Here is a 71,152-nt window from a genome sequence, read left to right on the forward strand (position 1 = left end):
ATCATTTATTTCCTTTGTGATAAGAACATCACATTTTTACACCTCATGTATAAATGATGCCATCACCCATGTACTTTTTATTGCTATGGCCTGAATGTTTATGTCCCCTTTCAAATTCCTATGTGGATAATTTTAGGCGTGTGGCCTTTGGGAAAGTGGTGAAGCCAAGAGTTCTTCATCTTCATGAATGGAATCAGTGCTCTTTCAAAGGAAGTTAAAGGGAATGCCCTTGTCCCGTGTGCGAGATGGTACCATCTATGGGGAATAGGGCTCTCACCATATACTAAATTTGCTGCTGCCTTGATCTTGCACTTTCCAGACTCCATAACTGTGAAAAATACATTTCTCTTATTTATCCTTTACCCAGTCTAAGGTATTTTGTTATAACAGCCAAGATGCACTATGACACTTTCTTAGGCACTTTGGTTTATTTCTGAATTTTTAGTTTCAGTGATCCATGAGTTTTTTAATCAATCAAGATTTTACACAGGGCTTGCCAGTGTTTTTTTTTTTTTTTTTTTTTTTTTTCAGAGTTTTCTTGTCTATTCTTGTTTGCGTTTTCATCTATATAATATTTTATAGTAACGTGTACTTGCAATATTTAATGTTACCTGTATAGGAACAAAATTGAATTTATAAATAACTTTAAGGACAATTGATGTTGATAATATTGAGTTTTTCTGCCTAAGAATATGATACAAATTGTCTATTTGCTTATGTCTACATTCATATATTTCATAAACTTTCTATGTTTTTTCCATATTCCGTAGACATTTTTGTAATATTTATTCCTAGTTTATTCTGCTAAAAAGTAATTTGAGACACAATGAAATTGCAAAGTGTTTATTTGAGTAAGAGCAATTGATAAATTATAAAATATCAGATGGAAAGATATTGAGTGCTTCATTGACAGTGTGAGAAGCAAGTATTTATTTGAAAAATGTAGAAACAAAGAAATCATTTGATTGGTGGTAGCACAACTTTTTTTATTGTTTTGTGTTTGTCTGTTTACCTTGTTGGACAGTTTCTATTTATATAAGGTTGTTGGCTACTTCTGATTGGTTGAGCTTCATTTCTCTTTTTTAAATATGCAGCTACAAGAAATAATTTAAGTTTTGTTTGTATTTGCAAATCAAGCAAGGTTGAGATCACTTATGAGACCTAACTAATTTTGTCTGCTCTGAGATTATTGAGACATGATTTCCATTTTAATTTCCTTTAACAAATTTTCTGTACTTTTACTTTCCATCCAAACTGTAACTTATAAATTATTATTGTTATACATATGTTGGCCCATGTTGTGTATGCTTTGAAGACATGTCGTGCATTCAAACTCATCTGTATTATGTTATTATTGAATTTGCCCCATTTATCGGAATTATAAACTGCAATCCCCCAACTACAAGAGGTATGAGCTCTGATGAGATAAGAGTAAAGATGAATCAGAAGTGAAAACAGTCCTCCAACCCACACATGCAGTAAAAACAAATTTCACATGAATACAATGAGTAATTATCTAAAATTTAAAGTACCCTGAAAACATTAATGTTTATCTCATTATTATGTAATATGGAAATTACAAGACAAAAAAATCCAAAGACTTACTGTTTAAATATAATTGAAGCTTTTTATATGATGAAGTGGTCCATAATTTAAATGTAAAAAGCCAATAGGAAATATATGAAATAAAATAAAATTATATGTAAAAGTGACAATGCCTGTATTAGATTTAACAATATCTTACAATAAAATAAGTTGAAACCTACAAAATGGAAGAAAGTTTAAAATTAGGCAGATATTATCAGCCCAGTGAAGAATAAATACATATGTCAATAAGCATTTAATGTATTTTGTCTTAGATTTTATATGAAATAATAAAAAGTAAGCAAACCAATAGCATGGTAGTTTCACCCTGATTGATTCAAACAGAAAAAATATTAACATTTCTCCATTAGAAGTTGGATTCATGGATTGGACTCATGCTGCATTCAAGGCACTTTAGCCAGGACCCAACACTCATTGCCAAGAGTCAGCAGGCTAGAAGTTTGCTTTTAAGATGTTCCCCGGCCTGTGACCAATACACTTTTTCCTGACTACTTCTTCAACTCTGACATAGGTTTTGCTGATATAAATGCAAACCCGGCTCTATACCTACCAAGTATCTACTTGGCTAGAGCTGCAAATGGAGCATTTAGGCACTAGGCAAGAGCTCTTCCCACGTTTCCAAGCAGACTTTCTAGAATTTCCCAAAAATACTGACATTGTCTTTCAGACCACATCTCCCAAAGAGAATCAGAGAGGCAGTCTGGAAGCCATTTAGAATCTCCAGCCTCCAACCTAGTAACAACGGACTTGGATAAAAAGATGCAACCTACTGACCTCAAAGACACCAGCCCAGATTCTGGGCATTGAATTCCTGCCTCCCCATGAAAGATCTCATCTGAGTCACATCAAAGCCCACACTCTTCTTCAACGTTCACCTTCCAGACACGCTCCAAAACAGCCCCTCAGAATTGTCTTGAGATGAAACAAAAGGTAATGAAGGTACCGGTTTGGAATGCCTGCCTCATTCCTCACTCCTGAAAAGTCTACACCTGCTGGTTAGAACTCTCATACCTTAGGGAGCCCGGGCTCTCAGAGTGCATCCTCTAAAAGGACCTCCTGGCCTTTCCCTCCTTGGAGGAGAGTGCCCAAGAATAATAGGGAATACAAGGCCTCCACTCTCACATGACTTGATTGACTGATGAACTGATGTCGGAGGAGGAAACATATGTAGGGAACAGCCTGGGTCTTGTGAATCCCTGTTTCCCCAAGTATGATGCCTGTGCAAATGGAGGGAGAATCCTCAAGTATTATTGGGTGGTAGACAGACACTGCCTAATAAAATTAAGTAAATGTAAGGTGACTTGAAGGGGAATTTATCATATGTCATATACAAAATTTTAGTTGGTCAACTTTATTTAAAAACAGTCACAATTTGTAAGGGCATTCAAATATAATTTTAATAGGGAGCTATGAAAATTATCTGCACTTGCTATGTAAATGATTGAGTTAGGGGTAACTATCTGAAGTTCATGAGCTTGATATCTGCTACTTAATTTCATAAGACATTTACTTGCAAATGGTTGCCATTTTTGCTCTCACTATATGAAAATTTTTTCTTGCAAAGAGCATTCCTATGAAAGAAAAACTAAAAATTTTGCCAATTTCGGCTATTAAAACGATAAAACTGGTTTGTTTGTTATTCTTAACCAAATGCTCTTACAGATGACACATAGTACCCATGCTTTGATTGTTTTTTGTTTTTTTTTTCACCTTAGGTCAATTGCCTTTCATTTTATTCATCAAACTGTATTTACTGTAGATGGACATTGCAGTTGTCATGTGCCCTATGGATTTGTACTTTGTTAGAAATATGAATTCTCAGGCCGAGTATATTGGCTTACGCCTGTAATCCCAGCAATTTGGGTAGCCGAAGCAGGTGGATCACCTGAGGACAGGAGTTCAAGACTAGCCTGGTCAACATGGTGAAACCCCATCTCTCTACTATTTACAGTTCACATTGTACCTTGCAATGAATATACATTTTATCCAAAAAGCCTAAAAAATAATGAAATTGGGGTGGGAATGGCTGGAAGTATAGGTGAAACAAAAATGACACATGACTAGTAGCTGTTAAAGCTGGGTGACTGGTCTGTTATCCTTTTTTTTGTATTGTGTATACATTTTTAATGTTCTGTAATAAAACACTTGTAGAAAATGACAAAGTTTATCTACACTTAGCTCTTAAGGTCTTGGTTACCTTTGGGAAGGAGAAAGTGTCAAGGGCATGAGCAAATCTGATTCTTACATACACAAGTGTATTTATTTAGTAATAATTCATCAAGCATTCCATAAATATTTTGTTCCTATATTGCTGTATGCATGTTATTCATCAATAAATATTTAAATAGTACATATTTGCATAACAATCCTAAATTAATATTTTAGAATAATAGTAATGTTTTGTTTTGTTTTAAAGTGGGGCGTGTTCACTCAGGACATCATCAGGTGTATATTAATGTTCCAAGATATTTATTTACATTTTAACTTTTGGAAGAGTCCCCTAGGTCTTTTAATTTTTACCTCAGTACAGTAAGTAGCATGGTTTTAACTTTTTGGAATGCAGCTTTGTTTTCGGAAAGGTTCTCCCCGAAGAATGATGCTCACCCAGGCCAGCGCACACAGCACAGTGACCCGTGCACAGGATGCACTGAGCACACACGGCACTGGGTGAACCAGGAACAGAAGGAGAAGCCAGCCTGGGTCTGCAAAATATACTTTGCAGGAAAAGCAGGTAAAATTGAAAGGTCACAATTCAGCAGCATATGTTTTTACATTCATTTGAGAAATCATTTCTAACAAAAGCTGCTCATTAAAGCCATGGTTTTCTGGCTTGCCTACACATTGTAATCACCTGCACAACTTTCAACCGTATTTTTTTCAGATCCAGCTCCAAGGATTCTGATTGAGTTGTGCGGTTACAACTTGGGTTTAAGGGATTTTGAAAGTTTTCCTCCCCGCAGGTGATTCTCTTGTGCCAGGGGTAAGAAGCGCTGGATAGGGGTGAGGGATGCTTTAGCTGTGAGAGATAGCCATGTACACTTCAGGATTTGCCCCATCACATATCTGGAGTTCGGGGTCTTAGAAAATATTCTTGCCCTGTTAAAAATTAAAGGATGGCTTCAATACATACTTAGCTAGTTGGCTACGTTGCAGAAAAAGAAAATGCCTTTCCAGAGATCAGTTTTTTGAGTCAGAGTTTTGTTCTGTCAGTGAGGCTGGAGTGCAGTGGTGTGATCATGGCTCACTGCAGCCTTGACCTCCCAGGCTCAGGTGATCCTCCAGCTCCAGCCTTCTGAGTAGCTGGACTGAAGGCATACACCAGGCATGGCTAATTTTTCAATTTTTTTTTTTTTTTTTTTGTGGAGATGGCTTTCTCTATGCTGCCTGGGCTAGTCTCAAACTCCTGGCCTCAAATGATCCTCCTACATCAGTCTCCCAAAGAGTTCAACCTACAGGCACAGGCAAGCATGCCTGGTGTATTTATTAAAATGTAGCTACTAGAATATTTAAAATTCACATGTGCCTCACATATTATTTCTTAGAGAATTGCCTCATTTTTGAAATTTCAGGCTGCCTGCTCTAAAACCTGGGTGTGCCAGGAAAGTAAAAAATCTGAAATTTTAAAATAATTGTCATTATATTGCTTCCATGTATGAATAACACATATATATTTTTCATAAATACAAATAATCTTACACACAAATGAAAATGCAAGTATTTTACATGCAGGGCCAGTGTCCAGTGCATGAAGGAAGCCCTGCCAGAAAAGGATCCAGGAAAAACCTATAATTCTTGCTTTATTCAATCCAGTGTCAAATCACATATGTCACTGAGGGGGCGTGGTGGGGAATTGAACTATATCCAATCATGGGTTCTGGAGTGCAAATTATCTAATCAGGTGCAAAGCTGGAGAAGAATGGGCAGCTTTTTGGATCTAGGGATGCCTTTGCCTGTCTCTCCACTCAGAGCTCAGGACACTAGAGCCACCTCAATGCAATCGCCTGTTTTTTAGTTGTTTTAACACTCCAAAAGAGAATTAGTTTTCTCATGCATTTTCCAAATGTGTGGCAAGAAGAGCCTCAAATCTACCACCCTGTTACCCCAGCCTAACTCTGGCTTGCAGTCAGAGTTTAAATTTCCAGTTCTTTCCTGACACTTACCAGCACTAACTAACCTTGTGTAACTCACAACATTATCAACTGTTCTTTATTGTACATTTTAGACACAGTATTTTAATTCTGCATTTTTTCAAAAAGCAGTGGATGACACTTAAAAAAATATTTTTCATTTGTAAACATTTTACAGGACATGAAAGCAGATAATAATCCCCTGACAATCCACAGTAAAAAAAAAGAAAAGAAAAGAAAAGAAAATATTTGTGCCCCTTTCTTTAATCTTCCCTTGGCACAGACACCTCATCAGAATGTCTTTGGGTTGAGGTTTCATTTCGGAAACCTCACAGGGCAATACATCCTCAGCCATCCTGTGTTATTTTCTTGGTTTTGGGTTTCAAAACTGCTTGAGAATCCCCAAGATACCAACACTGGCCATGACTCTTGAAGTGTCTAGTAAATAGCATCCCTTGTGTCATCTCCTCTCAGGGAACAGCCCAAAGTATGGGAATGCAGCCTCTTTTTGGAGTGGTTGGATGCACTATACCTGGAAAGAATCTCCAGGTATACCTTTGCATTAAAAGCAAACCCCTTAGGACATTAAGAATTTCTTACCCCAATGCTTAGTTTCCATTCCTTAGAGACACACTGCAGGCCAGGCAACTGGATGCTGATATTGAGGAAAAAATGTCCTCAGATTGGTGAAGGGAGAGAAAATATTTCAAAGGACAAAGAAATCCAACCTAGTGAGGCAGTGCAAAAACCTGCAAAGTAAAATGCACCTCAGAGACACAGTGGAGCAGGGTGTAGCAGCTCCTGGGAGGACGCTCATGACCCACTTCACTGAACCAGATGGGAGCAGGGAAAATATCCCAAGTAATAGAATGGCTTGACTTGACCCTTGGGTCAGATATGTCTGTGTTTCAATCAGCATTGTCACCTTCTAATTTTGTCACCTTGAAAATATGATTGTATTTATTTTAACTTCACTTTTTCATTAACTGTAAATTATGTTTTATCAGTAGAGCTTCAAAGGTATGAGAATATTTATAAAGCACATTAAGTTGGTGAATTTTGAATAAAATTAAGTAGTAATATATTTCATTTGTTAAAAATTGTTACTTACCTATTTCTTCAGCAGAATGAGTGTAGCGTGTCTCCCAGGTCTGTTTTTTATTTGTTTGAGAGGTGATTTCAAGCAGAATCTCACAGCTTACTGTTGGAAATGCTATCAGTTGTAAAGATAGGGATAGCCTCTCTTCCACTACGGTGGTAGGAATTGAATACATATCTGCAAGCACATGAGGTAGATTAATTGTCAAATTACATAAATTTATCACATAAGTTATTCTTTTTTTCAAAACAGAGAACTTGTGAAAGTGAATAACTCTATTCCGTATGCTGGCATCTGGGTGTTTGAGGGTAATGTTAAGTTTTAGGAGCTGGGACTTTGCACCTCCTGAAGTGTTCACATATGATTAATTGTTTACTAAATGATTTGTTATGAACATAATTAAATTACATGTTTATTTTCTGAAAGGGATAGATACTTTGGCTTTTCTTGATGAATTATAAGATATAAGCCCCTTAAAATGTTTTTATTTTATTTTATTCTGTTATTTTTTAGATGTAGTTTCACTCTTGTTGCCCAGGCTGGCGTGCAATGGCAAGACATCTGCTCACTGTAAACTCCACCTCCTGGGTTCAAGCGATTCTCCTGCCTCGGCCTCCCGAGTAGCTGGGATTACAGGCATACAACACCACACCTGGCTAATTTTGTATTTTTAGTAGAGACGGGGTTTCTTCATGTTGGTCAGGCTGGTCTCAAACTCCTGATCTCAGGTCATCTGCCCGCCTAGGCCTCCCAAAATGCAGGGATTACAGGCATGAGTCACCATGCCTGGCTGTAATTTCCTCTCTTTTATACCTTAGATTTGAATAATTTTTGCTGGATTCTTCAAACATGAAGTATTTTTTGAATTGAAAACTAACTGAATGACTAACTGGTAAGTGGAAAGAGCCTTTGTCACTGCCAGAAGATATAGAGCCTTGGTAAGCTGGAAGTTCACAGGCAGATGCAGTTGAGGTTGAGATAGAAGAAATGTTGGGAGATTCTTCTTAGAATGGAATTGTTATTGTCCTCAAACTGTTTCTAGACTTGGTCTAAGAAGTTACCTAAGAAGTATTGGAACAAAGAAAAAGTACAAATGATTAGATCTTTGAGGATCTCAAAAGTTAGGTGGAAAAGGGCCTTATTTCATAGGGAGGAGAAAACAAGTTTACAAAGAAGGTTGGAAAGGAAGCACAGGATGGAGGGTAGCAAAATCAGATCCCAGATAAGAATGTTTCACCTTGAAGTCAGCCTGTTCTTAGGAGGGGTATGTATAAATAAGGGTTGTAGGTTTGCTGAAGCTGTGGGTGAGTCAAAGTTCAGGGGCTGGTTGGAAGAAGAGAAACAAGCAAAGTTTCTGTAAAGAGTATGTTATTTTGACCACTGAAGACTAAATTACTGAATGGTTGTTCATTTTTAAAAATGGGAATTTGCAATTTGTGTCCATTTTTGTGATAGGTTAAAAAAACAGCGGGGAGCATCCTCAAAGTCATCAGGGGAAGCACGTTTCTCTTCACTAAGCTGTTCTTTGAGAATGCAAAGAATGGGGGAATTTCTTTAAATATAGCTATTTCCAGGATTACCTTCACCTACAACTGTTCCTTGCCCTAGACATCTCTTCCATTTGGCTGTTTCTGAGTTACATTTTTATAATAAAGTAGTGAATATAATTACAGTTATTTGTTGAGGTTTTCTTTTTAGTAATTCTATCAAATTATTTAACTTGAAAAGGGGTTTATGCTAGTCTTAGATTTATAGGAGGTAGCTCAGAAGTGTAGATGGGCTGCAGGGATGTGTAACTCTCCTCTACAGTGAGACAGGTGATGTGGGACTGAGCCCTGAATTTCTGGGGTCTATGCGAACTCTAAGTTGTGTCAGAATTAAATTTTGGGGCAACAAATGGGTGTTGGAGAATCAGTGGGTTTTCAGGGAACTTTCTACATTTAGGATCAAAAGCATTGTAAAAAGAAAGACAATGTGGGGGCCTCTGCTGGAGAGAGACTCCAGGTGTCTCGGGGAAGGTAGGCTCTGCTCTGCACACAGGCTGCTACATCATGCACTGCCCTGTGGTTCCACGCATCCTCCCATGGTAAAAAGGACCGATGACTCTGAGGGAAGAAGTTCTGAGAACAGATGCCTTCCACCCTCCTGCCAACCTGAGGCCACCACATGTTTTTCACCCACTGAACATATGCACCACATGTTGATGTGGTCAAGCCCCTCCCAGCACAGGGCTTCAGCATCAAGATTATTGCCCATGCTACCTATCCTCATAGACTTTCCCACCAAAAACCCACACATGTGCCTAAAAGACCCCTGGCATATGCTGTACCTCAGACACGGAATCTGCAGGGGCAACCTGGTTTTTTCACCATCCCAGATTTCTGTGCCACCTGATCATAATCTCGTCTTCCTGCATGGACATAAAAATAAGTCAGAGCAAAGTTTCACCTGGGTCAGTATCTGTAGCATGAACCAGTCCTTCCACCAACCCTGTACTGTCTCCCAATTGTGGGTTCTTAATAACACCTTCCCCTCTTTTACCTTTTAGTTCACCTCAAACCTTTTTTTTACGTGCACTCAGTGTGTCCAAGCCACCCCTTAGTTGCCTGAATCCAGCACCTACTAAAATCCAGATGTCCAGTAGTTCAAGACCATGGGTCTAGACCATGTTTTTACAGAAGGAAATACAAATTAGAAATGAGAGGCTCTATTCTCCCATTTGAAAATTTAAAAAGATATTTTTTCTTTTCCCTTTTCTTAAACAATGTAATTTAGAAAACTTTTTTTATTAATTTTTTGAGATGGAATCTTACTCTTTTGCTTAGTCTGAAGTGAAATGGCATAATCATAGCTCACTATAACCTTAACTTCTTGGGTTTGAGCAGTCCTCCTGCGTCAACCTCTTAATTACTTAGGACTATAGGCATGCACCTCCAGGCCTGGCTAACTTTATTTATTTATTTATTTTTTCAAGACAGTGTCTTGCTCTGTGGGCCAGGCTAGAGTGTAGTGGCATGATCTTAGCTCAATGCAACCTCCGCCTCCCAGGTTCAAGCAATTCTCTTGCTTCAACCTTTTGAGTAGCTGGCATTACAGGCGCACAGCACTATGCCTGGCTAATTTTTTATTGTTATTATTTTTAGGAGAGAAAGGGTTTCACCATTTTGGCCAGGCTGGTCTCGAACCCCTGACCTCATTATCCACCTGCCTCCGACTCCCAAAGTGCTGGTATTACAAGCGTGAACCACCATGCCCAGCCATATTTATTTTATTTATTTTTTTATGGTGACAGAATTTCACCATGTTGCGTGTACTGGACTCAAACATTTGGCTTCAAGAGATCCTCCTGCCTTGGCCTCCCCAAATGTTGGGATTACAGGCATGAACCACCGTGCCTGGCCTGGAAAACTTTTATATGTATCTTTTTTTCTCTGCTTCTTTGAAATATAAGCAAATCATTTTAACAGCTAAATAAGCCTTTTGCCACTCTTCATGATACAGAATTGTCTTTGTCTAAGACCTGGAAACTATTGTTTTGTTTTTTAATTTGGCAAAGATTTATTGATTTTTTATTTTCAGTCTTTTGAAGTAGGCACAGCTCAGTACAGTGGCTCATGTTTTTAATCCCAGTGCTTTGGGAGGCTGAGATGAGAGAATTGCTTGGGCCCAGGAGTTTGAGACCAGCCTGGGCAGCATAATGAGTCTCCTTCTTTATAAAAAATTAAAATCAACTAGCAGGGCATGGTGGCACAGGAGGCTGAGGTGAGAGAATCATTTGAGCCCAAGAGTTTGAAGCTGCAATGAGCCATGATCACAGCACTCTACCACTGTACTCCAGCTTGGGTAACAGACGGAGACCCTGTCTCTAAATAAATAAGTAAATAAAGAAAAGTGTTTTTCCATACATAAAAATAAGTAAATAAACAGATAAATAAAATAGACATGGATTTGCTGAGAATAAAGCTAATTACAAGATAACAGAAAAGTGAGCACCAAAGATGGGGTTCACCCTAGCAAATGATTCCAGCCTATTAGGACACTCACAGAATTTTCCCTGCAGCATGACCGACTTGAAAGTAGAATGTCATCATGTCAGGCTGTACCAGCGTTGGAAGACTAAACACTGTGGGGAAGAACCTCCCTTATGGAATATTATCAACAGGTGAGAGCCCAGCTCCTGCCCTGATGGGCTACAGAAATGAGTTCCTGAGATAACACATTGCAGAAACATGCATAGAGTAGTTTAACCTTTTTGGTGTGTAACCCTTTCACCATTTTCCTGCGAAATCCTCCCTAGTAATAGTGTTAGCTTTTAAGTTTTGAGGGTCCGATAGGACTGAAGCTGCATGCTGCAGGAGATACCTGGGGCAGGAAACTAACACAAACTGCAGCCACAGGCATAAATACTCATGGTCTAATGTAGAGTGAAAACAATACAAAAGTCTTTACTGTTATTCGCACAAGTGTGTAAAGAGAGACTTTCCACATAACCAACTTGCCACTGAGACTAATGAAGGCCAGATTCCACTGCAACAAGACTATGAGTTACTAATGGGAAGGCCTTAGGACAAAGCCCAGAGATTTTTCATATTTGAGTCTGGGTCCTGGGTCTGTCCCGGTCTTCTCGGCTTTCTGTCTGTAGAGACCCCTATGTGGCTGCTCTCAGCACAGCCCAGGGCTGGCTGTGTTTGCTGGTTTAGTGCACCTGCTTTTTTTCCAAAAAGAGGGAGGAGTTGGCCACATCAAACTGAATGATGAAGCTCCTCATCAATCTGAATGCAGCTTTGTAAATGTGCCTAGAAACCACACAAAGAAAAGTCTGTGATCTGCCTTGCTTTGACCGTATGTGACACCTCCATTAGAAATTCTGCTTTTCTCTGCACTCCAGCCTGGGTAACAGAGTGAGACTTCATGATAAATAAAAAAGAAAGAGAGAGAGAAGGAAAGAAAGAAAGAGAGAGATGGAAAGAAAGAAAGAGAAAGAAAAAGAAAGAAAGAAGAAAGAAAGAAAGAAAGAAAAGAAAAGAGAAGAAAGGAAAAAAGAAAAGAAGAAAGGAAAAAAGAAAAGAAAAGAAAAGAAATTCTGCTCTTCACATTAGGTACATAAGGAGAATCTGTATAAATCTCCATGAAGGAAGGAAACCAGAGGAGAAGTTAAAGTCTTGGAATTCACATCTGAGTACACAGATTCGTTCTCCAACCCTCTTCTTTTTATTCTGCCAGCTATGGCCTAGGTATGAACATGACAGGTACACAAGAGTTCCAACACCCGACAATCTACTTCAGTCCAAGAAGAGTGCCCTCCCTCTTGCTCCCCATCCAACTCATGGTACTAAGAAGTGGTGTGGGACTGCCCAGATGAGTTGACAAGAGAGGCTGGCGTGGAGGGGCCTGTCCTGGGATGCCCTGTGTTATTTGTAGGTGCACCCGGCCAATAGCCAGGGACATCAGTGATCAGGGCTCAGTTGACATCTGTGTTATCAGATAAGACTTTTACCTTGAGCCTTTGTAAGGCTGAAACTCAGAAATTTCAGGGCACAATGAAAGAGCATCTCACTCTCTTGAGCAACCCTCACCAACAGAGGTGGATACAGAGCTGTCTCAAGAATGTGGATTCCTGGTTTCTTAACTGCTGTTGGGTTCTGACACCAAGAAAGTGTGTTAAACTCTTCAAGGTTCCATCTACTGGGCCCCATGTTTCTGTAAGACATACTGAAAGGCCCCACTATGCTACTGATTGCTCAGTCTCCTCTTCCATGTCAACTCTTTATTTGTACACAATTATGCAAACACAACTTCCCCTTAATTGCCTGGAAAGACCTAAATGCAACCTGGGTAACCCAGTAAAAGTCACTGTATTCAAGGCTTCCCCAGCCTCCTAACATGCACAGTGGTGATGATGCTAACATCTACTTCCTAGGGAATGTATTAGGTGTATATAAGATAAGACATAAAAATAATGATGTAGTGTCACCTGTAGATAATGCACACACTTAGAGATGGAAGCATTAGGAGAATAGGTGGGAGGTAGCATGGGCCACAACTCAAACAGTCCTGGTGTCTGGCAGGGTGATCTTGGGAATATCACTTCTCCACTGGGCCCCATTTTCATTCTGCTCCAGTATGAAGTTGAAATTAAATGTAGATACTGTCCTCTGGCATTCATATATTTTAGCTGTGCGTCCCCACCCAAAACTCATTGTGTATTATAACCCCTAGGTGTTAAGGGAAAACCTGAGGGGAGATGATTGGATTATGGGGACGGGTTCTCCTCATACTGTTCTTGTGATAGTGAGTTCTCACGAGATCTGATAGTTTCATAAGCATCTGGTACATCCCCTGCTCTCACTCACTTCACTTGTCAGCCACTGTAATTGGAAGGTTTCTGAGGTGCCCCCCAATTATGTGGAACTGTGAGTCAATTAAACTTCTTTTCTTTATAAGTTACCCAGTCTCAGGTACTCCATCATTGCAGTATGAGAATGATCTAATACAGGAATTCAACTTTCTAGTGCTTTCTCTTTATATTTAGAATCATATCCATGTGCCTTATCACGTCTATGACAGAGGAAGTCTTCACAAAGTCTCCCAGTACTAGGTATTGAGTGACTCAGTTTTTTATTGAATAAAATGGAATATTTCCTGATGCCAGTACTATGGCCCTTCGGTTTTGAGGAAAATATCAACTTGTAGGTTGGCTAACAAGGAGAGAGGAGTTCAAATCAAATTTGTTTTGTCATACTGGCTTTAAGGCACTGATTAGAAAAGGCCTAATAGGTGGGTTCTGTAGGGGATTGCTGGAAGGAAAGTAGGAATATGGTAAGTCATGAGACATACACAGTCATCTCTTCTTGTTTCCTCACAGGTCACATACAAATTCAGGGAGAGTTAGTATGAAGCACACAATGGAAATTTGGGCTCCAACATCTGCAAACTGATGCTTTATGGACTTCAGTTGGCCATATTGGTTCCAACAATTTCAGCCAATGTTTAAAAAACTTACAGCAGTTAAAATTTTAGTGTTTCAACAAGCCATTTCCTATCTTTCATTCTGAAGATCGATTTTTTAAGTCTTTTTTTTTTTAACAGTATAGGGGGTACAAATTCAGCTTCTGTCCAATGAAATACAGAAAAGGATATCACTTTTGTATTAGTTCAGGCTGCTATACCAAAGAACCATAGATAGGCAGCATATAGACAACAGGACTTAATTTCTCATACCTCCAGAGGTTCAAATTTGAGATCAGGGTGTCAGCATGGTTGAGATCTGGTGATGACTCGCTTCTGAATTTCAGCCTGCACACTTCAGGTTTCACCCTCATTTTGCAGGAGGATGAGAGCCCTCTGCGGTTTCTTGTATAAAGCCAGTAATCTCTATTATGAGGGTCCCACCCTAAGGGGTTAATTACATTCTACCTCCTTATAGCCGGGGGTTACAATTTTAACACAAATATAGAAGAAAAATTATAGTAACTTTCAAGTTTTTTTTCTTTCTTTCTTTCTTTCTTTCTTTCTTTCTTTCTTTCTTTCTTTCTTTTTTTTAGACACAGTTTCACTCTTGTATCCCAGGCTGGAGTGCAGTGGTGTGATCTCGGCTTATTGGAACCTTCGCCTCCCAGGTTCAATTGATTCTCCTGCCTCAGTCTCCCAAGTAGCTGGGATTACAGGCATACGCCACCACATCTGGCTCATTTTGTATTTTTAGAAGAGACGGTGGTTTCACCATGTTGTCCAGGTTGGTTTCAAACCCTTGACCTTAGGCGATCCACATGTCTCAGCATCCCAAAGTGCTGGGATTACAGGTGTGAGCCACCGCACCCTGTCAAGATTTTTTTAAAGCTCTAATTTTTCTCCTACTTGGTTTTTCTCGTTTGCGCCCTCGATCTTTCTCTCTGTCTCTTTTTGTGTAAACCTTTTTGTGTAATTCTGTCTATTGTATTCCTCAAACACAGGACGCAAGCTCCAATGCTATGAGATGCTCCATGTAGACACCCACATAACAAAGGGTGAGGGGGCGCTCAGACGAGTAGAGAGAAAGAAAGTCAGGCTCTCTGTCCACACTAAACCCTGTCAATTTTCACATGAGTCAGCTTAAAGGCTCATGCTTTTCCAGTCCAGCTTCAGTTAAGACCACAGCCCCCAGTCTCATAAAAGACCTGAAGGCAGAGGTAGCCAGCTGAACTGTGTCCAGATTCTGGTCCACACAAATTATGAGATATTATATGTTGTTGAAAAGTGCTGAGTTTTAGGGCAATATTGTTCAGAAAGGAGCAGATATCTAACCTCATCTCCCAGGCCCTAGGATTCTCCACCCCTCTGCTTATCTCTTCCTCAGGCTGTCTGCAGCCAAACTAGTCCCTTTTTACCTCTGCCAAACTCACACCTATGAGTCTTTTCACTAAGGGTGGCTTCTCCCTGACACATGCTTGTGCAGATGCCTCCCTGCTGTCATCCTCATCATGGATTAAAAGTCACCTCAGTGAGGCCTGAGGTCCTCCCATGCAATAATTTTCCAGGTTTTCTTCTCAATAATCTACTTTATATTATAGTCCTTGCTCTTTTCTTTCACATATACTTGCTTTAGTGCTTTTGTCCAACGGTCCTCAGACTGTTTGGTCCTGGGTTGGGGGGTGCAGGCATGATGTAATAATTTTCTGTACCACATGTTGGACCCACCAGGGTAGCTGGCAAATGGTGAGTGCAAGGGAAAAAAGACTGGCTAAGTGATTATATGGGGGATCTCTAATATCCCTTCCTCTTTTGACCACATGATAATGTGGAGATCACTGATAACAACATGAGGTGTGTGACTCTTACTTGTTCCAGCTGCTCCAGCAAAGCTCAGTGGGCAGCAGAAACACAGCAGGCTGTAACCACCTCCTGGCCATCACTAACCCTACAGCCCCAAGCAGGAGCACTATGGAACAAATCTGATACCTTGATTTTTCTGTCCTCAAGGCACTGGTTCTTCAAGGTCCTAGGGGATAAAGTAGCAGGATCTGAAGGCCCCAAGTATAATGAGTGACCTAGGAATCCCGTTTTGCCCTCTCTTTGCCTCCAACTTTTGGGTTGTGCTATTTATCCATGAGATATCCTCCCCTTATCCAGTGAAATTATTTTCTACCACTTTCAAATGAGGACCTTAAGAACCCAACAGTAGCTGAGATTTTCCGTGGACGTCAGCCTCAGAGTCAAATGCTCTGGCACATTTAACTCTGTCTCATCTTCATCTACCCAAGATGCCTCTCAAGTGGCCATGCCTCCCTCTGATTTGAAAGATCTGCAGAGAGTGGGTGCATTTTTGCAGTCTCAGAGCAAGAATCCAGGCTGGCAGACACTTATGAGTATGTGAAATCATCAACGTCACCCACTTCAGGCACCCTTATTTATGAGGAAGGAAACAGGCTTTCCTGTAGGGATTGTCTACATTACGCTGAGGTGGAGCATAGCTCATTTTACTTCCAGGTGCCCTCAGAGCTGGATGCAGAACCCCAGTCCTGTTATCTTGAAACTGACATGGAGAGGTTCCCATGTGAACAGAACCCTGAATCTGCTCATTTTCTGTGCTCCTGAATGTATAGCTACAGACTCTAATTTCGAAAACAAACCTGATAGGTGGGACGGAGCCAAGGCCTAGGAAGCTGGAGCCCTCTCTAATGCTCTGGAGCCTGCCCACCTCCTGAGATCTGGACCAGTCTCTGCCTCTTCTGGGGCCTCAGTTTCCCAATTGTAATGTAATGAGAAATTAAATGTAAAACTGCATAAACATATGCTCTGTGAGAATTTGGTGTCAGAGTTCTCAATACTGGATGATATTTTGGAGTGGGGTGGGTTTGGGAACCATGGTTTCTCAGGCCTCCTGTCATACCCAGTGCAGTAGGTGTAGAGCTCTGGACAGCCAGGTGTTCTTTCCTGAGCCAGCTGATTACAACACAATGGACCAAGGGCTCTGATCTTAAATATGGTTTCACAGGATACCCCACCTTCAGCCAGCACCTGCTCTGTGCTTCCCATATTTTGGGGAGCTGATGACAAACCCCATTATAGTGAGGAAGACCAAGAAACTAGACTTGTAGGCCTGGGGAAAAGAAAAAACACTTCTATTTCTCCCAAACTGTAGAATCTCTTGTCAAATATTTAATTTTGATTATATCTGAGCTTGATAATACATTCATGTGTTAACAGCTGCTTAAATTTATTTTTTCTGTGAAGTGTGGGATAATGTCTTTGCCATATTTTAAATCAAATTCTAAAAGCTCTCTTTAGAGTGGATAAGTGAGCATCTTTGTAATATGAACTTCACATATTTGTTGCCAGTTTGTTCTTTATGTTTTTGTTAAAATGTTTTGTTTTATTCTGATTTGGATGTCTTTTGCTGTTTTGCTTTGTGACTATTTATTACTACAGTGTAACTTCTCCTCTAATTGACTGACAGGTTTGTACATTCTCAATAAAATATTTTCATAAAATCTTTGTAAAAATTGTGTAGTCAATTTTACATTACATAAACATAAAACAGTCAAGACTATCATGATGAAAAAGAAAGATTGAGGGCTTAAAAAGTAAAATACAACACAGCTAAAGTAGTCTGTAAAGGGAAATTTACAGCACTAAATCCCCACAAGAGAAAGCAGAAAAATGTCTAAAATTGACACCGTAACATCACAATTAAAAAAACTAGGGAAGCAAGAGCAAACAAATTCAAAAACTAGCAGAAGACAAGATTTAAGATCATAGCAGAACTGAAGGAGATAGAGACACAAAAAGCCCATCCAAAAAATCAATGAATCCAGGAGCTGGTTTTTTGAAAAGATCAAGAAAATAAATAAACTTCTAGCCAGACAAATAAGGAAGAAGAGAAGAATCAAATACATGCAATAGGAAATGATAAAGGGGATATAACCATTGATCCCACAGAAATAAAAAGTATCATTAGAGAATATTATAAATACCTCTTTGCAAATTAACTAGAAAATCTAGACGAAATGGATAAATTCCTGGTCACATATACTCTCCCAAGTGCAAACCAGTAAGAAGTCGAATCCCTGAATAGGCCAATAACAAGTTCTAAAATTGAGGCAGTAATTAGTAGCCTACCAACAAAAAGAAGTCCAGGACCAGACGGATTCACAGCCGAATTCTACCAAAGGTACAAAGAGGAGCTGGTACCATTCCTTCTGAAACTATTTCAAACAATAGAAAAAGAGGTACTCCTCCCTAATTCATTTTATGTGGCCAGCATCATCCTGAAACTAAAACCTGGCAAAGGCACAACAAAAAAAGAAAATTTCAGGCCCGTATCCCTGATGAACATCGATGTGAAAATCCTCAATAAAATACTGGCAAACTGAATCCAGCAGCACATCAAAGAGCTTATCCACCATGATCTAGTCAGCTTAATCCCTGGGATACAAAGCTGGTTCAACATATGCAAATCAATAAATAAAATCCATCACATAAACAGAACTAATGACAAAAACCACATGATTATCTCAATAGATGCAAAAAAGGCCTTCAATAAAATTCCACACCTCTTCATGGTAAAAACTCTCCATGAATTATGTATTGATGGAACCTATCTCAACATAATAAGAGTTATTTACGACAAATGCACAGATAATATCATACTGAATGGGCAAAAACTGGAAGCATTCCCTTTGAAAACCTGCACAAGACAAGAACACCCTTTCTCCCCACTCCTATTCATTATAGTATTGGAAGTTCTGGCAATCAGCCAAAGAAAGAAAGAAATAAAGCATATTCAGATAGGAAGAGAGGAAGTCAAATTGTCTCTGTTTGCAGATGACATGATTGTATATCTAGAAAACCCTACCATCTCAGCCCAAAATTTCCTTAAATTGATAAGAAACTTCAGCAAAGTCTCAGGATACAAAATCAATGTTCAAAAATCACAAGCATTCCTATACGCAATAATAGGCAAACAGAGAGCCAAATCATGTGTTAACTCTCATTCACAATTACTACAAAGGGAATAAAATACCTAGGAATCCAACTTAAAAATGATGTAAAGGACCTCTTCAAGGAGAACTACAAACCACTGCTCAAGGAAATGAAAGAGGACACAAACAAACGGAAAACAATCCATGCTCATGGATAGGAAGAATCAATATTGTGAAAATGGCCATACTGCCCAAAGTAATTTATAAATTCATTGCTATCCCCATCAAGCTCCCGTTGACTTTCTTCACAGAATTAGAAAAAAAACTACTTCAAATTTCATATGGAATCAAAAAAGATCTTGCATAGACAAGACAATACTATGCAAAAAGAACAAAGGTGGAGGCATCATGCTAGCTGTCTTCAAACTATACAAAAAGGCCACAGTAACCAAGACAGGATGGTACTCGTACCAAAACAGATATATTGACAAATGGAACAGAACAGAGGCCTCAGAAATAACACTCAATATCTAGAATCATCTGATATTTGATGAACCTGACAAAAACAAGTAATGGGGAAAGGATTCCCTATTTAATAAATGGTGTTGGAAAACTAGCTAGCCATATGCAAAAAACTGAAACTGGACTTCTTCCTTACTCGTTACACAAAACATAACTGAAGATGGATTAAAGACTTAAACATAAGACTTAAAACCATAAAAACCCCAGAAGAAAACCAAGGCAGTACCATTCAGGACATAGGCATGGGCAAAGACTTCATGACAAAAACACCAAAAACAATGGCAACAAAAGCCAAAACTGACAAACGAGATATAATTAAACTAAAGAGCTTCTGCACAACAAAAGAAACTATATCAGAGTGAACAGGCAACCTAAAGAATGGGAGAAAATTTCTGCAATCTATCCATCTGACAATGGGCTGATATGTAGAATCTACAAAGAACTTAAACAAATTTACAAGAAAAAAAGAAACAACAACATCGAAAATGGGCAAAGGATTTGAACAAACACTTCTCAAAAGGAGACATTTATGCAGCCAATAAACATATGAAAAAAAGGACATCATCACTGGTTATTAGACACATGCAAATCAAAAACACAATGAGAAACCATCCCACACCAGTTAGAATGGTGATCATTAAAAAAATCAGGAAACAACAAAGGATGTGGAAAAATAGGAAGACTTATACACTGTTGGTGAGAGTGTAAATTAGTTCAACCAGTGTGGAAGATAGTGTGGTGATTCCTCAAGGATCCACAATGAGAAATACCATTTGACCCAGCAATCCCATTACTGGGTATATACCCAAAGGATTATAAATTATTCTATTATAAGGATACATGCATACATATGTTTATTATGGCACTGTTCACAAGAGCAAAAACTTTGAAACAAACCAAATGACCATCAATATAGACTGAATAAAGAAAACTTGGCATGTACACATCATGGAATACGATGCAGTCATAAAAAGGATGAGTTCATGTCCTTTGCAGGGACATGGATGAAGCTGGAAACCACCACTCTCAGCAAACTAACACAAGAGTAGAAAAGCTAACATCGCATGTTCTCACTCATAATAGGGAGTTAAACAAAGAGAACACAGGGACACAGGAAGGGGAACACCACACACAGGAGCCTGTCGGGAAGTGGGGGACTATGGGAGGGATAGCATTAGAAGAAATATTCCTGGCCTAGGCCATTATTTAGATTTTCCAAATTTTGTTTCAAAAACATGATATGTTTCAAAAATTGTTATTGGTATGTAATTATATAAATATATAGTTCAGAAAAAAGAATCAACATTAATTATGCTTTTTCCAAAATACTTTATGGTTTTGAGCTCTTCTAGCAGTGACATTTTTGCTGTAGGTAATTGCTGTATATCTGGTATATTCATCATAGCATCCTTTGTGCCGTTTACACTTATCCTTCAATTTCCCACTCTCCTTAAGTGTAAAAGTTCAAGGCCAGAGCTCCCATATCTTCCCAATATTACTTTTTGAAAAGAAGCTTCTATGTACTGTTTTCTCTGGGTCTTGATTGGATATATTGCTAAAAGAGCTGAAAAATAATAATTTTTAAAAAAATTCGGTGATGAGATTAAAGTAAATATATTTTATAAATCTAATGTACAAAATGAGGTCAGCTGAGAAGACAATGACAGTTGAAGCGGAACCTGAGATCCTGTTTCTCTCAATTGACATATGAACTTAACTACAATTGGGCGAGCAAAGCCAGTTGAGTTTGTAGCACCCCACATGAGAAAAAAGCCAACCATAACCAATTTAGAAGAAAATTTGGTCACATTTGTGCACTACAGAACAGCGCAGTTAGATAAAAATCTGTCCATTCCATGATTCTCCTTCGGGAAAGAAAAAAGAGTGAAATGCGTACGCAAACTTCTGACTTACTGAGTCCTACCGGGGTTATCCAAAGACTGGAAATTGCTTCCTTTAACATTTAGTGTTGACGAGAATAGAGACAGAGTTTAAATGACAGCTTGGGTCAACCGAGAATAAAGATAAATGCTTCTTACAACAACAGAGACTGTAGTGCCTACAACAGTGACGAAGGGAAGAGACTAAAGGCTCCTAAGAGGAAACAGAGGTAAACCTTATTAACAAGAAAATACATACAGTAGTCCAAAGAAGACACATTTTGACAACAGATTGGAGAAGCTCCCAGTATGACTACTGTGGCTGAATGTTGTCAATTTTCCCATGTATAAAGCTCTTTCATAAAAGATAAAATAGGTAGTGGTTTCTTAATTGATCAAAACCTTAACAAAACTACAGTATGTAAAAGCAACCAGGAAATATAACCTAATCAAAGGAGAAAAATATATATTCAAGTGAAACTAAAGAAGTGGAGATCTAGGAATTATTTTTTTAACTTAAAATCATTTTATTTTCTTTTGCTTTTTCATTTTATGCACAGGATCTTACTTTATCTCCTGGGACAGAGTACACTGGTGGAATCACAGCTCACTGTAACCTCAAATTTCGGAAGTCAAGCAGTCATGCCACCTATGTCTCCTGAGTAAATATGACCACAGTTGTGCACGTTACCCCTCCTGTATAGTTTCTTTAAAAAAATTTGTACAAACAGTATGTTGCTGTGTTGCCTCAGCTGGTCTCAAACTCCTGGTCTCAGGCAATCTGACTGCTTCAGTCTGGAAGTGCTGGCACAAGCCATCATACCTGGAATTGTTTCTCTTTTAAGAAAAAAGAGCTTTAAATCATTAATAGTAAAATAAAACAAAGAAAGGTATTGAGTAACGATAAAGGGTTCAATTCAACAAGAAGACTTCACTATCCTAAATGTAGATGCACCCAACTTTGGGGAACATAGAGTTATACAACAAGTACAGCTAGACCTACAATAAGACTCAAGTAGACACACAATAATAGTAGGGGAATGCAACTCCCCACTAAGTGTTCGACAGATTATCTAGGCAGAAACTTAACAAAGAAATTCTGGAGTTTGATTCGACACTTGATCAATTGAAACTAACAGACATTTATAGTATATGCGACACATCATCTAAAGAAAGTAAATTCTTCTCATCTGCTCACAGAATATGACAGGCCACAATGGAACAAAGACAAAAATCAATACCAAGAAAATCTCACAAAATCACAGAATGATATTGAAATTAAACAACTTGCTCCTGAATGAATTTTGGATAAACAAAAAAATTAAGGCAGAAAATTAAAAAGATTTTGAAATAGAAGAGACACAATATAACAAAATGTCTGGGTTGTAGGAAGAGCTCTGTTAAGAGGAAAGTTGAGAGTGCTAAATACCTGCATCAAGAAGTTAGAATGATCTCAAACTAACAATTTAACTTCACACTTAGAGAAACTAGAAAAATAAAAACTAACTTACCCCAAAGCTAGCAGAATGGGAAAAATATTCATAACCTATGAACCTGACAAAATCTAATACTCAGAATATATAAGAAACTTAAAGAATTCACAAGCAAAAAATTACCCCATGAAAAAGTGGGCAATAACAGACACTGTTCAAAAGAACACATACAAGTGGCCAAATAACATGAAAAAAGCTTATCATCACTAACCATCAAGGAAATGTAAATAAAAACCACAATAAGACACCATCGTACACCAGTTAGAATGGCTTTTGTTAAAAAGTAAAATGATAATAGATGTTGATGAGGTTTTAGAGGGAAAAAACCACTTATACACTGTTAATAGGAATGTAAATTAGTTCAGCCACTGTGGAGAGCAGCTTGGAGATTTTCCAAATAACTGAGAGTTAAACTGTGATTCAACCCAGCAATTTCACCGCTGGGTATATACCCAAAAGAGAATAAACTATTCTACCAAAACAGCACATGCACATGTTGGTTCATCACTACACTATTCATAAGAGGAAGGACGTGAATCAACCTACGTGCCTATTAAAGGTAATTTTTTATTTTTTTGAGATGACGTGTCACTCTGTTGCCCAGGCTGGAGTGCAGTGGCACTATCTCAGCTCACTACAACCTCCACCTCCCAGGTTCAAGCAATTCTCCTGCCTCAGCCACCCGAGTAGCTGGGACTACAGGCGCATGTCAACAAGCCTGGCTAACTTTTGTATTTCCAGTAGAGACGGGGTTTCATTACGTTGTCCAGGATGGTCTCGATCTCCTGACCTCATGATCCACCCGCCTTGGCCTCCCACAGCACTGGGATTACAGGCATCAGCCACCGTGTCCAGCCTATTGATGGTAAATTGAATTTAAAAAGTGTCACATGTACAGCAATACTACTTAGCAAAAACAAACAAAAAAAACCTCCTTTGCGCAACGTTAACACAACTAAAGGCCATTATACAAAGCAAATTAATGCAGAAATGGAAAATGAAAATACTGCATATTCTCACTTATAAATGGAAATTAACACTGGGTACACATGGACAGAAAAACAAAAATAATAGACAACTCTTAGAGGGTGGGGAGAGGGAGGGACCAAGAACTGAAAAACTGTCTACTTAGTACTATGCTCACTACTTGAGTGATGGAATTACTCATACTTCAAACCTCAGGATTATACAAAATACCCATGTAAAAAACCTGTGTAGGTACCTCCTAAATCTAAAATAAATTTGAAATTCTAAAAAGAGGTCTTACTCTCTCACCCAGACAGGAACACAATACCATGATTATAGCTCAATGCAGCCTCAAGTTCCTGGGGAACACAAGGAATAATCTTACATCAGCCTCCAACTTCCTGAGACTACAGGAACATTCCACAATGCCTGACTAATCTGTGAAAATATTTTTTACCAATAGCTTCTCACAATATTGCCCAGGGGAGTCTCAAACTCCTGGCTTTAAGTAATTGATAGGGTTTGGCTCTGTGTCCCCAATCAAATCTCATCTTAAATGGTAATAATCCCCATATGTCCTGGGAGGGACCCTGTGGGAGGTAATTGAATCATGCGGGTGGGATTTTCCCGTGCTGTTCTCATGATAACAAATAAGTCTCATGTGATCTGATGGTTTTATAAGTGGAGGTTCCCCTGAACAAAGTCTCTTGCTTGTTCCAATAATGGTGAGACCTCCCTAACCATGTGAAACTGTGAGGCCATTAAAACTTTTTTCATGATAAATTACATAGTCTTGTTTATGTCCTTATTATCAGCATGATAATGGATTAATACAGTAGTCCCCTTGCCTTAGCTTTCAAAGTAGCTGGAGTTACATGCACATGTCACTGTGCCTGGCTAAAACACCTAGCTTAAAGATGCTCAGTCAGCTAAAGAAGAATATAGAAAACTAAACAGAAAAAGAAAACAGTGCATGAAGATAATGAGATTATCAAAGAAGTGATTAAAAGTGCAAAATAGAAACAACATGTAGAGCTGAAAAGTAAAATACCTGAGTTTAGAGATTCACTAGAAGGTCCAACAACAGGTTTGATCTAGCAGGAAAAAATTCAGCAAGCCTCATAAGAAGTCATTTGAAATTATAGGGTGAGGAGGCTAAAAATAATTTAAAAAATTAAGAGAGCCTAAGGGACTTACAGGATACCATTAAGATGGCCAATATACTCATAATGGGAATTCTAAAATAAAAAGAGAAAAGAGAGCAGCAAAGTTATTTCAAGAAACAAACAGTGACAGAGAACTCAGAATTTGAGGGAGAAAATGACCTAAAATATAATGAAACTTTACCAACTCTAACTAATAACAACACAGGGAGACCCATGACAAGACACATTATAATCAGAGATTCAAAAGTTAAAACACCGAGAATCTTGAAGTCAGCAAGAAAAAAGTGACTTAGCATGTACAAGTTTACCCATGCAGGATGACAAGCAGATGTCTCAGCAAAAAAACTTACAGGTAAGAGGTTGTAGGATGACATACTCAAAGTGCTGAAAAAATGGCAAGTACCAGCCAAGAACACTATGTCTGCCAAAACTATCATTTCAAATGAATTAAAAAATAAAAATAAAGAATATTCAAGATCAACAAAAACTGTATAAATTTATACCCACTAGGCCTGTCTTAAAAAATGCTAAATAGTCATTCACATTAAAAAATGAAATAATGATGAGAGCAACACAAAATTATGTAAAATATGACGTTTTCTAATAAAGAAAATTATGTACACAATCATAATATTCTTTGTAATTATAATGAAGATGCACAGAATGCTTTAATTCTGCTATATATTTGAGATAACAAAGACTTAAAAATGACTATAAATCTGTGCCAATAGATTCACAACACAAAATGATATAATTTGTGACATCAATAAAACACATAGGGAGCCATAAAGAGGCAGGGTTTTATATGCAATAGTAGTTTTTCTTGGTAATATCTATAGTAACAACAAAGAAAATACCTACAGTTCTTAGGATTTTGAGACTAGTCTGGGCAACATGGCAAAACCCTGTCTCTATGCAAAATAACAACTGTTAGCCAGGAGTAGTGGTGCACATCTGTGGTCCCAGGTACTCAGAAGGCTGTGGTGGGAGGATTGTTTGAGTTGAGCCTGAGAGGCAGAGCTTGAGTAAGCAGAGATTGTGCCACTGCACTCCAGCCTGGGTGACAGAGCAAGACCCTGTCAAAAAAAAAAAAAGGAAGTACCTATAGTACACACACACAAAGACATACACACACAGAGAGTAGTGAGAAAGGAATTAAAACATGTCACTACAAAAATCAATAGTACACTAAGAAAGAGAACAAGAGAGAAAAATAGGAACGAAATAGCTACAAGACCGGCCAGGGGCGGTGGCTCACGCTTGTAATCCTAGCAATTTGGGAGGCTGAGGTGGGTGGATCAACGAGGTCAGGAGATCGAGCCCATCCTGGCTAACACGGTGAAACCACGTCTCTACCAAAAAAAAAAAAAAAAAAAATAGCCGGGCGTGGTGGCAGGCTCCTGCAATCCCAGCTGCTGGGGAATCTGAGACAGGAGAATGGCATGAACCCGGGAGGCAGAGCTTACATTGAGCCAAGATCTCACCACTGCACTCCAACCTGGGCGACAGAGAGACACTCCATCTCAAAAAAAAAAAAAAAAAAAAAAAAGCTACAGGACCTAAAACAAAAAAGAAACAAAATACAATACGAAATCATTCCCTTTTAGTAATTTTTTAATATAAATTAATTATGTCAATCAAAAACATACTTTCACTAAATAAATTCATGAAACAAGATTCAACTCTCTGCTTCCTACAAATAACCAAATTATGATCTGGAACACATATAACCTGTACATGAAAGAATAATAAAAAATATTAAATGCAAAATCAAATACTGTCATGGTAGACAAAATACATATTATATCAAAAACTTCCTCAAGAGACAAGAGGAAAAGGACTATAAAAACAACAACAATAAAAGCAACAACAATAAAGCAACATACAACAATAAAAGCAACAACATTAAAACAACATACAACAATAAAACAACAACAGTAACGCATGTGCCTTACATCACAGTTCCCAAACATATGAAGCAACATTTTACAGAATTGAAACATGAAGTAGCCAGCACCTGATAACAGTAAATGACTTTTATATCTGACTTTTAGTAATGTAAATTAAAAAACAAACATAAGATGGATAAGTAAACAGAGGACTTCAACAACACGATAGAACAATTAGACCTAACAGTCACATTTATATCTCTCCACTCAACAGTAGACTCTGCAATACTTTCAATCACACATGCCACAATATTCCAGATAGACCACCTGTTAAGTTAAAAAACGAATCTTAGCAAATTTAAGCAGATGGAATTACAAAATTATTGCTAACTATGATACAATAAAACAAGAAGTTAAAAACACTAGCATGTCAAAGAATAAGTAAAAATTAAACAACAAATTCTCAAACACACTCTTGTTCAAGAGGTTATAGACTTAATATTTTTAACATGTCACTACTACCGAAAGTGGTTTACTGATTCAATGCTCTTTCTTTTCTTTTCTTTCTTTTTATCTTGAGATGGGTTTTTGCTCTTGTTGCCCAAGGTGGAGTGCAATGGTGTGATCTCAGTTCACTGCAACCTCCACCTCCTGGGTTCAAGCCATTCTCCTGCCTCAGCCTCCTGAGTAGCTGGGATTACAGGCAAGTGCCACCAAACCTGGCTAATTTTGTATTTTTAGTAGAGATGGGGTTTCTCCATGGCTGGTCTTGAACTCCTGACCTCAGGTGATCCACCTTCCTCAGCCTCCCAAAGTGCTGGGATTACAGGCATGAGCCACCACCCCTAGCTGATTCAATATACTTTCTATCAAAATACCAATGAAACTTTTTGCAGAAGTTTTAAAATATTCTATAATTTTTATGGAATTTCAAGTGATTGCAAACAGCCAAATAATATTGGGAAAAAAATATAAAGATAGAGGCATCATACTTTCTAATTTCAAAACATACTATAAAGGTATAGTAATCAAAACAGTTTGGTACTGACATAAAGACAAATGAATGATGAAACAGATGAGAGAGTTCGGACATAAGACCTCATGGGTTTAGTAAACGTATTTTTAAAAACTGTTCCAAGAATTCACAATAAGGAAAGAACAGTCTCTTCAACAAACAGTATTGGGAATAATAAAAATTTACAAGGAAAAAATAACAAAGTTAGACCTTACCTTGCACCAATAAAAACATAAACTCAAGGCCGGGTGTGGTGGCTCACACCTGTAATCCCAGCACTTTGGGAGGCTGAGGCAAGTGAATCACAAGGTAAGGAGATCAAGACCATCCCAGCCAACATGGGGAAACAACGTCTCTACTAAAAATACAAACAAAAATTAGTTGGTGGTGGTGGCACAGGCCTATAGTTCCAGCCACTCAGGAGGCTGAGGCAGGAGAGTCTCTGGAACCCGGGAGGCAAGAGTTTCAGTGAGCGGAGATCACACCACTGTGCTTCAGCCTGGCGACAGAGAAAGGCTCCACCTCATATAAGGAAATAAACTCAAAATAACTAATTTTTGTTAGTTATTAAAATGGAATTTTAAACTTTATTTTTCAGATATTTTGCTATCAGCATACAGAAAGCTGCTACTCTGTTGATTTTCTGCAATGTTACAGAATTTGTTTAGTAGTTCTATTAGGTTTTGGTGTAGTGTTTAGAGTTTTTCACATATAAGATTATTTTGTCCACAATCAGAGACCATTTGACTTCATCCTTTCCTATTAGTATGACTTTATTTCTACCTCTTGCATAATGTCCTTGGCTAGGACTTCCAGTACTATGTTGAATAAGAGGTCTGAAAGTGGGGATGATTAGTCTTGTTCCAGATCTCAGAGAGAAAGCTTTCAGCTTTTCCTTATTTAGTATAATGTTAGCATTGCTTTGTCATAAATGGCCTTTATTGTGTTGAGGAACATAACTTCTATTCCTAATTTGTTGAGAGTTTTCATCATAATGAATGTTGAATTTCATCCGTCGTTTCTTCTGCATAAGCAAAAGGTACAAAAATTAAAATACTTAATGTGATGGTTAATACTGGCTGTCAAATTGATTGGATTGGAGGATAGAAAGCATTGATCCTGGGTGTGTCTGTGAGGGTGTTGACAAACGAGATTAACATTTGAGTCAGTGGGCTGGGAAAGGGAGGCCCACTCTTAATTGGGTGAGCACCATCTAATCAGCTGCCAGTGAATATAAAGCAGGCAGAGACTGGCCTAAGCTCCCAGTCTACATCTTTCTCCTGTGCTGGACGCTTCCAGCCCTCAAACACCAGACTCCAAGTTCTTCAGCTTTGGGATGTGGACTGCCTCTCCTTGCTCCTAAAACTTGCAGACAACCTATTGTGAGATCTTGTGATCTCTCTAGGGAGCACGACTAATACACCTAGCAACAAACTTAACTTAAAAGGTACAAGATCTCTACTCTGAAAACGACAAAACATGGATAAAAAATATATAATACAAATGAATAAATGAAAAAATCTTGTGTTTATACACTGGAAGAATACTGTTAATATAGCTACCCAAAGTGATCAACAGACGTAAAGTGATTTTTATCAAAATATCAATGACATTTTTTCACAGAAATAGAAAAAATATTTTAAATTTATGTGGATCCACAAAAAACTCTGAATAGACAAATAACTTTGAGCAAAGTAAGCAAAGCTAAAGGCATCACTTTATCAAACTTCAAAACTTGCTACAAAGCTATAGGAACCAAAACAGCACTGTACTGGCATAAAAACAAACACATAGACTAATGTGCCCAATAAGCCCAGAAGTTAGTTTATGCACCTAAAGCCAACTGATTGTCAACAAAATTGCCAAGAACACACTTTAGGGAAAAGCTAATCTCTTCAATAAACGGTGCAGGGCCATTTAAATATTTAAATTCAGAAAAATTATACTAGACCCCAGTGCCTTGCCATATGTGATAATCAACTCAAACTAAAGACTTAAATGTAATGCTATCAATTATGAAGCTATTAGAGAAAAACTAAAAAATGCTTTATAACATTAGACGGGAAAAGGATTATTAAAATAACATGTCAAAACATAGGCAACAAAATCAAAAATAAGCAAACAACATTATGTCCAACTAAAATGCTTTTCCATATTAAAAAAAACTAAAAGATTGAAGAGACAGCTTAGGCAATAAAAGAAAATGCTTTCAGGCTATACATATGACAAAAGGCTAATATTCAGAATAAATAAGAAACTTTAAAATCTCAAAATAAAATACACTTATAATCTAATTTAAAAAATGCAAAAGATCTTAACAGATGTTTGTCAAAAAGTGATACAAAAATGGCTAACTGGAACATAAAAAGATGTTCTACATTACTAATCACCAAGGAAATGAGAATCCAAACCACAATGAGGTACTGCCTCACTCCCATTTAGAATGGCTATAATAAAAAAAAATTAATAAAACAAGTACTAATGAGGATATAAAATGAGTGAATGTATACATTGTTGGTGGAATTGTAAATTAGTATGGCCACTATAGAAAATACTATGGAGGTTTCTGAAAGAAATTAAAAATAGATGTATTACATGATCCAGCGATTTTACTCCTGCATGTATATACAAAAGAAAGGATATCACTGTGTCAAAAAGATATTTGCATTTCCATGTTAGTTACAGAACTAGTTATAATAGCTTATATATGGAATCAATTCAAATGTACAGCAACAGATAAATGGATAAGGAAAATGTACTATATATGCCCAGTGAAATACTATTCAGCCATAAGAAAGGATAAAATTCTGTCAGTTAAAGGAGCATGGATGAACCTTGAGCATACCATGTTAAGTAAAATAAGCCACATAGAGAAACACAAATACTTTATGATCTTATTATCCCACTCATTTGAGGAACCTGAAAAAAAGGGTTGATATAAGCAAAGAGTACAACAGGGGTTACCAGAGACTGAAGCAGGGAGATGGTAAAAGGTAGCTTCAAAAGTATTGTGTTACAATTAGATAGGAGAAATAAGTTTTTGTTTTTTGTTACACAGCAGAATAATAATAATTAATGAAAAGGTATCGCATATTACAAAATAGCTAAAAGAGACCAGTTGTGGTGGCACATTCCTGCCATCCATACATTTTGGGAGAATGAGGTAGGAGAATCACTTGAAGACAGAAGTTCAAGATGAGCCTGGACAACATAGTGTGACCCCGTCTCTATGAAAAATTAAAACATTATCCAGGCATGGAGGCAGCTTCCTGTAGTCTCAGCTAATTGGGAAGCTGAGGTTAGAAGATTCTTTGAGGTTACAGTGAGCTAGGATTGCACCACTGCACTCCAATCTGTGTGTTAGAGCAAGATCCTGTCTCTAAAAAAAGTTAATACATAAAGATATAAAAAATAGCTAGAGAAGCTTTTGAATGTTCTCACCACAAAAATAACAAATGTATGAGGCAATAATTATACTAAGTACTCTGATTTTTATTGCTATACAACATATATACATAATTGTTTCCCCAAAATTTGTACAATTACATGTGTCAATTTTAAAAAATTAACACTATAATGTAAAATCTATAGCTGTAAAATTCCTAGCACAATACAGAAGGGTGAAGCTTCATGACAATTGGTCTCGGCAATAATTTGGGGGATGTAACATCAACGGATCAGACAACAAAAGCAAGGGAATACACATGGTACTAAATCAGGGTGTGAAAAATATCCCAAACAGGCAAAGCAGAACATGGAATAGATATATGCACAATTATGTACACTGTAGCATTACTCACAAACATACTACCTGGAAGCAAATGTACCTTTAAGGATGAGTAGATTCAACAAACAGGGCATGTATATTCACTGGGATAGCATTCAGCCTTAAAAATAAGGAAATCTTGAAAAGTACTACAATAAGGACAAATCTCGAAAACATTCTGTTAAGTAAAACAAGACAGTCAAAAAGGAAAACTGTATAATTACACCTATGTAAAATATTTAGTCAAACTCAAAGAAACCAAGTGTTGTAGTCTCAGCAGTGCACCAAGATGTAACAGTCTCTCATAGTCTGAGATAGCATCGAAAGTTCTTTGTTCTACTTCTAAGGAGATTAAGGAGCGTGAACACAAAGGTAAGGTTAGAGTGAAAGTTTGATAAGCAAGAGAAGAAAGCTCTTTGCCAGCAGAGATAGTTTCTGAATGGGGTGACCTCTGTGAGGCTGGGGTCCAAGGTTTTTATGGACTGGGAAAGGAAGAGAAGGAAATGTGCCTAGTTCACAGGCTGTCTTGAAAAAAGTGTGGCTCAGCTTGGCCCAGGACTTTGGCCCGGGACCAATCAGGAGCTGAAGGGATGATTCATAGATGCTATTTAGATTGGCCCAAGACTTATCAGAAGCTAAAGTGAAAGCTTGGTGCAGGAGCTTGTCCCGGGAGCAATCAGGGGCTGAAGTAATTATTCAGAGGTCAGACTTACAGTTCAAGTAAAGGAGAGTGTCGACCGGAATGCACCAGGGCCCACTGCGCTTATGCCCACAAAAGGAGAAGAAATATTTTCCTGGGAGCCCACTGACTGCACAAAGTACAAAGGCGTTTCTTTTTTTCGTTTTCTTTTCTTTAATTCTTTCATTTTTTTTTTTTGAGATGTACTGTCTTATCATTTATTTATTTATTTATTTATTTATTTTGAGACGTAGTTTTGCTCTTGTTGCCCAGGCTGGAGTGCAATGGTGTGATCTCGGCCCACAGCAAACTCCGCCACCTGGGTTTAAGTGATTCTCCTGCCTCAGCCACCCAAGTAGCTGGGATTACAGGCATGAGGCACCACGCCCGGCTAATTTTGAATTTTTAGTAGAGACGGGGTTTCTCCATGTTGGTCATGCTGGTCTCGAACTCCCGACCTCAGGTGATCCGCCCACTTCTGCCTCCCAAATTGCTGGAATTACGGGCATAAGCCACCGTGCCTGGCCAAACAAAGGCATTTCTATGCCAGGTCGGTCTTGTTCCCTTATCTCAGTGAGCTGGAGGTTTGTACAAGTTTTTATCCAAATGGGCCAGAGGTTTTTCTGTCTGTGCAGCCATGGGCATGTCTCCAAGCACAACATCATGTGCTAGTTACCTTGTTAGTGTCTGCAGCTTGATTTTTTCCAGGATTCCTTTTATGTTATGCAGGGATGAGACACTGACCCAAGGGCCAGGGACTTTCCAGGGACCCTTCTCTTGCTACCTAACTAAAGCAAGCTAACTAACTTGTTTCACAATTAATTGAGTATTCACTTTTACTTTTGTAAGACAAAAATTATCTAAAACATATTGCAAAAAAAATAGAGCTATACTTACCACTTCTAAACCATATACTTAAAATGTTAGAAATGAAAATGGCAGGTTTTTAACTACAATTAGAAATTTAGGACTACCTAAAAGGCACGGTTACAAAATCTTCAAACATCCCCTTCAAATAACAAAGGGTTCTTCTCACATAATTATTTAGATTTAAACTATAAGTTGATTGTAAATTTAAGATTATTTCCCTGACTACTCACCAAGATAGAATAAAATAATCACTAGAAATGAAGAAAAGAGGGAAATTTATAGCACTAACGTCCACATCAAAAAGCTAGAAAGGGCCGGTCATGGTGGCTCATGCCTGTAATTCCAGCACTTTGGGAGGCTGGGGTAGGCAGATCACTTGAGACCAGGTGTTCAGGACCAGCCTGGCCAACAGCAAAACCATATCTCTACAAAAAAATACAAAAATTAGCTAGGTGTGGTGATTCACAACTGTAATCCCAGCTACTCAGGAGGCTGAGACAGCAGAAGTGACTTAAAACCGAGAAGTGGAGGTTGCAGTGAGCCGAGATTATGCCACTGTACTCCAGCCTGTGTGACAGAGTGAAACTGTCCCACAAGAAAAAAAAAAATTAGAAAGATCTAAAGTTAACAGCCTAACATCTTGACTAAAAGAACAAGAAAACCAAGTGAAAACAAACCTGAAAGCTAGCAGAAAAGAAGAAATAGCCAAGATCAGAGTAGAACTGAAGGAGATAGAGACACTGAAAACTCTTCCAAAAAAAGAAAATAATAACTCAACCAATCCAGGAGCTGTTTTTATGAAAAAAAAATTAATAAACTAGATGGAACACTAGCTAGGCAAATAAATAAGAAAAGAAAGAACAAAACACAAATAGAAATAATAAGGGAGATATCATCACTGATCCCATGGAAATAAGAACAACGATCAGAGAATACTATAAACACCTCTATGCTCATAAACCAGAAAATCTAGAAGAAATGGACAATTTCCTTGCAAAATAAACTCTCCACAAGACTGAACCCTGAATAGATCAATAATGTGTTCTGAAATTGAGGCAGTAAGAACTAGCCTACCAAGCAAGCTGAATTTGACTTGAGGTAAAGAGGAGATAGTACATTTTCTCCTAAAACTATCCAAAAAAAATTGAAGACAAAGAAGTTCTCTCTAACTCATTCTGTCAGGCCAGCATAATCCTGATACCAAAACCTAACATAGATACAACAACAACAACAACAACAACAACAACAACAACAACAACACATCATGCCAATGTCTTTGATGAACACTGTGTAAAAATCCTCAATAAAATACTGGCAAACCAAACCCAGCAGCACTTTAAAAAGTGCATCCACCACAGTGGAATTGGCTTTGTCCCCAGGATGCAAGATTGATTCAACATATGCAAATCAACAAATGTGACTCATCACATAAAGAAAACTAAATAAAAAAACCACATGATTACCTCAATAGATGCAGAAAAAGCACCCAGTAAAATTCAACATTCCTTCACTTTTAAAATTCTCAATAAACTAGGAACTGAAGAAACATACCTCAAAATAATAAGAGCCATATACAACAAACCCACAGCCAATATCATACTGAATGTGCAAAGGCTGGAAACATTCCCCCTGAAAACCGGCACAAGAAAAGTATGCTCTCTCTCACCACTCCCATTACAACTCCCGTTCGGAAACCTTGTCCAGGAAAATCAGGCCAGAGGAAGAAATAAAGAGTATTCAAATAGAAAGAGAGGAAGTCAAATTATCTTTGTTTACAGATGACCTGACCCTATATCTAGAAAGCCTCTTCGTCTCAGCCCCAAAGCTTCTTAAGGTGATAAGCAACAGTAGCAAAATCTCAGGATATAAAATCAATGTGCAAATGTAGCTAGCATTCCCATACACAAGCAACAGGCAAGCAGGGAGACAAATCATGAATGAACTTTCATTCACATTTGCTATAAAGAGAAAAAAATACCAAGGAATACAGCTCTGAAGGAAAGTGAAGGATATCTTCAAGGAGAACTACAAACAACTACTCAGAGGAATCAGAGTGGACACAAAAGAAATGGAGAAACATTCCATGCTCATGGAGAGGAAGAATCAGTACCACGAATATGAGCACATTGCCCTAAGTAATTTATAGATTCAATGCTGTTCCCATTGAACTACTGACATTCTTCAGATAATTAGAAAAAAAAAACTTTTTAAAATTCATATGGAACCAAAAAAGAGCCCAAATGGCCAAGCCAACCTTAAGAAAAAAAAAAAGCTGAAAGGGTCATTGCCTAACTTCAAACTGTACTAGAAGAGTACAGTAACAAAAACAGCATGGTACTGGTATAGAAACAGACACACAGACAAATGAAACAAAATAGAGAGCATAGAAATAAAGCCAAAAACCTACAACAACCTGATCTTTGACAAAGTCAACAAAAACAAGGAATTAGGGAAAAGTCTCCCTATTCAATAAATGGTGCTAGGATAACTGGCTAGTCATGTGCAGAGAATTAAAACTGGAACCCTTCCTAACACCATAGACAAAAATTGACTCAAGATGGATTAAAGACTTGAATGTAAAACCCAAAACTATAAAAACCTTAGAAGAAAAAATCTAGATAATACCATTCAGGATATAGGCATGAGGAAGGATTTGATGACAAAAAGACCAAAAGAAATAGCAACAAAAGCAAAAATTGACTAATGGGGTCTAATTAAACTAAAGAGCTTCTGCAGAGCCAAAGAAGCTATCATCAGAGCAGAGAAGCTAGAGAATGGGAGAAAAACTTTGCAACGTATTCATCTGACAAATGTCTAATACCCAGAATCTATGAGGGATTTAAAATTTACAAGAGAAAAACAAACAACCCCATTAAAAAGTGGTCAAAGGACATGAACAGACATATCTCAAAAGAAGACATACATGTGCCCAACAAACAGGGAAAGCTCAACATCACTGATAACTGGATAAATACACATCAAAACAACAATGAGATACCATCTCACACAAATTATAATGGCTATTAATAAAAAGTAAAAAAGAAATAAAAACAGATGCTGGTGAGGTTGTGGAGAAAAGGGAACACTTTTACACTGTTGGTGGGATTGTAAATTATTTCAAGCATTGTGGAAGAGAGTGTGGAGATTCCTCAAAGACCTAGAAGCAGAAATACCATTTGACCCAGCAATACTATTACTGGGCATACACCCAAAGGAATATAAATCTATTTTAAATATACATGTATACATATGTTCATTGCAGCACTATTTACAATAGCAACGTCATGTAATCAATCTACATGCCCATCAATGATACACTGGATAAAGAAAATGTGATACACATACACCATGGAACACTATGAAGCCATAAAATGTAATGAGATGATGTCGTTTGCAGGGACATGGTTGGAATTTGAAGCCATTACTCCCAGCAAACTAATGCAGGAACAGAAAACCAAACACCACCTATTATTATTCTAACTTATTAGCAGAAGCAGATCAATGAGAACACATGGACACATCAGGAAGAACAACACACACTGGACACCTGCTTCATGGCATGGGGGAGGGGAAGGAGAGCAACAGGAAGAATAGCTGTGGATGCTGGGCTTAGTACCTGGGTGATGAGATGATCTGTGCAGTAAAGCACAATGGCACACGTTTATCTATGTAAGAGACCTGCATATCCTGCACATGGACCCCTAAACTTAAAATAAAAGTTGAAAAAAAAGCTTATCACATATGGACCACTGAACTTAAAATAAAACTTGAAAAAACACTGAGTATGAGGTGGATTCCCTATGTTAGACCCAAACTGAGGATCCTGAAGCTCCTACTGGGTAATTGGGGCTGGGTGCACCCTGGGGAGCTGCTGCCAAGGTCGTCCACTGTCCCTACAGGCCGCCTCCCTTCCCGGCCTGTGATGGAAAGGAGAAGGGGTATGTGAACAGCTGTGGAAGTCAGACTCTCGGGAACTGAATCAGGCCCCAGCCCATGCCCCCCAGCCCAATCCAGCCAACGTGCCCGCTGTCTTCCCACCCAGCCAGCCAAGCCCTCAGGACTGTTAGATGGAAGCAGGCTCCATCATCACCCAGGCATGGAAGGAAGATGCCCTGGTCCTTAGCAAGCAAGGCCTGGTTTCCAAAGTGCTCTCCGAAGAGGCCTCATGTTTGTCACATCTTAGAAGGTACCTTTCTGCTGCTCTTGCACCCAGCATGTTGGCAAGTCAAGTTCCCCCACTGACTTCTCCACACATAAGGAGGGAGTCAACACCATTGCTAAGTCGGATCAGCTCCAGGGTCTCCAGTATCAGTTTTATCACATCCCAGGGACCTGCCTGCTCCCAGAGGTGACAGAGAAAAATCAAGGAACGATCTGTATGGTCACTGACATGGATGAAACCCTTGTGCATAGCTCCATTAAGCCAATCAGCAATGCTGACTGCCTAGTGACTGTAAAGATTGAGGGGACCATGAAGCCTTATATGGATGAGTTCCTGAGATGACTGGAGGAACTGTTTAAATGTGTTTTCTTCTTTGCTCTCTTCATTCCAGCCTGAACAAGTATGCAGATCCTGTTAAGAGGTGACAGCGTGCTGGCAGTCCTCACAACCCTTGCTCGCTCTCAGGGCCTCCTCTGCCTGGGCTCCCACTTTGGCAGCACTTTAGGAGCCCTTCAGCCTGTCGCTGCACTGTGGGAGCCTCTTTCTGGGCTGGCCAAGGTCGGAGCCGGCTCCCTCAGCTTGCGACGAGGTGTGGAGGGAGAGGTGCGTGTGGGAACCAGGGCGGCATGCAGTGCTTGCAGGCCAGCCCGAGCCCGGCAGACCCCGCACTCGGAGCCGCCGGCTGGCCCCACCGGCCCCAGGCAGTGAGGGGCTTAACACCTCGGCCAGCAGCTGCTGTGCTCAATTTCTCGCTGGGCCTTAGCTGCCTTCCCACAGGGCAGGGCTTGGGTCCTGCAGCCTGCCATGCCTGAGCCTCCCCACCATCCGTGGGCTCCTGTGTGCCCAAGCCTCCTGGATGAGTGCCACCCCCTGCTCCACGGCACCCAGTCCCATCAACCACCCAAGGGCTGAGAAGTGCGGGTGCACAGCGCCAGACTGGCAGGCAGCTACACCTGCAGACCCTGTGGGGGATCCACTGGGTGAAGCCAGCTGGGCTCCTGAGTCTGGTGGGGACATGGAGAAACTTTGTGTCTAGCTCAGGGATTGTAAATACACCAATCGGCACTCTGTATCTAGCTCAAGGTTTGTAAACACACCAACAAGCACCCTGTGTCTAGCTCAGGGTTTGTGAATGCACCAATCAACACTCTGTATCTAGCTACACTGGTGGGGATGTGGAGAACCTTTGTGTCTAGCTCAGGGATTGTAAACACACCAATCAGCGCCCTGTGAAAAAAGACCACTCGGCTCTAACAATCAGCAAGATGTGCGTGGGGCCAGATAAGAGAATAAAAGTAGGCTGCCCCAGCCAGCAGTGGCGACCCACTTGGGTCCCCTTCCACACTGTGGAAGCTTTGTTCTTTTGCTCTTTGCAATAAATCTTGCTGCTGCTCAATCTTTGGGTCCACAATGCCTTTATGAGCTGTAACACTCACTGTGAAGGTCCACAACTTCACTCCTGAAGCCAGAGAGAACACGAACCCACCTGGAGGAATGAACAACTCCAGATGCGCCACCTTAAGAGCTGTAACACTCACCGCGAACGTCTGCAGCTTCACTCCTGAGCCAGTGAGACCACGAGCCCACCAGAAGGAAGAAACTCTCAACACATCCGAATGTCAGAACGAACAAACTCCAGACATGCCACCTTTAAGAACTGTAACACTCACCGTGAGGGTCTGTGGCTTCATTCTTGAAGTCAGTGAGAACAAGAACCCACCAATTCCAGACACATTGTGATGGGTGTGATGGACCAGTGTGAGGTGTTCTGGAGTTGCCTAGCCCATGAGTCACGTTTGTTCCACCAAGGCTGCTATGTCAATGACCTCAGCCATCTGGGGAGGGACCTGAGGAAAACTCTCATCCTGGACAACTCGCCTGCTTCTTACGTCTTCCACACAGAGAATGCAGTGCCTGTGCAGTCCTGGTTTGATAACATTCCAGACAGCAGCTGCTGCACCTGATATCAATCTTTGAGGAGATGAGTGGAGCAGAGGGTGTCTACACTAGCCTTGGGCAGCAGTGGGCCCTTAGCCTTTCCTGCTTCCCAGCAATGGCCATCACAGTAGGGGATTTTCCCGCACTGTGCCTTTATGATCAGCCTGAAAGAATGACGCCTGGAATACCTACCCACATGGGCCTGGAAACAGTGAGAAGTGATTGAAAAGAGCTTTAGGACAGCTTAGGTGCCCAGTGGGTGAATGCCAGACCAAGGATACCCAGAGCTACCTGCCATCAAGTTTTTGGGTTCCCGAGATGTGGGTGTGAGAGAAAGAAAGAGAGCATGTGTGTTTTGCTATGAACTGTGGGCCAAATATATAGTGTTTCAGTAGGGGAGAAGCTGAAGGACAAAGACTCTTCCCAAGTTAGCTTTGTCTCCTCTCCTGTCACCCTATGAGACCCTGAGTTCCATAGGGATGAAGACTGTTGAAGGCTCCATTGCAAACCTGGTCTTTCTTCAGTGCTGCAAGGCCTATGCCAAGGAGAAAGGAAAAGTATGCCTTTGGGTGTTCCAGACACACATCTTTCTGAAATATTTCTCCAGCCAGTTGTTGCAGATAAAAGACGATATTTCTGGGAAGATGGGGACTTACGTCCAGACCAGTACCCAAGCCATCAGGTCTTGTGGCCCAAAGGCTATGCTTACTTAAGTCCAGCCAAGTGCCTGGGATGGATCCTTTCTGCATCTCCCCAAGACTCACCACTTAGGCATAGCCTTAAACCTGTGGGGAAGGAAGTTGTCTCCCCACCCTGCTAGAGGACAAATAACTGATTTCTGTTCTTTCGACTCTGTTTTAAAATTCTCTTAAAAAAAATTAAAAGCCTATCTGAAACTGAAAAGAAAAAAACAAAAAAACAAGGAAAAAGATGTCATACTTACATAAGTGAAAAACATACAGATATACCTATAAGCAACAAACACAGCTAATTCACACATATATTAAACATCACATTGAGATAAAGTGTACCGAGCTAAAAATTATCTTTCTACTGATGATATCAAGCTTTAAAACAAAAATACAGTTAACTGATCTGAGAAAACATAACTCCCAAGAAAAGAAACACAATAGCACGGAATTGAAAACAAGAAGAGAGATTTTCGAGCATAAAATCCTGAATACAACATAGATTTACAATGGAAAATAACCGTTTTTTTAAAAATTTTTTTTTGAGACAGAGTCTTGCCCTGTCGCCTAGGCTGGAGTGCAGTGGTGCAATCTCGGCTCAGTGCAAACTCTGCCCACTGAGTTCACGCCATTCTCCTGCCTCAGCCTCCTGAGTAGCTGGGAATACAGGTGCCTGCCACTATGCCCGGCTAATTTTTTGTATATTTAGTAGAGACGGGGTTTCACCATGTTAGTCAGGGTTGTCTCGATCTCCTGACCTCGTGATCCACCCGCCTTGGCCTCCCAAAGTGCTGGGAATACAGGTATGAGCCACCACAACCGGCCAAAAAACAATTCTTTAGATATCTACAGCATTCAACTGTGTGCACTCATGAAATGCAGACAATTTAAGTCATTAGAATTTAATAAATTGCAGTAAAATTATACCAAAAATACATTACAATAATTAATAACAGGCTCTAATGAGAAGAATTTAATAAATAATCATTAAAAAGACAGGATAATTTTATTATGTTCTCAATATGTTGCTGCACTTCTTACCACAAAATATAATAAAATTATATGCCTATAATATAGATTTCAGGAGCTAAAAAAGCCTTATATTTCCAAATAAAAGAACAACATAAATTTTGCAAAATATGACGAGCATTACTGCAGTATAAAGTAAATATCTGGAATTAAAATATACCATCATTTAGATACAGACTAAAAAACAGAATATAAATGTTAATGATTCCTTTCTGCCTGCAGTGAGCTTAAAATTACAACCAAAAATTTTAATAAATATGTAGCACCTACAAGACATTTTATTAATTGCTTACATAATGTGGAAATTTCAGCAATTTATTTTAGAATTTTTGAATCTAAAAATCACCAGCTTGACATTCATTTGCGAAAGTGAAACATAAAGGAGAGTAACATAAGCAAGACGACAGAATGGGAGGTTCTGCATGCACATCCCCCACAACATAATGCAGCTGCCACAGGAAACATAAGTGCATTCATGAAAGCCTTAGAATCCAGTTGAGTTTGTGACACCCAGCTGGAGGCAAAGAGCAAGGAAGACATCTTCAGAGGGTAAGCACTTGACCAAATGGCAAGCTTGCCAATCATGGTCCTCGCTTCAAAACAGAATACTACCACATCTTACTGTAGACTTGGCTACAAATCATTTGACCTTGGTCCTGCCACTGCAAAAATCTGTGAAAAACACAAGAGAATTCATACTCACCTGAGACTTAGGTGACAGGCCTGCAGAACTTGGTTCTCTCTATAGTCGCTGAATCAGGCAAAACACACCTTCTTTCCTTCTCCAGCCATGGTCTGGAAGAAATCTTCACATTGATATGATGAAATGCTAACTAAAAATATGAAAAATACTAAAGTATAAATGCCACTAAAAATGGTAAATACATACTGAAATTCAGAATACTCTAAATTGTTATCATCTTAAACTAGACTATTAAAATACAAGATGTTTTACATAAGTCTCATGATAACCACTGGGGAAAAAAAACATAGTAAAGAAAAAGAGAAAGTAATTAAAGCATACACAAACAACAAAAATTACACATTGGATATGGTGGCTCCTGCTTATAATTCCAACACTTTTGGAGGCCAAGGTGGAAGAATCATAAGCTCCTTGGGTGTTGTGGTACATGTCCAAGTAGTCCAAGCTACTTGGGTGGCTAAGGTGGGAGGATTGCTTGAGCCCAGGAGATTGAGGCTACAGTGAGCTGTGATATGCCACTGAACTTCAGTCTGAGCAAGAAAGCATAACTTTGTCTCAACAAAAATGAACAATACCACAGGAAAGACAGAACCAGAAAAAAAAGAAGCAAACTTAAAATGGACAGAAAACTACAAATGTACAATAGTAACTGCTTACCTATCACTACCTTACAAATAAGAAGATTAAATTATCTACTAAACAGATACTTCTGTAGACTGAATGTCATCTCCAAAATTTAGGATAAAATAGCCAATGTGATAGAATTAAGAGGCAGAACCTTTAAAAATTAATTAAGCTATAAGCACTCTGCCCTCATGAATGGATTAATGTTCTTATTATGGGAATGGGCTAATTTTAACAAGAATGGATCTGTTATATATTAAAAAAAAAAAAAGCTCTCTCTCCCTCACATCTTTGGCCATGTTATTATCCAGCAACTAGACCTTCAACAGATACCAGTAACATGGTGTTTTACCTTCCCAGCCTCCAGAATCATGAGTCAAATAAAATTCTGTTCTTTATTAATTACCAGTCTGTGATATTCTGTTATAACAGCCAAAAGAGACTAAAGCAGACAGAGTGGATAAATGAAACTTTTAAACCTCGTAATATGCTGCTTACAGGAGACTCAATTATGAATAAAGAGCATAGGCTAAAAGTGAAAGGATAGAAAATGATATTCCATGCAAATAATAGCCATAGGAGTTCAATGGTAGTTATGCTTAAATTAGACAAAATAGACTTTCTAGCAATGTCTCTCACAAGCATGAAATGAGTTTACCATACAATAATAATAGAGGTTAATTTGTCAAGCAAATACAGCTATATATATTTATGCACCCAAAAGGGAGGCTTCTAAATATAAAAAGTAAATATGGGCAGAACTGTAGGGAGAAGTAGAAATAAATCCAATAATAGAAAACTTTAATGAAATGTATAATAAAGGACAAATAGTTAACAACATTGTAAATTTGCAAGGGAAAGCTGTTCTCCTGTGTTGCATTTGAGAATGCAGCAAAGAAAGTGGGAACTGATAATTTTACCGCAAGTCTGAGTTAGGCTGAAAAACAGGGTGGTCGATTAGAGGTTCCACTTGCCATATATTAAAAAAACACAGGAGAAAACCAGTCCTCCTCTGGAGTGTTAAAATAATTAAAGAGCAGAAAATTAGTCTAAAGTGGCTCTAGTGCCCTGTGTTCATAGGTTAAAAAAACAAACAAACAAACAAACAAACTAAAACCTAACTCAAATACATTTCCTATAAACCATTATCTTAGCCTGAAACAAAATGCACGTTTAACCAATGGCAAACATGCAATTAACCTCTGAATATGTAACCAGGACATTTCCATCTGGATAGTTCAAATAAGGTGACTACATAACTGGAACCAATTATTGAATTTTGGTTGCTTTCTCATGCATCTTATGAAAGCCTTTCCTTTATGCCCCTCTGGTGGACCAGAAATCATGGCTGGGTGCTTTCCATTTCACCAATCACTGTTTGTTCAGATAAACTGGTTAACGTTTTAACATAGACTCCCCTTAATTTTTAACAAGAGAGACTGGGGACCCCACGGGCCGCAGCTCCTCCCACGCAAACACCCAGTGGCAGTTTTTCCCTGATGACCCACCAGGCCTCCCTGAACAATCTGGGAAATACCCATGGCTGTGGGCGCAGAGCAGGGCGCTGCCCAGGGACAGGACCGGATGGGCCGGGCGGGACGTGGGTGCCTCGGGGCTGGCCCAGCGGCCATCTTGCAGCCACAGGGGACTGAGGGCCAAGCTGCGGGAGACTCGGAGCTAACCGTGGGGAGGCCGGTCCTGCCGGTTTCACAGCCTGCTCTCCCCTCTCGGGATGCTTAACCCCGTATACTCACCATTTCCCAGCTTCCAGGATGTCCTGGCATCTTAACTGTGCGTCCCCAAGGACGTACAGATCACAGGGCAACAGGGGCTGTGAAAGAGTAGCCCGGGGCTCCCAAAGTGGAGGAGGCGAAAGAGGAGACGGATCCCAAGTTCCTGTGCCAACGCCAGGAAGAGACAAAGATCCCGCCAAACGCCGGAAGCCACGCCCTCCTCTCCTGTCCTCTCCAACTGAGCGCCTGATTGGGCGGTTCCCACATCAGTGTCAATGACTGGATAAAACTCCAGGACTCACCCATCCCCGCCTGACTCCTGCCCCTACCCCCACTCCCCTTCAGCCTTAGTGCATTTTTGTTAGTTTGTTTTACTTTAAGTTCTGGAATACATGTGCAGAACGTGCAGGTTTGTTACATAGTTTTACATGTGCCATGGTGGTTTGCTGCTTCTATCAACCTGACGTCTAGGATTTAAGCCCCATATGCATTAGGTATTTGTCCTAATTTTCTCCCTCCCCTTGATCTCAACACCCTAACAGGCCCCAGTGTGTGATGTTTTGTTCCCGGTGTCCATGTGTTCTCATTGTTCAACTCCCACATATGAGTGAGAACATATGGTGTTTTGTTTCCTGTTCCCGTTTTAGTTTGCTGAGGAGAATGGTTTCCAGCATCATTCACGTCCCTGCAAAGGACATGAACTCATTCTTTTTATGGCTGAATATTATTTCATGGTGTATATGTGCCACATTTTCTTTTTCCAGTCTATCAATGATGGGCATTAGGTTGGTTCCAAGTCTTTGTTTTTGTAAACAGTGCTGCAATAGATATATGAGTGCATGTGTCTTTATGCTAGAATGATTTATATTCCTTTGGGTATATACCCAGTAATGAGATTGCTGGGTCAAATGGTATTTCTGGTTCTAGATACTTGGGGAATCACCACACTGTCTTCCATAATGGTTGAACTTATTTACACCCCCTCCAGCAGTGTAAAAGCGTTTCTATTTCTCCACAGCCTCACCAGCATCTGTTGTTCCTGACATTTTAATAACTGCCATTCCAAATGGTGTGAGATGGTATCCCATTGTGGTTTTGATTTGCATTTCTCTAATCATAAGTGATGATGAGCTTTTTTCTTTTCCTTTTGTGTGTTTGTTGACCACATAAATGTCTTCTTCTTCTTCTTCTTCTTCTTCTTCTTCTTCTTCTTCCTCTTCTTCTTCTTCTCCTTCTTCCTTTTCTTCTCATTTATTTTATTTATTATTATTTTTAAGACGGAGTCTTGCTCTGTCACCCAGGCTGGAGTGCAGTGGCAGGACCTCAGCTCACTGCAACATCTCCCACCCAGGTTAAAGTGATTCTCCTGCCTTATCCCCCCAAGAAGCTGGAATCGCAGCCACCCGCCAAAACACCATGCTAATTTTTTGTGTTTTTAGTAGAGACATGGTTTCACCATGTTGCCCAGGCTAGTCTTGAACACCTGACCTCATGATCCACCTGCCTCCACGGCTGAAAGTGCTGGGATTACAGGCTTGATCAACCACGCTCAGCCAAATGTCTTCTTTTGAGAATAGTCTGTTCATATTCTTTACTCACGTTTTGATGTTTTTTTCTTGTGTGTGTGTGTGAATTTAAGTTCCTTGTAGATTCTGGATATTAGACTTCTGACACATGGATAGATTGCAAAAATTTTCTGTCATTCTGTACTTTGCCTGGTCACTCTGATGATAGATTCTTTTGCTGTGCAGAAGCTTGTTAGTTTAATTAGATCTCATTTGTCAATTTTAGCTTTTGTTGTGATTGCTTTTGGTATTTTATTTCTGAAGTCTTTGCTCATGCCTATGTCCTGAATGGTATTGCCTAGGTTTTCTTCTAGGGTTTTTATGGTTTGGCGTTTTATATTTAAGACTTCAATCCATCTTGAGAAAATGTTTGTATAAAGTGTAAGGAAGGGGTCCAGTTTCTGTTTTCTGAATGTGGCTAGCCAGTTCTTTCAGCACCATTTGTTAAGTAGGAAATCTTTCTCCATTGCTTGTTTTTGTCAGGTTTGTCGGAGATCAGATGGTTGTAGATGTGTGATGTTATTACTGAGGCCTCTGTTCTGTTCCATTGGTCTATATATCTGTTTTGGTATCAGTACTGTGCTGTTTTGGTTACTGCATCCTTGTAGTATAGTTTGAAGTCGGTTAGCAGGATGCCTCAAGCTTTGTTGTTTTTGCTTAGGATTGTTTTGGGTTGACAGGCAAACAGGCTCATATAGTTGGGGTCACATGCCCAGAGTATCACAGCTAATTAAGACGTGAGCTGAGACTTGAAATGCACATGCTCCTTCCCTTACCTGGGTCTGTTGTATAATGCATCTTAGCAGCTATTTAAGAGTAGGAATTAGAACATTTGGACATCTTTTTAACAACTTTTTAACCTGCATTTTGATAATGCAGGAAAGACCTTCATCCCATCCCTGAGCCCCTCTCTCACCATGCTACATCCCACTGCTGACCACATTGTAGGGTGGCCATTAGGAATCAGGCAGGCAGCGGGGGCCGGGAATAAATAAGCAAGGATTACGCTGCTAAAATTTGCTCATCTTAGAAAGTCTCCTCAATCATTCTGTGTGAAGTGATTATTCCAGGGTAATTGTGGCCTGACTGCACTGCATGTCAGTCTGACTTGTCTTTTTGAAAATCACTGGATTACTGTCATGAACGGGGGTATTTCTCTTTCTATTTAAAAACGGCCAACTGTCCTCTGCAGGTGTCCTGATTTGCTAGTTGATACCGTGAAGGTAGCGGTGAGAATATATTTGGGCCACATCAGAATACCTATTCTCAGCTGGAGGATATATAGAAATTTCTTAATAATATCTAACCATTTTCTCAATAACCATTATATTTAACAGTGATAGCTTGGAGGGCAGGGAAGGACACAGATGACATAATCTTAAAATTTAATTTGTTTATGAGGTTTTTTTTTGTTCTTGTTTAGTTTTGCGTAGTTTTTGGATACAAGGTCTTGCTCTGCTGCCCAGGCTGGAGGGCAGTGGCATAATCATAACTCATAATTTGGTTGTAACGGTTCTTTAAAATATATTTTTGCTGAGAGTGGTAGCTCACACCTGTAATCTAAACACTTTGGGTGGCCAAGGTGGGATGATCGCTTGATCCCAGGAATTCAAGACGTGTCTGGGCAACATAAGTAGGCTCAGTCTCTAGAAAAATATTTAAAAATTGTCTGGGCGTAGCTTTGCATGCCTGTAGTCCCAGCTACTTGACAGGCTGAGGTGAAAGCATCACTGGAGCCTAAGAGTTTGAGGCTGCAGTGAACCAAGATTCAGCCCCTGCACTGACAGAGTGTGACGTGTGTGTGTGTGTGTGTATAAACAATTTGTATGTGAAAAAAATTCAAGCACAGGAGAAAAGTGAAAGCCCATGGTGGGGGATGTGGAGAAAGGTGACTTTGGCTGCAGCAACTCAGTGAGACTTGGTTTTCCATCTTGAAGAATTGCCCATCCACATTGAAACCATAGCCTAACAAATGCCCGTTCTCACATTCCACCTGCTGGGATACCAGTATGTAGCCTTTTGAAAAAAATAAAATCTTTCACCTAAGAGAAGGACAAGAGAAAACGAGGGTTTCACATCTAAAGGCTTCATTTTCTTTATGAATCAACAGCCACTTGTCATTTGAATTGTCCAGAGGCGACTGACAGCACTAATACACTTAATGAATCAACCAGGAAAAATGGGCCTCTCAGGTGAGGAGGAGGCACAATGGTCACAAAACCCAATCCCTTCTCAGCTTTGCATGGTGCTCGCATCTCAAGAAGTGGTGTTAGCCATGTGAACCGTGTTCGCTGGACAAGGCCAGAGGAAAGAATATTTAGTACAACACAACTATGGGGCTGCAAATCAAACTGGTAGTGGGAGCATGCATGAGGCTTCAGTGGCCGAGACACTGGTGGTTACCCTTCGGTGTCACTTAAACCTTTGAGGTGAAGGACGTTTTTTTTCCCCAATTGGCTCAGAGAAACTAATCAACATTAAAATTGAGATTTGTTTTTCTTTTCAAAATTTCTAAGACATAGAGGACTCTAACACTCCAAAAGACATTCAGATATTTGTGCAGCTGAGGACCTGCCTGCTCTGTAGAGGGATGGCAGAGCAGCAGCCACCAGCTTTAAGAACTTTAAGCTCCTCCTCTTATAGGGACAGGCCACCCCCACACAACCCCCTTAACTTCATAGGCTCTGGCTGTCAGGTGCACCTGGGGGACTGTCTTCCTCCCATCTCATTAGCTCTCCAAGACAGTCCAGCTCAATCTAAAACCTACCGTAAGCTGGTGGGATGTAGACTCTCCTCCATTCTCCCAGCTCAGTGTGACTTCTGGAGAGTGCTCCCCCATCGTCTTACCTCAAATGATATGAAAAGAGCTGGTTCCCAGGTAGTTAGATGTTCAGTGATCTAACAGGCCCAGCATGCGCAGGGCCTGGTGCCACAGCGTGGCACCTCTCCCCTACCTGGCCTTCACATCGGCCTTTTCTCTTCTGTCACCAATGTCAGGTGATGGTCACCAGTGCCACACTCTCATGAGCTTGGTAAGTAGCAGGGGTGTAAACCCCAACAGATTTCCTGTGACTGTACCCTCTTACCTCCCACTCAAGTGACATTATAAGCATAATTTTATATTTGATCTAATTTATGCATAAATTTTTTATAACATTTCTGACAACAGCCCCCACAACCACATGAGTCTGGGTTACAGAACACATGGCCGAGGCTCGGGTAGCAAGTTTCACTTACTTTATTCCAATGTGAAATGAAGATTGATGATTTAAAAACAAGACAAAGTTGTTTATCAGCTGTGTGGTGGCTACATTTGCTAGCTCTTGCTCACTTCCTTTGAAACAAGGTATCTGGACAGACCATATTCATAAGTAGGTCTTCGCAAAACCCCAGACAGAAGTTCCAGTCAGACACAGCTCCATCAGGCTCACAGGGTGGCAACTGCCTCCATGTTAGGCTCTGACAGCAGGCAAGGAAAGGAGCGCAGGCAGCAGGGGACAAGGAGGGCCCGGGACTGTAGGGATCCCCAAATGCACCAGAGCTATTCTCTGTAGAAGGGTGCACGCAGGTCTCACTGTGTCAGTGCAGTGGCTGAATCATGGGTCACTGCAGCCTCAAACTCTTAGGCTCCAGTGATGCTTTCACCTCAGCCTATTTTGTAGCTGTATGGCAAAAAGCCTCCTACTTTTTACTTAAAACCTGGACTTTAAGCCAGGTTGGGCCAGGAATAGTGGCAGCAAAAGCCGCAGCCAAATGTATACACGCCAGATGTCTACACTCATGGGCACAGGCATATTCCACACTTGCTGGAGCATGAGAGGCCTGAGAGGCACCTGTTTCCCAGTTGCTAACTGATGTCCGCACACCCCATTCACGTGTCTTCATTTAGGTCTCTGCATAGTATATTTGCTCAGCCAGTGCAAACATATCTTCTGGGGGGCATCATTAATTGCAGCACCTGCCCCACTTGTTCTGGGAGGGAGTCAAGAGGAATCTGGTCAGCTCCTAATCCCCCAGGACAAAGGTGATGCCCTCTTTTCAGGACTTACATCCAGCAGCGTCATCTCGGGATGGGTTTTTCAAACACAAGCAGCATGAGGTAGCAAGCATGGTGTGACAGGCTCAGGGCCATGGGCAGCCGGCTGCTGGAGAAGCAGCACAGGGCAGGCACATCTGTGGGTGGCACCATGACAAGCCAAGACAGCCACAGCCCCTAATCCCAACAGCTCCAGCCCAGATGGCATTCAAATCTTCCCAGATAGTACTGGGGTACTCGATGCCCATCACTCGCCCTCCCATTAGCACGGCCTTGTTGGTTACTCAGGGACTAAGGAGAGGGGGTGGGGGATGTAGATCCAGGGTGGGCACCGCCTCACAGCCAGAGTCTACCTGACTGCAGGCCAGCAAGCAAGCCCAAGCAGCTCAGCTGTAGTCACCTCTGGCTGCACTTTTTATGTGTACTTTACACAAAGGCAGCAAAAGGAGGTCAACATTAGCTGTTGTGGCATGAAAGTCTATGCCCCATTAAGACCTTAAAATGCTATTGTCTTAAGCTCTCTTTATTCTAATAAAATTTATACAAATAAACACATACAAGCTGAACTACTATAAAGGAAATATTAGGATTTTTTTAAATCCATAAACAGACATGAAAACAGTCACTGTTTGATTGCAGAGAAAGTGAGCTTCTAAAGCAGCTGATCACAAAACAGCCTCACCAAACCCCAGGCAGGCCAGGCAGTCTGAACACTACAAAGCCACGTGATGGTCACAGAGGATGACAGCTCCCATGAGTATTCCAAGGCACTGTTTTAGCTTCTCACTCACAGTCTCAGAATACCCTGTGAGGGGAGGCCCCGCCTCACTAGAGCACAGGAGGTTCCGGAGCTCTTCCCAAAAAATGGTCATCAAACGATGGAGCAGGGGGAAGCCCAGACAGAACAAGTGAGTCCCTAGGGTCTCCTTAACCTCCCTCAGCTCCTCCACATGGGTCCCTGAGGGAAAGTGAGCAGCCTCCTAACCCCTTTGTTAGGATTCCCGTCCTGCAGGTCTGGACTCTCTCATTTTATGCTACCATAGGGGGTGACAATGCAACCCCAGGCTCCTTTTTTGCCATCCCTCAATGCCAGGCCAGACCCAGAGCCCTTTGCTAACACAGCCCAGGGGATGCTCAAGGCCCACCTTGACACAGTCACCTGTAGTGTACTGAGATGAGCAAGGAGGTGCAAGTAGACACAAATCCCCCATGGGCTTGGCCTCAGGCATGTTCCACAGGCTCAGGGCCTCGCTGATGAGCTCACAGCCCTCCTTCAGGAATCCTGCAGATCACACCCTCAGGGAGCAGTGCTCAGATGAGCAGGCAGGCCCCACATCCCCCACCCCATGACGCTCTGATCTACTTTGCAGGCTTCTGCATTGGTCAGTCCCCACTGCTTTCTGGTGAGATGTCCGAGTTGAAGTGAATGTTGAATGCCACACAGCTGATGGGGCTCACTGCCTTGCACATGTCGTAAAACACCTCCTGGCTCCAAGGGTCAGCTGTGGAGACACAGCTTGATGGGAGGTAGGCCCACTCCACCGTCAGTGGTGCTGGGTTGCCCTGATCTGCACCTTCCAGGTCCTTGCTGAGGTATCTGCATGCTTCTCTAAGGGACTGGGTCATGAGACACCCCTGGCAAGGACCAGCTGGCAGAACAGGCTGGACACTCTCCTTCAGCCTCCCCAGCAGCCCTGCCTGTGCTGTCATCTGTGCTGATGATCTCCGTGGTAAGATTACGGGAAACTTTTACAGCAAGTTTTCCTTTCTCACTTCCCTATCTTAATAACAGCACTGATAACTTTTAAGCCCTAGCAAGCTGAAACTGTAAGACACATGATCTTCTGCCTTAGAAGGGCCATGTTTGGGCAGTGTGTGCCCAGGTGAGAGCCCCATGGTTGTTAGTGGCAGCGGGGAGTTGGATGGGCCTGGCCCCATAGCCTAGTGAAAAGTGGGACCCTCTTCTTCCAGAGCATGGAAGTCTCAGAGGCTGGAAAAAGGTGCCTGAGTGGCCTGCCAAAAAGCATAAGGCTAGAAGGCCTGGAAGGAGCCCCAACAGTCTTCAAGGTGCCTGAGAGGGCTGGGCTCATTCCAGCTTTCTTTGCTTTCATCCTGTTAGCAAGAAAACCTGCTCACAGATGGCAGGCGGGTCTGAGGCTGCCATTCCCTCATCAGGGGCTATAGGCACCTTTAATGTGGCTCTTTCTTGAAGCAGCTGCTCAGGCAGGTTCTCGAAGAGAAGTTCCCTCATTATCCACAGGTCCTTGTTCCAGCCCCATGTCTGCAGAGGGACTAGGGAGGGAGAAAATCGCTCAGCCTGTGCCCCACAACCTGCTCTGAGATATCTCTTTTGTTACTTCCTCACGGACAGCATCAAACTTCCAAATCAACAGACCAGCATGGAGCCTCCAGAAAAGTGCACAGAATTCTGTCTAGTACCCAGATGGAAGGGGGTTCCCAGTGAGGGCAGGGCCAGGCTGCATGCACCTCTTCAGGAATGTTCTCCTCATGGTCCAACTTCAAGGTGTGCATCCTCTGTGTGCATGCAGTCCATGGCAGGCTTTGCCTGGGGAACCGTCCAGCTGCACACCTGCAGTGTGGTGGTGACCCTCTTGAATGATTGGTTGTGGGCCCCATGGCAGTCATCAGAGAGGGAGATGCTTATTCCACCAAGCCCAGAGCCCTGACACAGGCTTCTGTGAGGCCTCCATCTGCTCTGGGTTCTTGCCCGGAAAGGCTGTCCTGAAGTCAAACAGAAGAAGGTGGGCCTCTCTTCCAGGGCTGCTCTCTATCCCACTGACAGCTCCCTAGAGGGCGACTCAGACAGCGGGGACAGATTCCTCAGGCAGAAGGACTGGAGTTTAGGCTGACCGGTTAATTCCATACCCCCACATGACATGACACAAGGCAGGGGCTGTGTGACAAAGGCATTGCCATTCCTTCTGGGATGAGGAATGGCTTAGGAAACAGGGTATGGTGGGGCTGGGGTTGAGCGATGGGCTTCACTGAGTAAGTGTCCTGGTTATCTGTCCACAGACCCAGAACAAGTGGCATCCCAGGAGCCTGGGAGGGGCTGGCAGAGACTTACTGGTTCCAGCAAAAGCCCATGTGGATGCAGTAATGCTGCTTGCTGGTCCTTGGCTGTAATTACAAACAGGTACTTGAGGTCCCCATGCATCTTGCAGCTCTCAGGGAGTGGGTTCCAGCTGCTCATGGTAGGCACTTTTAGTCACTGAACGTGCTTCAGGAATGGCCAAGCTTGATTAAGCCAGGCGTCTTGCTGTGAGACCCTCCACCCAACTGAGGACACTCTTCCTTGTTCCCCCTGGCAGTTTCACCTTCCAGTTCTGGTTCTAGAGACACGATGGCCCCTCTTGGGCCCCTGGGAGAATGTACTCAGGTGACACACTGTCGACAGTGCCCATTTCCAAGCCATTCTTCCATTTCCCACTGTTTGAGGGGCCGAGGCCGGTGATCAGCACAGCGCCACCCAGGGCCAGGTGTCTGCACCTAAATGTCATGCTGGTCTGGATGTCTCAGGGCCAGAACTCTCCTGGTGAGATGGCCTGGTCCTCAGCACCTGGCCTCCATGCTCCTTTTTCCTCTGTTCAATCCTGGCCCCAATGCCTCCCGCAACTCTCAGGTCACCATTGGAGAAGATGCTCAGGAAGAACAAGCAGCTGCAGTCAACCCTGCTGAAGGTGACAGATGGGTCCAGGCTCTTGAGCTGGTCTTCGACATGGTACATGTAAATGCAGGCTTTGAGCAGTGTGAGTAGCTCTTTCCGGAAGGAGTGGAAAAGGGTGTTTCCAGGGTCCTACACCCTAGAACGACCCATCTAGCACAGAAAATACTTTGCAATGTGCTATCATGTGTTATTTTAATTTTCAACTTTAGGCTTTCATTTTCAATTTCCACAATAAACACATAAGGTGGGGTTCTGATTTCACACACACACATTCTCTCTCTCCCCCTCTCTCTTAGAATCTTCCAGTGCATTCACACTGAAAGCCAAAGTCCTCCCAGTATCTTGTGAGAACCTAAATGATCTGAATAGTTTGTCATTGCTTTTGGGGATCTGGGAAAATCTCTGCACATTTTTGGAGACCGCTGTTATGCCATTTTTAATAAATCTGTTGTGCTTCAATTCAGAAGTGTGTGAGGGGAGTTGTGGAGGAATTGGCATTTGGGTTAGAAATTCCAGGAACACCAGAGACAGATGACACCTGTTTTCTGCTTCATAATGTCAAGTTTTACGATGGCTAAAACCTAATTCTAAAAGAAAATTAGACTGAAAAACTTTATAGGCAAAAATTATCTTATTAAATAGGAAAATCTAATTATTTTATTTTAAAATTTCCTTTTTCTTAGTAGGACCTAATCATAGAAATGTAAACTCTATATGCCAACAGTCTCTACTGTAGGATGGTTTATTGTATGTACTCATTTTACTGATTTCTCACAAAAACTTTTTCCGTAAGGGAAATTAGAATATTGTTCAACATATGTTGAATTCACAATTATTACTTTATTTCTCACTTAGTATTTTATGATTCTGTCTTCTTTAATATGAAGATTACTATGACTGTGTTTTCACTTTCTGAGTTATCATGTGTCACATTTGTCTGTAATTTCCTTTCAGAAGTTGTAAAATAGCATGCTCAAATGTATACATTATGTATAAATTATATAATTTATAATTTATTAAAATATTTGGCTTGTATGTTTAATTGACTCTAGGCACAATGTTACTATTAGCATCTTCTTCCAGTTTTCCCAACTTTTATTTGACTAATAATACAATTTGTTTCCAATTTTTATTTTATATGTCAATATTTTATACTGTATTTACAATATTTATATTGTTACCATATTTAGAAATGTAAGACTTTTCACTTAAAAGCTAGATTACAGCCTTACCGTTTTGTGTAAGAAAAGCAGCAATGCATCATTAGCATAATTTAAAACTTTCTCTAGTATTACTTAAATGCTTATTCCTTAAAACTTTCTCATCACAGCTCTTTGTAATAATTATAATGTGTTTTCTCTGAAATGTTGTTGCCCTAACTGTATCCAAATAATTCAAAATTTATACTTTTCATGGATTCATAGGAAGAGTTAAAAATTGTAGTTACCTAGGATTCTTTTTCATTTGGACACTATGTTTATTCAGGATTTTATGGATTAAAGTTTCTCTTAATTATGTTTTATAATTTTATGTTTCTGTATTTTTTAGAGTAGGCTGTCTCACATCAGTTAATTGTGTTTTTACTTTCTACCTATTTATTATGATTTTGAATTTCATTATTCAAATAAGAATTTGGGGGTTAATGTTTCTTTTAACTTTGTTTTGCAATTTTACATTTCTGTGTTTCATGTTTTAGGGTAGGGCACCTTATATTAGTTTATTGTTTTAAGTTTTAATTTATATAATATAATATTGTATAACAATATTCAACTCTGTATGCCTTAAGACAGTGTGGGGCAAAAGTCAAATATGAACCATCCCTATGTCTTTTGTTAATATAATGATTTAACTGTTTGCCCCTATTTTGTTTAAATATTGCCCCTATTTGTGAAAGAAAGATTTATGCGATTTGAAGATAATTTTTCAGAGACTTTGTAACTCTGTCTCTTCAGGTGTCTTTTTTTTTTTTTTTTTTTTTTTGACAGACTCTCACCCTGTCACCAAAGTGCAGTGGCACAATCTTGGATCACTGCAACCTCCACCTCCCAGGTTAAAGCAATTCTCCAGCTGCTGCCTCTTGAGTAGCTGGCATTAAAGTTGTACACCACCGCGCATGGCTAATTTTTGTATTTTTCATGAAGCTGGGGTTTCACCATGTTGGCCAGGCTGGTCTTGAACTCATGGCCTCAAGTAACCTGCATGCCTCAGCCTCCCAAAGTGCTGGGATTACAGGCATGAGTGATCACTCTTGGCCCTTGGGTGTCATTTTTAATTTCGATTGTGGTAAAAATAACATAAAATTTAGAATCTTTAATATTTTTTCTTATACAGTTCAGTCATGTTAAGTGTATTTACATTGTTATGCAACATATTTGTAAAATTTTTTCTTTTGCAAAACTAAAACTCAGTACACATGAAATGACAACTACCCATTGTCCTTACCACCTGGCTCCTGATAAAAATCATTCTATTTTCTGGTTCTAAGTTTCAATACTTTAGATATTACATATAAGTAGAATCATAGAGTATCTGTTTTATTGTGACTAATTTTACTTAGCATTATGTTCTCAAGATTCCTGTTTATTGTGGATGGTACAAGATTTTCTGCCTTTAAAAGCTAAGTAATATTCCATTACTTTTATATTACAAATTGTATTTATTTATTCATTCTATGAGGAAAGTTTGTGTTGCTTTCACCTATTGGCCTTTGTGAATAATGCTGCAATGAATATGGGTATGCAAATAGCTATTTGCTCATATGTGTGAGGTTTACATGTGTGCTACCTTCTGTTTTATTGGAAAAATTGTCTGTCTTTATGCCAGAAACAAACTGTTTTCATTGCTGTTGCTTTGTAATGTGCTTTGAAATCAGAAAAGGTGAGGTCACTAACATTGTTTTTTTTAAACATTTTTGGGCTCTTTATGGTCGCTTGAGATTCCACATAATTTGTTGGTTCCTTTTTCTATTTCAAAAAAAAAAGTTCTTAATTTAAAAGGGATTGCACTGAATCTGTAACTCGCTTTAGACATCATAAGCATTATTCATAATATTAAGTCTTACAACCCTTAAACATGAGCATGCTCATAAGTGAGTTATTTAATTTCCATATATATGTTGCTATTTTTGTTTTCTTCTGTTATTAATTTCTAGTTTTATTCCATTTTGATCAGAAATAATAGCCATTGAAAGGCTAAACCACTCTGGAAAGTGACCTCCATTATAGAACATTACAAAGATATGTGAGGGCACCACTTCTGCCCTGATGGGCTACTGGGATGAGTTCTCTTAGATGACACATTGCAGACAAATGCAGGAAACAATATAACCCCTTTTTCATGTAAACTCTTCCCTATTTTTGTAGAGTATCAGTGATAGTGGTGGCTTTCAAGTCTTTGAGAAAGTCTGGCAGTACGGTGAACCTGCCTGCTACAGATGATATCAGAGGGAATAATTAAAACTATACAAACTGTAGTAACATGAATAAATACAGCCTAGTGTAAAGTAAAAACAACACAAAGGTCTTCTCTGATATTTCTACAAGAATGTAAACATGGACTTTACACTTAACCAAGTTGCCACTGGGACCAGTTAAGGCTAGATTTTTGGGGGGTAGATCTGAGGGTCACTCATAGAAATCCCCTAGGAGAAAGCGCAGAGAAATTCCATATTTGGGTCTGGATCCTGGGCCCATCCTGGTTTTGTCAGGTCCCTCTCTGTAGAGACCCCCATGTGCCTGCTCTCACCATAACTCATTGTATGCCATGCTTGGGGGTGTGGTGAACCTACCAGTTGTCCAAGGAGATGGGGGACTTGAACCCATCAAATATCTGCTCACTGATTTTAATACAGCTCTACAAAGAGTGTTCCCAGCAGCGAAAAAAGTTAATTGTCTTCTTTGTTTTTACCATCAGGTGACATCTCCATTAGAAATTCTGTTTCCTAGATCAGGCACATAGGAGTATCTGCATAGACCCCCAGCCAATGAGGAAACCCGAGGACAGCTTAAGGCATTGTGATTCACATCTGAGTAGACGTACTTGGTCCGCAACTCACAACTTTTTATTCCACCAACCGTGACCTGGGTATGAACATGACAGACCCACCAGGGTTCCTGTGTCTTAAAACCTGCCCCTGTGAGGAAAAGCCCCCTCCTTTCCTGCTCCCCTTGCAACCCATGGTAATGGTAGGCAGGGCTGGGTTGCCTAGATTAGATGACACGGGTGGCCTGGCATGGACGGACCTGCCCTGGGCTACACTGTGTTACCTGTGGGTGCCTCTTGTCGAATGGCCAGTGGTATCAAAGATGTAGGCTAAGCCAGTATGTATACTGTCAGAAAAGGCTCTCACTTTGAGCCTTTCTCAGGCAACAGCTTGGGAATATGGCATACAATGAGAACACAGTGCCCTCTCAAGCATCTCCCATGAAGTTAGCTAGATACAGGGCTGTCTCTAGAATGTGGGTTTCTGGTTCCCAAAGTTCTAAATTCTGTTAGGTTTTGTCACAAGGGAAGTCTGTTAACTTCTTCAAGGTTTTATCCCCTGAGCCCTTTTCCTCCATAAATCTATGCAAAGTCCCTGCTGGGCTGCTGATTGCTCACCCTCCTCTCCCATCTCAACTCTTTACCTGTAAACAGTTATGCAAACACAATTATGTCCCTTACTTCCCAAAAAGATCTAAATGCAGCCAGGGCCCCAGGTTTGAGAGAACAGAGTTGGATTAAAATCTGCTTTTCCTTTTCATTTCTGTGACCATATAAAAATCACTGTGTGCTTCAGGTCTCCCCAGCCCTGAAGTATGCATAATGGAATTCTGCTAACATCAACTTCCAAAAACAGTCATTGGAGATTTAAGAGATAGAATGAATCAAAATCAGTTGGATGCAGTGGCTCTTGCCTGTAATCTTAGCAGATTGGTAGACCAAGACGACGGGTGGAACACTTAAGGCCAGGGGTTTGAAACCAGCCATGGCCAGCATGGCAAAAACCCTTCTCTACTAGAAATCCAAAAATTAGTCAGATGTGTTGATGCATGCCTGTAATCCCAGCCACTCAGGAGGCTGAGGTGTAAGAATCACTTGAGCCCAGGAAGCAGAGATTACATTGAGCCATGATCCTGCCACTGCACTCCAGCCTGGGTGACAGAGCGAGACTGTGTCTCAAAATATATATATATATATATATATATAATGTATATAAATATTTTTATTTATATATTATGTATAACTATATATATCAATTATATATAAGTATATATAATATATAAACTTATACATATATATCTTTATATATAAAAGATACATAGTTCATGTATCTTTATACATAAAATATATATATTATATATATGGCCTTAATTTTCCATTCCACAGCAGAAGAGGTTGAAATTAAAAGAAAATCAGATACTGTCTTCTGGCATTAAATATTCCAGTGCTGTGCATTATATTTAGAATCATATGTATATGCCTCATCTCAGCCTATGTGGTGGGAGCACCCAACAAAGTCTCACAACAACACTAAGTTGTGAGTGACTCTGTTATTTAAAAATGCAGCTCACCTCTCAGTGCCTCAGAAGCAGGTACTATAACACCGGGTTTCTAACAAAGAGATGGGATTCCAGCTCAAGTCTGTTTCCCTGTGCTTACTTAAAGGTAGTAATATTCTCAGAAAGGTTTAGGAGGTGGGTTCTGGATTAGTACGGAATTGCTGAAAGGAAAAATGTATGGAAAGTCATTGGGCATGAACAAATATTTTTTCTTGCTACACACAGATCACATGTGCAAATTTGGGGACAGTTAGTACAAAACATGTGATGGAAATTTGGGCTCTGACATCAGTGAGCTTATTTCACACAAACTCCAGTTGACCATATTGGTTCCGACCAATTTTAGCCACTTTTTAGAAGTCTCATAAGTGGAATAAATTTCATTCTTTCAACAAGTTGTATCTTTTCTTACCTGTCATTCTGCAAACTGAAGAATTTCTGCTCGTCATTGGTTGAACTCTTTGGGGACCTGGTTCTAGTTTCTGTCAAAGGGAATACAACAAATGTGATAGGTTATCACTTCTGACTTAGTTCAGACTTCTATACCAAAAAACATAGACTAGGCAACGTATAAATAAAAGACATTAGTTCTGGAGGCCAGAAATTTGAGATTGGCTTCCAGCATGGTTGGGGTATGGTAAGGACTCTCTTGAGTTTCAAACTCCAGACTTCAGGTTGTTTTCTCATTTAGCAGAGAGAGGGAGAGACAGCCTTCTGCAGTTTCTTTTACAAAGCCAGTAATTGCTATCATGAGGTCCTCATGCTTTGGACTTAAATACCTCTGACCTGCTAAGGCCATTACACTGGGGATTAAGGTTCTGGAATGTGATTATGGTGGGGAATCACGTAGTCTACTGCAACTTCCAAAGTTATATTTCTAAAACAGTTATTTTCCTCTTACTTGCCTTGTCCTGTGCGTCCTCTCTCAATCTCTCTGTCTCCCTTTCTCTCTTTTTCTCTGCATATGTCTGTCTATCTCTTTCATTTTCCATCTCTGTATTGTAATCCTCAAGATTAGGAAGCGGTCTCCAGTGTCCTAAGATGCTCTAGGCACAGACCCACATGATAGAGAACTGAGGAGATGCCCAGGCCAATCGAGAGGAAGGAACTCGGGCTCTCAGTTCACACTGAATCGTGCCAGTTTCCATGAGGCAGATAGAAGGCTGATCTCTCCTCAAATCCAGCTTCAGTTGAAATCACAGTCCGAGCCTCGTAAGAGACCTTGAGGCAGAGGCACTCTATTAAGCTATATCGAGATTCTGGTTCACAAAAGTTGTGAGATAGTATTTGTTGTCAAAACGTGCTAAAATTCAGGGAAATTTTGTCATAGAGGGGCAAGTGACTAATCTCTTTCAGTCCCCAGGATCCTCTCTCCCCTCTTTTCCTTTCTTTCTCAGGCTGCCTGCAGCCACAATTGTCCCGTTATAACCTCCTCTGCTGAACTCACCTGTGCCTGTGAGTCTCTTCACAAAGAGTGGCTTTTCCCTGGCACACTTTCCACACCTGCGCAGGACTGGCTCTCTGTTGTCATTCTGGTGACAACATAATGTCACCTCAGGGAGGCATTCATGTCCGCTCCAGGCAACCTCTCCCCAGCCCTCCCTCCCAACATTCTACTTTATTTCCATTATAAAATGCTCTTTTCTTTCACATGTACTTGTTTTAGTGTTTTTGTCCTGCCGTCCTCAGACTGTGGGCTCCCGCCGGGAGGCAGGGATAATATAATCATTTTTGGTACCACATGGTGAACCTACCAAGGTAGCTGCTACAGGGTGAGTGCTAGGGGAAGAGTCGCTGAGTAAAATAACATGGAAAATCACAAAGCCCTTCTTCCCGCTTTTGGCCACCCAATAATGTGGAGATCATGAATGATAACAGGAGGTGCAGGACCTTAGGCTGACTCTCCCCCTAGCTCCAGCTGCTCCAGTAAAGCCCAGCGGGCACAAGAAACACGGGTCTGCCGCCACCTAGAGGCCTCCACTACCACTGAAGTCCCAGGCGGAAGCATCACAAAACAGGTACCTGCATTGGGGAATTCTCGAGGCAGTGGCTCTTCAGGGACCCCTGGGAAAGGGAGCAGTATCTGAAGACTCCAAGGGCCATAAAGGTAACCTCGGAAACCTCCCTTGATTCCTATTTTCCTCAGCCTCTTTGAGTGTGCTGTGCACTCATTAAACACTTTAACAGCATTCGGAGACATTATTTTCTTCCACTTCTGAATGAGGACCTCAAGGACAGCCCAAAAAACTAGTATTTTTTCTGGGCCCCACACTCCAGAGCCCAGTGCATTGTCACATTCTGCTTTATTCAAAGTCCTCATCTGCCCACATCTCTAGGCCTCTCTCTTCTCTGAAGGACCTCTAGAACCTGAAAAGCCTCTTCCCAGAGTCTCAAAGCACAATGAGTTACCAATGAAGAGCCAAGGGGAGCAGACACTTATGAGTATCTAGAATTCTTGGTATTATTCCTTTTGAGTACCCTTATTTATGAGAGGGAAAACGAAGGTTTTCTTTCCCGTAGCCTCACTTTATATCACATGGGGTGGTTGGGGGAGGGCATAGCTCATTTTAGTTCCAGGTGCCCACAGAGTTGGGAGTCACAACCCCTGTCCTGTCCTCTTGAAACAGCTGGGAAGGTCCCCAGGCCTGGAAGAACCCAGGGAACCTGGAGGATCCTTCATCCCATGCTGTCAGCTCCTGGACATGTAGCTGGGGTAGTGGATGCCTCTGCCTCATGGCAAAGCTGCCTCTGCTATTATTTCTTCCCATTTTGTCACTTCTCTGGTTTCCTCTTCTCTGACCTCACCTCCATGATCTCCACCTTAGAAGCCTGTGTGTGTGCGTGTGTGTGGTGTGTTTGTGTGTGCATGCCTGCACACCTATGTGAGAATAAGGAAGAGTAGAAAGCCCAGGTAGAAAGTAGAGCACAGGGTTTTCCAGGACTTAGGAGCACTCATTTCTAAAGCAAACCTGATGGGTGGGGTGCATGCAAGGCCTTGGAAGCTGGCTCCCTTCCTAATACTCTGTGCTCTTCCCAATTTCTGGGATATGGACCAGTCTTTGCCTTTTTTGGGGGCCTCAGTCTTCCTTTTGTAAAATGGAGAGGTGGTCACAAAACTGTATAAGAACATGCTCAGTAAAGACAGGGTGTCATGCTCAATACCAGATAGAATATTGGGATGGGGAGAGTTTGGGCAGACTTATGTGTCCACGGGAGCTCAGGCCTCTGAACAGGGCAAATGCAGGCGAACATAAAGCACGGCACAGCCAGGTTTTCTTACCAGGGCTAGGGGATGAAACAATGCACCACAGGCTCTGTTCTGGAGGCTGGTCCTGCAAGATTTTCCCTCCTTCAACCAGCAACTGTTTGATGAATTTCATGTCCTGTGAAGCCCATATCCACCCCCATTACAGTGAGGGGCACAGGGCACTAGACCTGTAAAATAATGTCTTTTGCCTTTTTTTCTTTTCTTTTCTTTTTCTTTTTTTTTTTTTTTTTTAACTGAGTGGCTGTTTCTTCTTTCTGTTTTTCTGTTTTGTTTGTTTTTAAACTAATTTTTAAGAGGTCTTTACACATCAGCTGTGGTGCCTCACATCTGTAATTTCAACACTTTGAGAGGCCGAGGCGGGTGGATCATTTGAGGTCAGGAGTTTAAAACCAGCCTGGCCAACTTGGTGAAACCCTGTCTCTACTAAAATTACAAAAAATTAGCCGGGAATGGTGGCACAAGCCTGTAGCCCCAGCTACTCAGGAGGCTGAGACAGAAGAATTGCTGAAACTTGGGAGGCAGAGGTTGCAGTGAGCCGAGATTGCACGACTGCACTCAAGACAGGGTGACAGAGTGAGTCTCTGTGGAAAAAAGAAAAAAGAGAGACAGAGGGAGAGAGAGAGTGCCCTTTATGGAAATACGAGCACCTTTGTAATTTCATGAGTTGTAAATATTTATTCCAATTTGGGAATTTCTTTTCTTATTGTGGTGTTCTCTTTAAGTTTGTTTTGGATGTTACTAGTGTTTTGTTTTGCTTTGTTTCTATGTAACTTCTCCCTAAATTGATTTATAGATTTCCATTTTCACAATACAATATTTTGGCAGAAATCTTGTGGAAACTGTCTAATCAGTTTAAAAATTTAAATACATATAAAAAATCGAAGAACTGTAAAAACTGCCCTGAAGAATAACAAAGTTTGTGAGCTTAAAATGACATATATTCAGACTTAGATTAAAGCTACGGTAATAAAAGCTATCTATGGTAGTAATGCAAAAATAGGCACAAAGAAAACTAGAAAAACTCGAGAGTCCAACTCAGACTCACACATTTGGACATTTTGTATATTACAAAAAAGGCACAGAAGAGGAGTGAAGACAGTCTTCTCGGTAAATAGCCTTGGGTCAACCGGTTATTTATGTGAGAAAAAACACTCCTATCTTATATTATTAACAAATTCCAATGAAAAGTGTATTTTAAATTTTAAGGTCAAAGTTGAAAACAATATTTCTAGTAGATAACATAGATAAATATGTCCATGACTGGCACAGGCCCAGATTTCTCGGGACACAAAATGCATTAATTCTCAAGACAAAAATATGACAAATTGGACTTTATTAGAATTAAAACCTTCTCTTCATAAAAAAAAAACCTTCAGGAGAGCTGAAAGGAAAGAACAAAGTGGAAATCAACATTTGTCATATATTTATGTGGCAAAAGCCTTTTATCTAGTTTATTTAACTAAATCCCATCAATTAATAAACAAAGATGCAATACATTGAACAAAATTGGCAAACACGTGACTAGGAGTTCCACATAGAGAACCCAAGGGCCAACAAGTAGATGAACATATCCACATCCTTATGCTTCAGAACAATGCATATGAAAACTACAATTGAATACCACTATGCAATCATTAACATTTTTGAAAACTGACAAAATTAAGTACTAGTGATGATGTCAAGCAACTGGAACTTTCTTATACCATTCTGTGTGCAAACTGTTATAATGGCATTCAAAACCTCTTGAGTAGTAACTCCTTACATACACGATGTACATAAGCACACTCTAGGACCCAGCAACTCTGCTACTAGGTATATACACCCAATAGAAATGCCAGCATATTTTCCAATGCAGAAAAATGCTCTAAGCAGCATTATTTGGTACTTTTCCAAACTGAAAAAAACTCAAATGTGCATCAATAATAAAATAACTAAATAAAACAGCTACTTATTCCTTTATAAAGGGACATTATACAGATATAAAATTAATTGGAGACATATTAAAATATACAAAAATCTAACAAATACAATTTAATTAGATTTAAAAGTCCTATCCACAGCCATCAGCCAATAGAAAAGAAAAAGGCATACAAATAGAAAAAAAAAAAATTGAATTCTCTTTCTCCATTTGCAATATGAGTCACTACGTAGAGAATGCTAAAGTCTTTCCAAAACTCCTTTTGGAGAAAACTTGAAAAGCCTCCTGAAATGGATAAGCAAGTAAAGTTTTAGGACACAAAACCAATGTACAAAAATCAGTAGCATTTCTATGCATCAACAACTTTAAATTCCTGAACATCTGGTTTTATTGCATTTTCAATTTCTTCCCTCAGTTAACTATACATTTTTTCTTTTTTCAGCTAAACTAATTTATTCTTCTGTATAATTTCACCTTGTTAATAAACCCCAGGCCAAAAAGTGAGAATAAAGTATTTGTCTGCATCCTGTTTCCTCATTTTGAAAACTAGTCTAGATGAAACCTATACTTATTCTAGGGAGTTGGCATAGACAGCATTTATTTCCATTCTTAGCAGTGATGCCAGCCAGAAAGAGGGAGTTCCGCATTTTCACTTTGGTTAGACAGGACTCTGGATGGTTGTAGGGGAAAAGATCCAAACTCTAAGGGAGTCAAATCGGACATTGCAAAGATTTATGCATTTACTCCGGGAGCAATTATTGTGTTAAATTTTGTGCAAACACTGCGCAAAGAGCAATTAAAGTGAAAATTATTAAGGTATTATCTTTACCTTGGGAAACTCATACTAGTCAGATTCTCCGAACCCCAGAACTTAACAACAACCTAGTAAAATCTTGTTCAGAGTGAAGAGAGGGTGGGAGAAGGAAGGGAAGTTTAAAAATTAGGCTGGTTGAATGAGATAATTACCCCTAGTCAAGCTGTGGAAGTATGGATGGCTTTGGGATGGGTGAAGACAAAAGAATCTCAGCAGAGGGTGCAGATAAAAAAGGGCAGAAACCCAGAAGGGTCATGCAGGAAGAGGAATGATTGCTGGACTGGGGAGAGTGATAGTAAAAAGCAGAGGATAATAGGCATCTCTGGTCATCTAGGGGCTATAAGATGGATTAGTTGGGGGTTACTTTTTAACAGTAAGATGGGTAAATAAGTGCTATAATTTGGAATAATTATGTAGCAATGGTGGTTAGGAGCAATAGAAACTCAAAGTATTACATAAATTTTTTTTTCTTATTCTCCCACACAAGCGTTTTACCTTTCCTCTTAAACTGAGAAAGGAGTGGTTTGCTATGATGTTTTTAAATTCTCACAGACAAGCATTATTCTTTGCTGCCTTTTAGTAATGGTTAGTTTTAACCAAATTAAAGAAGATTGAATGGATTTTCTTGCTCATAATGGTTGAGTGCAACATCTCATACCTTCTACTAGTTTTCAGTATAACTGAAATAACAGAGTGTCAATACTCCATGGAGGGGTGCTCCGCTTGCTAAGGCTCCCGCCTCTGGGCTAGGCCTTCTACACCATGGGTGTCCTGCTGTGGCTGGAGCTGGAATTTGGATTGACCTCTGTGTCTTCCTAGCACACAATAGGTGTCCAATTATCATGGGCAGAATCAAGCTCCTCCCTCTCACCATTTATTTCTCCATTTGTCCCTTGTTGGGAGTGGAGAGTCCTGCAACTGAGTTCAGCCCAGGGTTGAAGTTCAAATCTCAGCTGATACTTGGTGGATGTTGACTTTTTTGAGAAGAACTTGGGAGAATAAAACATTATAAAGGCGCTGGCCAGGAACGGTGTCTCATGCCTGTATTCCTGGCATATTGATTGGCTGAGGAGATAGAATTGCTTGAGGCCAGGAATTTGATACCAGCCTTGTCAACATAGTGAGACCCCATTTATACAAAAAACTTGAAGCATTAAAAACATTTAGCCAGGTGTGATAGTTCCAAACTGTTGTCTCAGCTATGCTGGACATTGAGGCAGAGGATCACTTGAGCCAGGAGTTCTAGGCTGCAGTGAGCTATGATCACGCTACTGCACTCCAACCAGGCAACCACGCAAGATGATTCAAAAATTAAATCTTTTATTATTCTTCACCCCTATAGTCTCTCCAGAACTTGGGCACTATGTAGCAGAAAGAATCAAACTCCCCAAGAGTTTGGTTCTTGCTTATGATTTGGTTTTCTGCTGCTTGGCTGCCCCGTCATGTCCCCATTTTGTATAAAATAAGAACCCCCAGGTGAAGTGGAGTTTCTCCCCAGCAGAGGGTCTCACCAAGGCCCCAGGACTGGCACTTTAGGTGGAGGCTTGCCTTTCAGCCTCTGAATAATAATTGATACTAAAATTGAGAAGTTTTCCAGACACCAGCTTCCTGAAAGGAGCATCCAGTCAGAAGACAAGATGAGGTCAGTAGCGAAGGTGACTCAGGCTGAGTGGGGAAGTCCACCAGCATATCTGAAGATTGAGCTAGGGGAGGGTTTCCCTGATGTTCACTCCTTCTGCCCTCCATAAATTCCTCTACTTTTCCCAAACTTCCCTCTGACATCCTCCAAACTTTCTATCTTCCCAGGGCTTTCTTGCAAGGGAGTCTAATGAAGTAAAAGCTTTAAAATTTCTTTGATTTTAAAAATAATTTTATTGATTCTTAAAATGTACCGACACAAAATTAGAATACCAATTCTTAAAATTCTTAAAAAGTAAATTAAGTGTAAGTTTACATTTAATTATCTTAATTGATTCCAATTAAAATACAAAAAAAATTTTTTTGAAACAAGGTCTTGCTCTGTCACCCAGACTGGAGTGCAGTGGTGAGCTCTTGGGTTATTGCAACCTCCAACCCCTAGGTTCAAGCGATTCTCATGCGTCAGCCTCCCAAGTAGCTGGGACTACAAGCACACACCACCAATTGGCTAATTTTTGTGTTTTTAGTAGATATGAGGTTTTGCCATGGTGCCCATACTGGTCGCAAACTCCTGGTCTCAAGTGATTCACCCACCTCGGCCTCCCAAAATGCTGGGATTACAGGTTTGAGTCACCACACTTGACCTTAAATTTTTTTTAAAAATTATAGGTAAATTTAAATTACTCAGAAATAGTCAGAATTAACCGTTGAATACCCTGAATCTTTTTCCCATGCATAAGCCTTTCTAATCTTTCTATTCAAATTTAGGATTTGATTCGGTTCTAGTGTTTTAAAACCTGCTTTTTTCCTTCAAAGAAACGCAGACCATCTCACAGGCCAATGGACATCACGGATTTTCTGATGCTTAGAGGCTGACTGGTTGTTTATCTATGACCTCCCATAATGTACTTAAGTAACACCCTCTTGATGATGGGGTTAAGTTGTTGAAATTACCTTGTCTTTTCTGAAGCACTACGTGGAAAATATTAGATCTTGAAAGAAACACATAAACCCATACCACACACTTCCTTTGAAATTCTCTGCTGCTTATTTAAAGAGATGTTTATTCTTGACTAAGGTCCTACATTACACTCTCTGTAGAACTTTTGGAAACTATAAAAGTACAAGAGAATCAATAAAGCAATTTAATTTCTCACAGGATCCTGATTCCTATAAGAAACACATCAATTCCTATAATTCGGCATATTTCCTCTCAATCATTTTTCTACACATTTTAAATTTTGAGCTCTAATGTATAAGTTTGGTTATACTTTTTAATGTATGCCTTTCATTAATATGTTTAATGGTATATCATCTCATAAGCGCTTCTCCATGTCATAAAAAATTCTTTGTACATCCCACTTTTAATACATATATGTAGCTCCAAAGAAAAGGCATATCTTGTTTTCTCTTCTAATCCCGTAGTATTCGAAAACTTTGTTTTTCCAATTCTTTGAGATAATAAACTGGTTAGGGTTAGTATTTTGGTCCCCATTTAAATTTTCTAAGGGTTACCTTTCTATAAGGGGCTAAGTGACTGTTACAAGGAGAAGAGCCCTCCTGAAGGGGTGTACCATGGGGTTGAGGCCTCCCTGCAAAGTGCCTTCCTTGTGGCAGATCCCCATGTGTCTTTCTAAAATCAGCACAGTCAGACTGAGCGTGATTGGAATTCTGCAGCTGTGACCCCTCTCGAATCTTCCTTGAATTCAGATGCAACTAATCTCCTCCTTTGTGGACACCAGGAATTAGGCTGTAGAGCATTCTGTGACCCTGAAGAATGACACGATGTTCTTGATGAAGAGGGTGGATATTCCTGAAGGAGAAATAATGTTTTCTCAACAGCAGAAGCAGATATCAAGTTTATTCAATGACTGGGTCATGGAAAATCCTGTTCTCTACAGGTTGATGCTACATTCCAGGCAAACCCACACCCTCGGTGTATGCCAGAGGCTTCAGAAACACAAAGGAACTCATACTAGATGAGTGCCAGGTAGCTATGAAGCCTCAAGAACTTCCACTGGAACAGAAGATAATAACTTACTCTGAAGAATTGTTTGCATCTCCCTGCCCATCCCCTGGCTACTGAGTGCAACCATGCAACTCATTGCATGCAACTATAAATATAGCTACAACTATGAAAAGAGCTGAGATTCTAAACCACAAATACAGACAACTACGAATATAGGTGAGACGAAAAACTGTAAACCTTCTTAAGGGTGTACAACATGTAACAACGGCTCCCATTAGCTCATGTTTAGATACCAAGGAAATAATAGCAGGAATGTTTTATGTTCACATTCCAAACAAAACCTATTATCATTCATCGTCAGTTCATTTAGTCCTGTTTTACTCATACTTGTTTTACTCCATCTTGTAAGCACATATGCTTCTCTGCTAGAATTAGAGAAATAACTTAGTCCACTGATAGTGTTTCAAAGTTATGTAAGTCATTCTATCAGAAGCCTGTTTATAGGAGTACTTGGCACAGTTATTTCTGTGGGTCTCTGAGGCATTCTTATTTTGTTGAAGACAAAGCCCTGTGGCCTGGAACTGATTTGCAAGCACTTTTAGAGAAATAGCCGAGTACAACCAAAAGTATATACTAATGAAGAAGTAAGCCATGCTTTCAGGTATGTAGTTAGTTGATACACTAAAATATTCTTTTATATAATGCAAACAGCACCAACACTTTAAAAAATAGAATTATATTATGCACAGTGAGGGCACTGGAAATTTTTTAAAAAACTTTAATTTCTGGATTATTTACGTTAATAACAATTATGTAAATATTTAACCTAGGGGAAGCTAAGCATATGTCTTATTATTTAATATAACAAGATGCAAAATAGGCACATTTCCATATATGATAGTAGGACATAAAGTGTGCTGATACAAATATGAAACATAAAATATGAGTAAGAAATAGAAAAAAGACCTGTGTATGTTGATTATTTATATGTGTGTTTATTACTATTTTTAGTAAGTTAGATTATGTAAATATGTATTATATTTTAGGCAGCAGCAAATATTAACATATTTTTTAACGTGCAGCTTAGATAAGAATTGATGATTACAATTTATTAATATTAGCTACTTACGACAAACATTATGCAAAAAGAAATTCTAAAAATAATTTTGTATTAACTTTGAAAATTTTAAACTCTTTTCTACAGAAGTTTTTAAATTACAGACAATAAAATAGAAAGTTTATAAAAAAGAAAATGCTACTGAGAAATAGTTGGATTTTGATTCATTATTTTTTCTGAATATTAGTACTTGGAGCTTCACTGTTAATAATGCCAATAGGCTACACAAGTTTTCTCTTCAGTAAAATGGCAAAACAGAAGGCATTCAATTTTTAAATATACGATGCAATTTTATTACCGTTTTTCTATATAAAAGACACAAAATTTAGACCAATAAAAACAGAATTTCTTCCATGAAATTTCAAGAGCTGAGCTGAGCTGGGGAGAGCTAACCTGCTTAATATCAGACTTTTAAATTAAAGCAAGAGGCCCACATCAAAGAAATAGTTATGCCTTTTTGTCTTCCTTTCTGTGATTGTGTTAAACAACAGGCAACATTAGATCAAGCACCGACTCTTCATTGTTCCATTTTTTCCTCATGGAAAAGCACCAGGAAAGGGTCAGATGGATCAGCACAAACATGGGGCACTGTCTCACTGCCGAGGTGGCACCCTCATAAAAAACAGGCCCGCAATTTTGTGGAAAAGGGGGCAGGACAGAGTAGAGGAGAATGTATGAGCAAGATTAAAGAGAATTGAATATTAATAGGAATGTATAAAAATTATTATCAAAGTTCCATTTCTTCTCCAGAAACAGGGATCTGAACAAAAGTTTCTGAAGAAGGCCTCAACCAAAAGCCCCTCAGGAAGGTGCCCCTGAATCTAGATGCCTGGACTGGGAATGAAAATCTACATGTGAGCCTCAGTGGCCAAGATTTCCGGTATTGTTTATTTCAACCCCTCAGAGACTGCAAAGCACTGACATTTACATGCTTCTCCTAAATGCACATGTCAGCAGCAGTGTGACAACCAATGCTTTCAAAGATATAATGTGGGTATCAGAGTTTCCGGCAAAAATTTAGATAATCTTATCTTTTCAACCTCAAATAACAATATATGCTGAGAAACTTCAAAGGCATGTAGCTCCACAAATAATTTTTCAGGAAAGGATAAAGAAGCACAGCTGTAGAATAAAAATTAGGCTGGAAGTTGATGCTACCTGTGAGAATTGCTAATAATGGAAGCACAGGTTGTTAGAATTTAACATGTCTGACTGGTGAATATAATGTCACAGCAGCATAGATGCAGGAGTACTTGGATCTGACTTAGCTATCTAAAGCTAGAATCCTTACATTTTCAAAAGTTTAGAAAAATAGGTTAGTTAGTGGAGGTGGTATTTCTCCTCTTTGGTTGATTTGGGAATTAACACCAATCATCATATGAGTTTCTGGTTCATATGTACACTATGTGTTTTACTCAGGACAATTTAGGTAAATATATAGACTTAATCATTTTCAGGTGCCTGTAAAGGGTGCATTATTAACATTACAGATAACTTTTCACTGGAATAAAATACCTCAACCCAGAATCTTCAATGGCCCCATCAATTGAGGTCAGTCATTTATAATAAAATGAAGTCTACTATTCTTTTTAAAATATACAAAGTAAAAGTCATCAAGATCAAAGTTATTAAGAAACAAAATTATAAGAAAAACACAGCTGTACCATTACATCTTAATAAATCCCAAAATTGTATATATACTGTAGAAATAATATAAGTAGTTATAATGTTTAAATATATTAGA

General features: G+C 40.0%; 1 long non-coding RNA gene across 6 annotated transcripts; it reads right to left on the reverse strand.

Moving 5' to 3' along the window:
• Positions 1–827: 827 nt before the first annotated feature.
• Positions 828–44,081, reverse strand: LOC100610917 (uncharacterized). 6 transcript variants are annotated; one of them, XR_010150839.1, is made up of 6 exons: positions 43,877–44,057; positions 41,499–41,628; positions 9,161–9,241; positions 6,844–7,008; positions 6,333–6,481; positions 3,238–4,701 (listed from the first exon to the last, which is right to left on the reverse strand). It is a non-coding gene; the product is annotated as an uncharacterized LOC100610917 (long non-coding RNA). The 6 variants fall into 6 exon arrangements; XR_681730.5 differs by lacking the exon at positions 6,333–6,481 and having other exon boundaries at positions 828–4,701; XR_010150842.1 differs by lacking the exon at positions 3,238–4,701 and having other exon boundaries at positions 5,794–6,387.
• Positions 44,082–71,152: the final 27,071 nt, after the last annotated feature.

This window comes from Pan troglodytes, chromosome 15 (genome assembly GCF_028858775.2).
Source record: "Pan troglodytes isolate AG18354 chromosome 15, NHGRI_mPanTro3-v2.0_pri, whole genome shotgun sequence".
In the NCBI taxonomy this organism is placed as follows: Eukaryota; Metazoa; Chordata; class Mammalia; order Primates; family Hominidae; genus Pan; species Pan troglodytes.